We start from the raw sequence: 72,089 nt of genomic DNA on the forward strand, positions 1-72,089 counted from the left end.
TATTACATATATAAAATTATGTATATATACACAAACAAAAGGGTCTTAACATGCAACGGTACGCGAGTGAAAAAAATAACGTGTGTAATTAGGGTTAACTCAACCTCATGTGTAACTATGCAAATAAGGGTGTAGGGAGTGGTTAGACACTTGAAAGTGGTAAACTTTAAAATCAATCAATGAGAGTGTGCCATGTCAAAGTAGTAAACTATGCTCAAAAGTGTTGGCAATGGTTAGACACTTCATAAATTGATAAACTATTTAAAAAAAAATGTGTGATTGGTTGAGATGGCTTGGATCCCACCACACACCCCCCACTCTCTCCCCTCTCCGCCCTCACCCCGATTCGATAATCCCTCACCGATTCCCCCCCCCCCCCCCCAAATCGGTAAAACATTTCGGTAAACATTTGGGCATTGGTCACCAATCGGTGCCGCAGCCCTTTGCCGACTCCACTCCGGACGGCCTAACGTGTATAATTAGGGATTAACTCAACCCATGCATAGTTATGTATATAATGTGCGTAATTATATATTATAACGTACATATTTTAAAAATGAACATGCGTAATTCACTCACGCATCGCTTCACGTTAAGGGGCTATTATACATTAACATTCCCCTATATGTGTGTGTGAAGTATTATATAATATATAAATTAAATAATCAATAAACAATAAATGAGATAAGGGTTATAACTCTAAACGAGTCGAGCTCAAACCCCAACTCTCTTAGAGTTGGTATCCGTTCGATTCGTATTGATAAAGAAAAAAAACATCAATTATAAATCGTTCCATAAAAGGTCATTTAAATTTTAGTTATAAAAAAAAGTAATCTGATGTCAGTTAACTATCCTTATAAAATTAAAATATAAAAATTTTAAGCACTTATTGAAAATACTAAAACTATACACACAGTAATTACTGATGCATCTCTAATTTTAGAAACTCGAATTAGTCCAAAGTGTTTAATAATTGGGCCTAGCCCAAAGCAGATGAAAAGGAAAGAAACGAAAACTCTTATCATCAAAACACAGAGTAAAAAACTCTCGTGTGAAATAAGATTCTCGACCTATTACAAAAACGAAACATAACGAGAACAAATGACTTATACAATGTCTACTACATCGGACCCGATTCTCCCATTTAGGAGATAAGATTGTCGCCCTCTTACAAACTCAAATAAACGCATCTTCCTTTATCATCTCCATAAGTGTCTGGATTGGAATGAATGCGTCGTCAAAGATTTTAGACTTGCGAGCAATCCATATTCTCCATGTTGTTGTCGTTCCAATTTTGTAAACAAGTCTCCTCCATATTTTACTTCCTGGGCAGTTCATGAGTGCCTACATAATGTCTTTGAAGGAACTAAAATTGTCAGGAGGTTTTAACTTCATCCATATAAAGATATTACACCACAAACTCCTTGTCCACAAGCAATTAGCAAAGATGTGATTTAACGGAGCTATGGTAAGTGCCGACATAGCTTTTTAATTTATAGATGATAAATAATCAATAAATAGCTTTTTAATTATATATGATATATAAGTTAGATAATCAATAAATAACAAATGAGATGAGCTCGAACTTTAGAGTTATAACTCCAAACGAGTCGAGCTCAAGTCTCCGTTAAACGAGCTAAGCTCGAGCTTGAATGAGCACAGACTTGACCGTCTCATTTACACTCCTAGTTGCATATTAATCTTATTGAACACTTGGTGGGCAAACAATGATAAGTTTTAAAGAAATGGCTATTAAAAACCTATTGAGTAAACTGCCATTTTGGTCCCTGTGGTTTGGCCAGTTTTGCCACTTTAGTCCAAATCTCAAACTTATTACATCTGGGTCCCTGTGGTTTGTATTTTGTTGTCATTTTAGTCCAAAATCCAAAAAACCCCCTTTTTGACTGTTGAGAGCGGCCTATTTTGTCCTTTAGTGCAAGGGCATTTTGGTCATTTTTTAAATTTCACTTTTTTAGCAATAAAACCCAGATTAAAATAATCAGCTCTCTCTCTTCTCTCTCTCTCTATATATAGCACCACCATCACCACCGCCCCCTCCTCCCTCTCTCTCTCTTCTCTCTCTCTACGCACCCTACCCCCTGATTTACCACTGTTGATTCCGGTTGATCATGATCACCGCTGACTACCCCTCTCTCTCTCTTCTCTCTCTCTGGTCATCACTCTGATTTATCAACATATGGAATCAACAATCAATAAGAAAAACTTCAAAATTTGGCGAATAATCAAACAAATCATAATCAATTAGCAACAAAACACTCATTAATTCACAGTCAAATTGTAAAACTGAACACGCAAATCAACATATCGATCACGTAAATCAACACATCGATTACTCAATCAAAGAAATCAAATCAATTAGCAACAAAACTTGAAACCCCTGATATTCTTAATACCCTCACCAAGTTACTGCAACTGAGTCAAATCCGCCACCATCTCAACCATTGAGATCCACCACCGCCATCGTCTCCACCATCTGCCGCCGGCCGTCACTACCAAGATCCAGTCGCCTTCTCCAGTAAGCCACCATCGTCTCCAGCAGCGCCGCCGTCTCCGGTAAGCCACCGCCGTCTTTCTTCCCCAGATCCAGTCACCGGCAGCAGCGTCGTCGTCGTACGCCACCACCGTCTTTCTTCCCCAAATCTCAGATCCGTCATCGGAGTTCCTTCTCCAAATCAGTGTGCTGCTGAGTTTCTTTCTAGAGAGAGAGAGAGGGAGGAGGTGGCGCCGTGGCGGTGGTGGTGGTGCTATAGAGAGAGAGAGAAGAGAGAGAGAGCTGATTATTTGTTTTGGGTTTTAATGAGAGAGAAAGAGAGCTGATAATATAGGTTTTAATGAGAGAGAGAGCTAAAAAAATAATAATCAGTTTTCAATTTAAAAAATGACCAAAATGCCCCTGCACTAAAGGACAAAATAGGCAGCTCTCAATAGTCAAAAAGGGGTTTTTTTGGATTTTGGACTAAAATGGTAACAAAATACAAACCACAGTGACCCAGATGTAATAAGTTTGAGATTTGGACTAAAGTGGCAAAACTGGTCAAACCACAGGGACCAAAATGGCAGTTTACTCAAACCTATTATATGAATTAAGACATGAATGATAAATGTATACATAATAATAAGAAAAAGCCACATGGCATTCTCTTATTTAATAGAATCAAATAAATGTCACATGTCATTCTTTTGTTTAATTCTTAACTAGGGGGAATACCCGTGCGATGCACGACATGCATAATAGTTAATGTTTTTTCCTGGAACGACGACTGATATAGATAGTGCGTGACACGGTACGAAAGTGCGAAAATAGTATAGATTTTTAAAACAAAAACCGGGTTTTATTAAAGTTAGCCGTTTGACCATGGTTATTTTGACCAAAGTCCACTCCTCATTCGGCGCTTTGTGGTAGCACCACCAGTCAAAAAAGGCCCAAAACACCCGAGGGTACAGTGTTCCCCCACATTTTTAAGACGCTTTGAGAGAGGTTTGCGCCTGTCACACCCCAACCGATGGCGGAATCATCGGGGCGTGGCACTGAGCGAAACAGATTGTCCAGAAGTTTCCACAACAACTATTATTACAAATTCAGTTAAATGATACGTCCCATACCGTATCCCAAATAAATAAAAAAGTTATCATAGAAAGCAACTAGGCAAATAAATTCTGTTCCGACAACTCAGATTCAAATATTATTACAGCAATTATTTATCTGCTTCTAGACCCCTATTCTGTTGACTTTCTATCTGTAATGCCAGAGGACAAGATCTACAGACAACTATTCCTTAGACGGTTGTTCTTGGCAGACAACTATTTGTTGGGGGCTTCTAGAAACTTATTCAAGCCTCGCTTTCCTAGCAGATAAGCATCCTAATTACCTGTCGCATACGTTAAAATAAGGTCAATACATAAAAAGTAAAGGTGAGCACACAAGTTTAATAATAGCATATAGAGTTCGAATAGTTTACGCATAACCAGGCACGTACACAGAGGAAAACGATGCATGTTAATTATCGACATGGGACCATCGATACTAACGACTGCGGGTTGACCGTCCGAGACGGTTCGTAATACATGATTACCACCGTAATCCATGCAAGTAATTGTCCTTAACAACCCCCGTGTGAACGGGTGCTGAGTCCAAACTATAGTACTATGTTGCTAAGGCAGGTAGATAGCACTCCACGTGTAAACATAATAAACAGCATTCATTTAGTCAAGTAGCACATGCAAATGGTCAGCGTTCAAATAGTTTGTGTTTGATTGTGATTTGATTGGTAACGTATGTAACACCCCAAAAGTGCTAAAAGCAAAAAGGGATCGGGTATACTCACAGTGGTTGATTGTGGATTGAAGGGAGCGCTGAGAGTAAGATTAGCCTGAATAGTTTGATAGCATAACGATAAGTAACGCAGAAAAGTAAACAAGTATGGATGGATCGAATGGGCTGGTCGATCGAACGGCAGGTTCGATCGAACGGGCTGTTCGGTCAGCTGGTATGTTCGGTTGGACAGTCCTGTTCGATCGGCCGGCAGGCTCGATCGGCTGGGCCATTCGAGTGGATTGTTTCTTCCTCTGGTGTGTTTGTGTTAGAGTATTTGAACTTTTGAAGTTTTCGTTGTAGTATATGAGAACACTGAAGTGTTCCTACCTTTCAAGTCGATCGATCGAACGGTTCGTTCGATCAGCTAGCTCACTCGCTCGGCTAGCTCACTCGATCGGCTAGAAACTTCAGAATTGGTCCTCAACTGAATGTCACTCGATCGAACAGTCTGTTCGATCGGCTGGCATTCCCTACTTCGAACGAGTTGTGAAAACGATTAAGTGTTGAAGCATAGTATCTCATGATCCGAACAGTAATGTTCACCAATCGAGTGCCATGTCCGATCGAACACTACTTCGTCAATACTATACCTCATGAAATTTTGAAAGTGTGGGACCATGTGGTAGCCGATCGGCTGGCCCGGTCGATCGGCGGGCATGTCCGATCGGCTGGGCTGTTCGAACAGCCTAGCCGTTCGGCCAGCATTTCTGACCTGATCGGCCTTTCGTCTAACACTTGGCTGTTTGTTTATTTGTCATTCTTTCAAGGTATCTTGACAACGTGTTGAACTATGATAACCTCCGTTCCTACTTGCTTCCTTGGCTCGAACAGGAATCACCCAAGTCTGGTCGGTGAAAGGTTCGGAATGTCGGTTTAGAGTTTAACCCAAAATCGGTGAACCTTGTTCATAGAACCCGAATCTTGAGCCTTTTAACTGTTTGAATGATTAGTTAGCCGGTTCAAGCTCCGTTTCTATTGATTTGAAGGCATTGAGTGTAAAAGAGTTGAAAGAAAGTTGGGATTCCTTCTTTCAATCCTTCACAACTAGTGGATGTTTCGATCTTTGATGGATCTTAACTTGTTTATGTGGAAATCGGTTAGATCTAAGCTAATCATAGTGGAATGAGACCAAAACATGATGTTCTTCAAGGACACTATGATGACATCACCCAAGAACACTTAGATCTTGGTGATTTCACGGTTAGAATCCAAGTTTTGAAAGATAGAAAGGTGTAGAATCAAGTGATGATCAAAAACGTACAAGAATTAGAGTGAAAGCTTACCGGGATTGAGAGAAATCTGAGAAAAGGTGAAGAAGATAGCTGGTTCGGTCAGAGCTTTCCAAAAATGGAAAGTATGACAATGACAGCCCTATTTATAGGCTCCAAAAGAGGAAACTGGCAGCCGATCGGCCAGGAGCTCCAATCGAGTGGGCTGCTCGATCGGCTGGCAAGATGCTAGCCGATCGGCTGGCCTGTTCGATCAGGTTGCCTCCTGTTCGATCCGCGACACACTTTGGGTATTTTGCGACGATTTTCGACGTTTCGATTTCGATGGACGATGATACGAATACGATAGAGTTCCTAATCAAATTACTTTCAGTCCCAACTACTATATCTAACATACAATCTTCTATGAGTCATGTTTCGATGTCGGTTCGATTGAGTTCGATTGCCTTTCGAGTTTTGATTCGATTTTCGATTGATTTGCTTGAATACCACACCAACATAAAGTAAACACGCACAAGTAACACATAAGGCACACACACACGTATAACAGTACCACAATTCGCATGATTCGAGTCTCGAGTTCGATGATTGTTAGATCGGTTTGATTACTGATTAGTTAACTTTATCGCATTGTTACTTCCTACTATTCACAGTCGTAGATCGGTTCGCGTTAAAAACACATTCGATTACTTCGTTCTTGCTGATTACAACACTTACTCCACATAATACTACTAAAACATAAAATCGACTATTTACAGTCAAAAAAAGTCAAAGTTGACTTGGACTTTGACTTTGACTTTGACATTCGAAAACATGGGGTGTTACAGCCTCCCCTTGTTTAGGGAATTTCGTCCCGAAATTAGGCTCGAAGGCTACACAACGCCGTGATTTACCAATTTGATGCTTCAGATCTATTTATTTAAACAACTGCGGGTACTTGGCCTTCATGTCGCTTTCGAGTTCCCAAGTGAACTCCGCGCCTCGTTTGCCTTCCCATCGGACCTTCACGATCGGGATGCGAGAGCGCCTGAGTTGCTTGGTTTGGCGATCCATGATTTCGACAGGCTTTTCCACGAAGTGTAGTGTTTCGTTGACCTGAAGATCGTCGAGCGGTACAATTAGATCATGATCAGCAAGGCATTTTCGGAGGTTAGAGACGTGGAAAGTCGGGTGGACGTTACTGAGTTCCTCCGGTAATTCGAGTCTGTAGGCGACTTTTCCGATTCTTTCCAGAATCCTAAAAGGTCCAACATATCGAGGCGCTAGTTTCCCTTTCTTCCCGAATCGAACTACACCCTTCCAAGGTGATACCTTTAGGAGTACGTAGTCACCAACGGCGAACTCCAGGGGCTTGCGTCTTTTATCGACGTAACTTTTCTGTCTGTTCCGAGCTTTTACCAAGTTGTCTCTTATCTGGTGGATTTTGTCAGTCGTTTCTTGTAGAATCTCGGGACCGGTTAGTTGCGAGTGACCGATCTCGTGCCACACAATAGGCGATCGACATCTTCTACCATACAAAGCCTCAAAGGGTGCCATTTAGATGTTGGCATGATAGCTGTTATTGTACGAGAATTCCACCAGTGGCAGGTGTTTGTTCCAACTACCACCAAAATCTATAACACATGCTCGGAGCATATCTTCAAGAGTACGGATCGTTCTTTCAGTTTGTCCGTCGGTCTGAGGATGGAATGCAGTACTCAGATTAAGCGACGTACCAAGGGCCGCTTGAAACGTTTCCCACAATCGCGAAGTGAACCGAGCGTCACGATCTGAAATGATATCACGAGGCGTACCATGATTACGAATGATCTCATCGATGTAGATTTGGGCTAGTCGTTCCACCTTGTAGTCTTCTCGTATCGGCAAAAAGTGAGCTGAATTCGTTAGACGATCAACTATAACCCAAATACTGTCATGACCTGATGGCGTGGGCGGGAGTTTCGTTGTGAAATCCATAGCTATACTCTCCCATTTCCATATAGGTATCGGCGGTTGTTCGAGTAAGCCAGAAGGTCTTTGATGTTCAGCCTTGACTCTTGCGCAAGTTAAACAGCTTCCAACGTACAGAGCGATATCCCTTTTCATACCCGGCCACCAGTACTTATAACGAAGGTCCTGGTACATCTTGTCGGCACCGGGATGAATAGAATACCGGGACTTGTGGGCTTCGTTCATGATAATCTTTCGCAAATCGGTCCGCTTAGGGATCCAAATTCGGTCCAGATAATAGAATATTCCATCTGCTTTGCTTACTAACTGAGCTCCAACGTGATAGATTCTCTCTCTCTTCAATGTACGCTCATTAAAGCAAGCATGTTGAGCTTCGCGGATGAGGGTTTCGAGATTATGCTGGGCTTGGATGTTTCGAGTGTTGAGCACGTAACTCTTCCTGCTGAGCGCGTCAGCAACCACATTCGCCTTGCCTGGGTGATAATAAATCTCACAGTCGTAATCATTGAGAAGTTCTACCCATCGGCGTTGACGCATATTAAGCTCTCTCTGATTAAAGATGTGTTGTAAACTCCTGTGATCAGTGTAGATCGTACACTTAGTGCCATACAGGTAGTGTCGCCAAATCTTCAATGCAAAGACAACCGCGCCTAGCTCGAGGTCATGGGTTGTATAGTTCTTCTCGTGGATCTTGAGCTGACGAGATGCTTAGGCTATAACCTTGTCTCGCTGCATGAGAACACAGCCGAGACCAAGGTTAGAAGCATCACAGTAGACAATGAAGTTGTCGCTTCCGTCGGGCAGCGTAAGAATCGGTGCATTGCACAGCATATGTTTGAGGGTTTGAAAGGCAGTCTCTTGTGCGTTTCCCCACACAAAAGGCTTGTCCTTATGCGTAAGAGCAGTGAGCGGCATAGCGATCTTGGAGAATCCTTCGATGAATCGTCGATAATAGCCCGCTAGTCCGAGAAAAGAACGAACTTCAGACGGGTTCTTAGGCGTAATCCAGCTTTTGACAGCTTCAGTCTTCGCAGGATCGACATGGATACCTCGACTATTCACTATGTGACCCAGGAATTGAACCTCCTCCAACCAGAATTCGCACTTGGAGAACTTGGCATAGAGTTGGTTTCCCTGAAGTAACTCGAGAACCAAACGTTGATGTTGCGCGTGTTCGGCTTTCGATTTGGAATAGATCAGGACATCGTCGATGAACACGATAACAAAACGGTCAAGATAAGGCTTACACACGCGATACATTAGGTCCATAAAAACCGCGGGTGCGTTGGTTAGACCAAAGGGCATAACAACAAATTCGTAATGGCCATTACGGGTTCGAAAAGAAGTTTTGGGAATGTCTTCCTCTTGAATTCGTAGTTGATGATATCCTGAACGTAGATCGATCTTAGAGAAGCATGTTGCACCTTGTAGCTGATCAAACAAATCGTCAATTTGGGTTAAGGGGTATCGGTTCTTAATGGTTAGCTTATTCAACTCCTGGTAGTCGATGCACATCCGGAATGATCCATCCTTCTTTTTGACAAAAAGGACTGGCGCGCCCTAAGGAGAGGTGCTTGGGCGAATAAAGCCTTTTTCGAGTAATTCTTGGAGTTGGTTCGAGAGTTCCCTCATTTCGGATGGAGCGAGTCGATAAGGGGCTTTGGCAACGGGGTTAGCTCCAGGAATGAGGTCGATACAAAAGTCGATATCACGACTAGGTGGTAGTCCGGGAAGATCGTCAGGGAACACCTGAGGAAATTCACGAACCACTGGAACATCCTTGACTTCAACTTTCTTTTTCTTTCCCTTCTCCGCTACTACAATGTTGGCCAAGAAGGCTCGGTATTCCTTGCGAAGATACTTGCTGGCTTGAATACACGACATAAGCTTGAGACCTTTCGACGTTGTTTCACCGTATACACATAGGAGATCACCATTTGCGAGCGAGAATCGAATCATCTTTTCAAAGCACACAACTTCAGCATGGTTTTCACGAAGAAAGTCCATGCCTATTATGACATAAAAGCTTCCGAGTTGCATCGAAATAAGGTCAATTGGGAAGATGTGATTGTTGAGTTTGAGGGTACAATCACGGAGTACTGAATTAACAGCAATAGTTCTTCCTGTAGCGACTTCGACTTCGAATGATGAGGACAGGTAAGAGCGCTTACGACTAAGTAGCTTCTCGAATTCAAATGACACAAAACAGTTATCGGCTCCAGTATCAAACAAACATGATGCATAAATACCATTCACAAGGAACGTACCATTAACCATGTTGTTATCCGCCTGAGCCTGGCGGGCATTGATGTTGAAGGTTCGGGCATGGGCTGCTTGCTGCTGTTGCTGAGGCTGTTGTTGTTGCTGCTGCTGTTGTTGCTGCTGGGGCTCTTGCTTAACCACCCTGTTCGGGCACCTGTTTGCAAAGTGGTTAGGGTCACCACATGCAAAGCAGACTCGAGCATTAACTGCTGGTGCTTGAGCTGTTTGCTGGCCTTGAGGGGCAGGGAGTAGAGCTTGGTTGACAGTAGCTTGAACTGGGGCTTGACGAGGACTATAGCGACAGTTCGCAGTGAAATGACCATAAAGGTTGCAGTGAGCGCAAAAACGACAAGCTAGACCCACTGGATGATGATACGAACATGTCAGGCAGAGTGGGTGAGGGCCTGTGTATGCACGTTTTGCTGGCGGTGCATCGATCACTGGGGCTGAGCGCTGGTGCCGTTGCTGTTGAGCTGGTACAGCTTGTAGAGGAGTAGCAGTGGTTGCGGCAGCACAGCTCTTGTTGCTGGAGCTGTTGTTGTTCTTCTTCTTCCTTCTTGATGACTTGGAGGATTGAGCAGATGAGTCGGTGGGTGTTGCAGTGGCTTGATGCAGAGACTTGGTTGGTTTATCCCAGAAACCAGCCTTTACTCGCTTATCATTGATCTCAGCGGCGAGTAGGTAGGTTTCTTCGATCGTTGCTGGCTTGGTGGCGTGAACAAAGTCGGCTACACAATCGGGCAGAGCTCGTATATACTTCTTGATGGCTTGATCGGAGGTCTTGACTTGGTCAGGACAGATAATGCTAAGCTGCTTGAAGCGAGCAGTGAGGGCAGCGTTGTCTCCATCCTTCTGCTTGATTCCCCAAAACTCGTCCTCCAGCTTTTGGCGCTCATGAGGAGGGCATAATTCTTCGATCATAATCACTTTCAACTCCTTCCATGATAGCCCGTAAGCTGCATCATTTCCGCGCTTGTTTCGTTCGGCCGTCCACCAGTCTAGAGCACGGGACTGGAAGACGCCTGTAGCATTGAGAGTGCGGAGATGTTTAGGACATCCGTTCTGGCGCAGAGTGACTTCGACTGAGTTGAACCAGTGAAACATGGCTGTTGGACCATCTTCGCCAGTGAACTCTTTTGGTCCGCATGCTTTGAACTGCTTGAAGCTGAAAGCAGCCTTGCTCGATTCCTTAGGGATTTTAGCTCGGGATTCTTCAGACGATTTGCTAGCGTTTTCATACACCTCACTCACAGCTTTCGCCACGGTTTTGGAGATGATCACAGCGAGGCGTCGGTCCCTCTTCTCTTGGCGAGTCAAACGGTGTCGGGATCCAGACGACGACATGGTCTGCATTAGACATCGTCACGAGACTCAACACAACGAAATCGAATCTCACCTCGCACGTCTAGACTACTAAAGCTTAGAATCACGTCGAATTACATATTTCGCAACATACAGGCACATAATCACAGATACACATAATCATAGAACACAGAAGTACACAGAGCACAGAATCACGGAAGCAGAGAAACACATAAGCACATAAGTACCTAGAGTGCAAAACACGGGAACACGTAAATACCTAGGCACTTAATCACTGAGGTAGTCAGAAAACAGAAACCTACTTCTTCAAAGTTCGCGTGTCGTTCGAATATCGTATCGAATAGCATCGTATGGTATAGTCTAACTTAGTCGCATAGTATAACATAATATGATACTGTCTAGATTTGGGATAACTGGGTGTCGAATTGAGATAGAATCAGCAAATGCGAGTCGTGTGTGTTGATCGTAGTGGTAGTAAAATCGAATATTACCTCAAAATAAAACAGAGAAATCAAATATAAACACAAAACAGAGAAAGCATGCAAAAACACATAAAATCAACAAGTCATCAGAGTACGCGACTGCGGTTCTCAAAATCGAAACACATAGAAATCGAGAGGTAGATTGTCTGCGGCTACTAAACATCGACTACCCTAGGCAACTCGACTATTCTCAGTAAACTTGTCATCACTTTCGACTCTAGAGGTCGTGTTTCTGCCTCGATTCTTGGGCATTCCACACGCGTTCCCTAGGTCATACTTGTGAGTTCAGGTCATTGGAGTCCGTCGGAGCCTTGGTGAGATGAACAAAATACAGAACAAACTGCTAAGGTGAGGGTTTCACCCCTTGGCTTAGCAATTTCTTCCTTGTTTTTAGTAAAATCGAGAAGAATTTTCATCAAAATGGGGGTTTCACACCTGATTTGGTATAATTCTCCTCGTTTGTTGGCGAAAATATTGAGATGAAGGAGTAAAATCCCCATAAGTCAGGAAATTTAGTCGGGAGTTTGCGGTTTTCACACCTATTCCTGACTGAATCGCCTGACGTTAGTCGAAAATTTGAGTGCAGTGATAGTGAAGAATTACAAAATAAGCACATAAACTTGGTCTGATGGTTCCTAACTATAGTCTAGGTCTCTAAGACAGCGACCCGGACTAGGTCGTGTCTGCCTAATTCCCTATAGTTATGGCTCTGATACCAATCTGTCACACCCCAACCGATGGCGGAATCATCGGGGCGTGGCACTAAGCGAAACAGATTGTCCAGAAGTTTCCACAACAACTATTATTACAAATTCAGTTAAATGATACGTCCCATACCGTATCCCAAATAAATAAACAAGTTATCATAGAAAGCAACTAGGCAAATAAATTCCGTTCCGACAACTCAGATTCAAATATTATTACAGCAATTGTTTATCTGCTTCTAGACCCCTATTCTGTTGACTTTCTGACTGTAATGCCAGAGGACAAGATCTACAGACAACTATGCCTTAGACGCTGGTTCTTGGCAGACAACTATTTGTTGGGGGCTTCTAGAAACTTATTCAAGCCTCGCTTTTCTAGCAGATAAGCATCCTAATTACCTGTCACATACGTTAAAATAAGGTCAATACATAAAATGTAAAGGTGAGCACACAAGTTTAAATATAGCATATAGAGTTCGAATAGTTTACGCATAACCAGGCACGTACACAGAGGAAAACGATGCATGTTAATTATCGACATGGGACCATCGATACCAACGACTACGGGTTGACCGTCCGAGACGGTTCGCAATACATGATTACCACCGTAATCCATGCAAGTAATTGTCCTTAACAACCCCCGTGTGAATGGGTGCTGAGTCCAAACTATAGTACTATGTTGCTAAGGCAGGTAGATAGCACTCCACGTGTAAACATAATAAACAGCATTCATTTAGTCAAGTAGCACATGCAAATGGTCAGCGTTCAAATAGTTTGTGTTTGATTGTGATTTGATAGGTAACGTATGTAACACCCCAAAAGTGCTAAAAGCAAAAAAGGGATCGAGTATATTCACAGTGGTTGATTGTGGATTGAAGGGAGCGCTGAGAGTAAGATTAGCCTGAATAGTTTGATAGCATAACGATAAGTAACGCAGAAAAGTAAACAAGTATGGATGGATCGAATGGGCTGGTCGATCGAACGGCAGGTTCGATCGAACGGGATGTTCGGTCGGCTGGTATGTTCGGTTGGACAGTCCTGTTCGATCGGCCGGCAGGCTCGATCGGCTGGGCCATTCAAGTGGATTGTTTCTTCCTTTGGTGTGTTTGTGTTAGAGGATTTGAACTTTTGAAGTTTTCGTTGTAGTATATGAGAACACTGAAGTGTTCCTACCTTTCAAGTCGATCGATCGAACGGTTCGTTCGATCGGCTAGCTCACTCGGTCGGCTAGCTCACTCGATCGGCTAGAAACTTCAGAATTGGTCCTCAACTGAATGTCACTCGATCGAACAGTCTGTTCGATCGGCTGGCATTCCCTACTTCGAACGAGTTGTGAAAACGATTAAGTGTTGAAGCATAGTATCTCATGATCCGAACACTAATGTTCACCAATCGAGTGCCAAGTTCGATCGAACACTACTTCGTCAATACTATACCTCATGAAATTTTGAAAGTGTGGGACCATGTGCTAGCCGATCGGCTGGCCCGGTCGATCGGCGGGCATGTCCGATCGGCTGGGCTGTTCGAACAGCCTAGCCGTTCGGCCATCATTTCTGACCTGATCGGCCTTTCGTCTAACACTTGGCTGTTTGTTTATTTGTCATTCTTTCAAGGTATCTTGACAACGTGTTGAACTATGATAACCTCCGTTCCTACTTGTTTCCTTGGCTCGAACAGGAATCACCCAAGTCTGGCCGGTGAACGGTTCGGAATGTCGGTTTAGAGTTTAACCCGAAATCGGTGAACCTTGTTCATAGAACCCGAATCTTGAACCTTTTAACTGTTTGAATGATTAGTTAGCCGGTTCAAGCTCCGTTTCTATTGATTTGAAGGCATTGGGTGTAAAAGAGTTGAAAGAAAGTTGGGATTCCTTCTTTCAATCCTTCACAACTTGTGGATGTTTAGATCTTTGATGGATCTTAACTTGTTTATGTGGAAATCTGTTAGATCTAAGCTAATCATAGTGGAATGAGACCAAAACATGATGTTCTTCAAGAACACTATGATGACATCACCCAAGAACACTTAGATCTTGGTGATTTCACGGTTAGAATCCAAGTTTTGAAAGATAGAAAGGTGTAGAATCAAGTGATGATCAAAAACGTACAAAAATTAGAGTGAAAGCTTACCGGGATTGAGAGAAATCTGAGAAAAGGTGAAGAAGATAGCTGGTTCGGTCAGAGCTTTCCAAAAATGGAAAGTATGACAATGACAGCCCTATTTATAGGCTCCAAAAGAGGAAAGTGGCAGCCGATCGGCCAGGAGCTCCGATCGAGTGGGCTGCTCGATCGGCTGGCAAGATGCTAGCCGATCGGCTGGCCTGTTCAATCAGGTTGCCTCCTGTTCGATCCGCGACACACTTTGGGTATTTTGCGACGATTTCGACGTTTCGATTTCGATGGACGATGATACGAATACGATAGAGTTCCTAGTCAAATTACTTTCAGTCCCAACTACTATATCTAACATACAATCTTCTATGAGTCATGTTTCGATGTTGGTTCGATTGAGTTCGATTGCCTTTCGAGTTTCGATTCGATTTTCGATTGATTTGCTTGAATACCACACCAACATAAAGTAAACACGCACAAGTAACACATAAGGCACACACACACGTATAACAGTACCACAATTCGCATGATTCGAGTCTCGAGTTCGATGATTGTTAGATCGGTTTGATTACTGATTAGTTAACTTTATCGCATTGTTACTTCCTACTATTCATAGTCGTAGATCGGTTCGCGTTAAAAACACATTCGATTACTTCGATTCTTGCTGATTACAACACTTACTCCACATAATACTACTAAAACATAAAATCGACTATTTACAGTCAAAGAAAGTCAAAGTTGACTTGGACTTTGACTTTGACTTTGGCATTCGAAAACACGGGGTGTTACAGCGCCCCACCACATGTGGTCTCACAAAACTTCAAATCTATGGACGTGTGGTTTCTCAACCCTCTTCAAAAGACGTCACAGTTTTCAAATTTTTTTATTTTTTCTTTTTCATTGTTTTAAATGGTGTAAAATAGATGTTATATATATATATATATACACATATTATACTACATACACATATACATATAAATTTAGTTTTAACTTCTAAAAGTCAAATTGCAGGTTTTGTTCCCTTTTATAGATCAGAAAGCAGTTTATAAACCAACAAAATTAACAAATCCTAACAGTTCTTCAAGTGTTTAGTTATATAATCTATATATTTATTTACTAAAATTTATTACAATTAACCCAATACTTAATAAATAGGGTATGCAGGACTTAAAAAGTGTTATCTGGACACGTATGTCACTCCAGCTTGCCAATCTTGTGTACCGACTCCAGGGTAACATTTTCAGATGCCTGCAACACATCTGGTTATAAAAGTAAAAAATAAACAAAAATGATGTTTTAGATTTTTACCCTGGTCTCAAACTTAATGTAGTTGTTTAATCCATTTAATTAAATTTTATTTTTAGTTGACGCATAGGTACAATGTAGTCCTCTATTTGTGACAATTGTCATTGTGCTTACAGTCCTGTGATGTTGTTTTAATACCCGTTAACCAACTCGTTTCGCCTCTATTTCTCAGTTATTTAAAGAAGCAACACATACATCAGAAGTAAATTTCTAAAGATAATGGTGAACCGTCAATGGTACAATAAACTTACTTCAAGACTACCATTTGCTAAACTGGTAGTGTATCTCAGAGTCCAGAAATCCCGTGCTAGAGCTATTTCAATTAATATATGGAGAAAAGGAATAGCCTCGTTGATTAAACATGGTCATAAAGGCTTGTACTATTTCATTAAAGTTAATCGTAATATTAAATATTAGTTATCTAATAACCAATCAATCCTTTAAGGTAAATTGTTATGAAAAGTCTATAAGCCCTAACTTAAACATTAATATATGGAGAAAAGGAAAAGGCTCATTGATTAAACATGGTCATAAAGGCTGGTACTATTTCATTAAAGTTAATTGTAATGCATTTAAAGCAACCATAAATTTTGATTTTAAATATAGGATATAGCTAAACTTAGAAATTGTTTACTGAAAGTTGAAGTTGAAATAAATCATATTCAGATAATTATTTTTTATATGCAAATTCAAACAGACCTATCAAAATATGTAGGAAAACTCCACGCAAGTCTAACTCCGTCACGCTTAAATTCATGTAACCTGAATGCGGTTCATTACTTATTTAACCCATTGATTTAAATAGGCAGGCGGGTAGTAATCGGGTTGGTGGGTTGTAAAACTGTGTTACTTTTACCAGCATGGTGGAAGTCAATATTCTACCAGCATCATTACATCCAACTTTTTAAAAGTAAACAAATGGTTTGATAATATGAAAACTATTTCAAATGAATATTAGTAATGTATAAATTTAAACAAACATTCAAATGAAAATAAAGAATGGTTACAAACGAACGCAAATAAGAGAGAGGACAGACATAAACGAAAGTCAATCATCGAACATAAATGAACGAAAATAAACGAATATAACATTGAACCTCCAATTCGTTTACGGGTTGCACCTACTTCTGTTTAAAGCAAGATGTATAGATTATGCAACGTACCTTAACCACGCGTGTGTGTATGTGAATATATGTTTTTAACTTGATCCGCATAAATAGTTTTGAGCCAATAGAAAGCGAACCGGGGACTAAATAAAAAATGGAACCCAACTAAAAGCGAAAACCAAGGAAACTGAAACCAAACCTAAACGAACCAAAAAACAAAACCAGACCGAAATGAACCTATACAAACTGAATAATTTTACCGAAACAAATAAGCTGAGACAAATAATGTTGCTGAAATGAAAACCGAACCTGAACCAAAAACAAATAAAGCGAATCTAACCGGAAAGGAAACTAAATTTACACAAAACTAAAAAAACTGAAAACGGAACAAAAAACATAAAAGATCTTACCAAAACGAACTCAAAAAACTTAGATCGAAACAAAACAATTGCTGGGAAAAATCAAAACCAAAACGATGCAAAAAAAATAAAACAACCTAAAACCAAACCGAAACCAACAACTGATAAAAGTAAACAAAATTGATTCAAAATCGACCCGACAATAAAAACGGTCACGTTAATAAAGTATTCACCTTCACACCTGGCAGGGGTGATTAGTATGTGGTAGCAAAACAATCAAATATTTAACGAACAACAAAAATGCAGGTACCTTAACAACGGTAGTGACTCGGTTAGTGACTATCAATTGTTTGGAGATTACTTTGAATCAAGAGTTAGTATGCTAATGGGCTATTAAGCAGTTAGTAATAAATAACCGAGTCACTAACAGCTCTATTAACCAAAAATGTTGCATCAGTTCTACTAAAATTGTTAAATAACAATTGATAGTCCTTATTATTAACTTTAACAACATTAGCATACTAAAATTATTATTGACCATCAGCTAATTATTTATTACTAAAATGTTGTATTAACTTTATTCTACAACATATTCTTTATAAACTATGCTTACCTTGACATAACCTAATAGCTATATTTCCTTATTAAAAGTCAATGATAATTGAAAATTAGTACATATTATTACCTTGCTGGTGAACACATATACTCTATGTTTAGGGCACAATTTGATTAGGTTGCTGATACTGAATTGAATATCACACCAAATTACAATAGCAGTTTATATTGCTACTATTCACCCAAATCAAGCACCTTAAATAAGTCAGTGTTTCTCTATATTCAAAAAACGAACTATAACTGACGATCATTAAATTGCAACAGTTAATTCAATCCAAATACTACAATAGAAACATAAAATCTACCACAATTCATTGGTTAATCACGTATAGTTCTTAATCGATTAGAATCAGAAAAAGGAAATTGACTCACTGTAACTTAAAATCAGGAAGAAGGCGAACAAAGAGGCGGAGTTTTTCGAAATCAATGACCCCTGTCTTTCATTGTTATTCCTTGAATGAGGTAAGTAAGACCCCATACTACACACTGCATACACATACATAAAAATTGGGTTCAATATTATTTGTATAAACACCGATTGGAAACCCTCACATTGCATTTGATGAAACCCTAATCAATATAAACACACACACTAAGACTCTGTAACCATTGGGTGTCAGCCCAATGGCCACCAGCCCGCATTCTAACCCGGAGGTGGCGGGTTCGAGTCTTGCTCGTTCCCAATGCCCTTACGGTAGCGGATTTACCCCCAGACTCAGGCTTGCTGGGTGGCGGTCTGCGAGGTGGGATCACCTCGGCGGTTGGGAGGACCGTGGAATATCCCCCCCCCCCCCACACACTAAGACTCACGAATCAAATTTATAAAAGGAAAAATTCAGGCTGTTTTTACCTCTTGCTACTCCAAATCTTCATTACCATACATTATCTTCATCTTAGAAATATATATATTGCACTTAAAGGTTGCTGGAGAGTCGGAGGATAATGTGTTATTAAAGGAGCAAGTAAATGACCCATTTTGATTCCAACTGAAGTTGCCGACTGATGGAGAGCTTGATGGAGAGCCTGTGCAGGAGATCAATCGAAGATATATGTCTGAGAATTATGTGCCAAATCTATGAAGATCTTCAATTGGGGAGAAGTTAATTACGATTCCAATTGAGTTGCCGACTGATGGAGAGCCTGATGGCGAGCCTGTGCAGGAGATCAATCGAAGATATATGTCTGAGAGTTGTGTGCCTAATCGATGAAGATCTTCAATTGGGAAGAAGTTAATTATGGATTGGAGAGCATATATTGAGAGGCGAAGGATGAGTATCACGGACTCCAAAGTCCCCACAAACGCCAGTTAAACAACCCTTTCACTTCCGGAAGTCCTCTTCTCGCCGTTGCATCCGTCTCCAGCGACTCCTCCACTACCTCATGTTCTTCCTTTGCACATTCTTCAACTAATGAGATGTCGTACGGAGGCGAAACCGAAACCTCTGGCGGACGATTTAAAGCTTTTCCGGCGAACCTCCGATGACTCGCCTTCTCTTTCTTCTGGTTAGGTTTACGGCCGCGACAGGTAACCTGTTCACTACTGGTAAAGTTTTCTTCAATAGCTTCAATTACTTGATGAATTAGCTCTCGGTTAATAGACGTGTCCCACCGGAACCAGTAGTTCGTGTAATAATCAAAGCAATCGCAGTCGAATACCGGAGATTTATGTGCGGCCGGAGCTTTCTTCTTATTGTTATTATCAAATGATCTAGGGTTTGTGGAATTATTTTTGACACAAATGATTAAAGTAATGTAACTTGTGATTATTAAACTGGAATTGTTTTTGACCCAAATGATTAAAGTAATGTAACTTGTGATTATTAAGTAAATTAAATGAAATTAATAGGATTCTTATAGGCTGGTGCATTTAAAAGGAATTTTTACATATATCCCCTTATTAAAAGCCCTTATTACATATTTGTCCAATCTTTAAATCAATTACATATTTCCCCATTTCTTTATGAAATTACCCTTTTACCCTTTTTCTTAATTTCTTATCTCTTAACTTCAAAATCAATCTAGTCTATACTCTATATGCTGTGATAAAATCTTTAAAATATTTCTTTGAAAAAAAAACGATTATACCCATTTTATAAAACAAGTGACCTTTTTACATATCTAGTTATTGGTTAAGTTTTAGTTTACATATTTTTTACAACCGACCCATTATACATTTAAATTTTAGTTAACTACACTAACAATTTACGTTAAAATATTGATTATCTAAAATATCTTATATAAAAAACATATTGTTATACAATATACGTTTGTTTTTTTCAAGTCGTAATCAATTTTTCTTTAGCCTAAATCTTAGTTCGATCATCAACATTTTAATTGTTTTGAAGCAGGAGCTAAATTTCCATTTTTTTTGTGTAATGCTATTTCAGAAATCTAATTGTCATGTTTTAAACATTCAAAATAATATTGAAAAACTGTTTTACAGCAAAAGTAAATTTTTAAACCATGGTCGCATGACTGTTTTCTTTAAAAAAAATAATGCTTAAGAGCTATGACGTATTATATATAAGCAAAACTTTCAATTTTCACATAACAGAGGCAGAAGCTTATAAAAAAATAGGCAGGGCTTATAAAAAAATGAATACATATCATTAGGTTAATATCTTATTTGTAAACAATTATATTACACATTAAATCATAAAATATGTAAGTAATGGTATTAGAAAGGGGAAAATGTAATAATCATTTACTAAGTTCATTAAGGGTAAAATAGTAATTCAATAGGAGTGATTTTAATAAAATGGGTAAATATGTAATATGTATGGTTTAAAAGGGGGAAATATGTAATTGATTTTAAGGGTTGGGTATATATGTAATAAATGATCTTAGAAGGGGGATATATGTAAATGACCCCATTTAAAACAACCATAAATTTTGGTTTTAAAATAGAACATATAACTAAACTTTAGAATATATATAGATAATATATTAATATTATTATATAATATAATATCTAATTCTAATTTATGATTAGATAAATACATAAATAATCTATAGTTAAAACCTATTATAGTAATACTTCTCACAAATAAAATAGTTTAAATTACAAAAAAAGTTGTCATATGTATAGGAAATTATATATAAAATCGGTATATCAGTTTTCCTAATGTATAAATAAAAGCTAAAAAAGAGCAACTAACTGAGAGGACATCTTGCAAAAAGACTAAAATTATTGAATTCTGTTTTAAAATTATAGACGGAGAGAATTGAATGTTTTGAAGTTATAGCGATGTGAGACCTTTCAATTTATTGATGAGAGAATATTAAGGTTTTATAGCTACACTGGTTTGTGATCAATAAATGTGTTTTCAGTATAATAGAGTTAAAAAATATGCAATATATTTTTAGTTTTTTTAACTGGTAATGATACTCCTACTCTATTTTTACACCAAATATGCAAAAATGGTATTATAAAACCTTAACGTTCTCGATAATGTTTTTGAGTACCTTTTTAACGGCAAATGGTACTTCTACTCTATTTTACACTAATTATACTAAAATATTCATTTTGCTCATGTTTGAATTTGAGATCTCCCCTTTAAAAGACAAGTTTTTCTATGCCAAGTGGGCGAGACTCACATTTGTCACACCCCCAAAATCCACCCGCGGAGTACCACCGCTTGGAGGCGTGACATGACCAGGATCAAGCCACCAATTATATCAAACGTAGCATTTAATAGTAACCATAGACATAATTGATGTTCAAAACCAAACATTGTATATGTAGCGGAAGCATTAAATGTAAAACCCAAAACATAAGTATCAATGTGTGAATGTAAAAGTGTTTAATAAGCATTCACATGTTCTTGTCCACAACGACCCGCTTCTCCTCTGGTGCAAGCTCCAAGTATACCTAAGATCCTGCAAGGCATGCAGCAAATAATCAACAAACTAGTTGAGCGAGTTCACAGAAAGTAAGTTCATAACATAGTGCATAAGTATAACTAGTGGGGGCTTCCCATACTAGTGTGTACTAAAGGTGGGGGCTTCCCAAACCTTGTGTTTATATTACCGGTGGGGGCTTCCCACGTTTATCATTACTAATGAGGGCTTCTCATCAGTGGTACTTACTAGACTAACTTCCGACCATGTGTTCTTCTTTACCGAGAACAGGAATACGTACTGGGTCACGTAGGCTTTACGTGATGTGCCCTTCCCCGAGGACAGTGGTACGCGTGGGGGCTACGTAGGCTTTACGCAGCGTGTCCTTCCGACCCGGAAGACAGTAGAAGGTATTGGGTTACGTAGGCTTTACGTAACGTGTCCTCCCGACCCGAGAGACAAATGGCAAATACTGGGTTACGTAGGCTTTACGTAACGTGTCCTGACTAACCTGAGGACTGTTGATGCACTTGTGTCTGTACTTTGTCTGTATTCGGTCTATATGCAAACGATGTCCTTGTCAGTCCTGTAAGTTGACCAAGTCAACCGTCCTCCTGGTTTGACTTGGCCAACAGTTAGAATATTGGTTGAATATGTTCTGTGTCGAAGGATAGTTCATCGAAGGATAATATCTATCCTTCGATGACATCGAAAGATATGTTACGAGGGATACTGTTGAACTTCGAAGGATATGAAATCCTTCGAAGTATTTGGAGATCCTTCAAACACTTTGTCATCGATAGATGATCCTTCGGACCATCTATCGAATCCTTCGGACCAGACATCATGGGCTGGGTATATAAATACCCATGTAGTGTATGTGTTAAAAAGGGACTTGAGAGGCTTGTTAGATAGATGCACACATAGAGAGAGTTTGAGAGCATTCTATCAAAACACACACACACACACTAGAGAGTTTGCAAGTTAGATTTGTAAACATTGTGCTTGTAACCGGAACCTTCATTCGTATTAATACAGTGGTGTTAATCGGTGAATCCTTGTGTGTTTGTGTTTATACTTGTCTCATCCCGGTTTGCTTGCTAGCTTGGATTCCGCACTCGCTAGTGGGTTTGTATAACAAGGTTTAGGTTCGTCATCCTCCGTAGAGGGACCTACAAGTGGTATCAGAGCCAGGTTCTTTACCTTGTTTAAAACCGGGTTTTTGTTCAAGTCTTGGGTTAGTTTTCGTCAGATCTGGAAAACTACCAGTCGCTGTGTTCTTGATGATCTTATCATCTTCATATTTCGAAAGATAAAGTTGGAACCTCGACAGATCAAAACAGAATCGATAGATCATCAAAATTTTCGAAAGATCAAATTAAATTTTCGAAGGGTCAAATTAAAAAAATTCGAAGGGTCATCAGTTTAATCGAAGGGTCACTTTTGTTCTTCGAAGGATCAAGCTAAACTTCGAAGGATCAAGATATTTGTTGTTAGTGGTGCACCGCCCAAGGATCACTGTCCAAGGCACCGCCCAAGGATCCGACCACTTTCACAAATTAGTTAAACAATTCAAAACAAATAATTTGTTGTTAGTGGTGACTTCGAAAGATCAACAAATAATTTTGTTGTTGGTTGTTTATGCTCACTGCCCTAGGCACCGCAAACAAATAAAAAAAAGGGGGGGATATTTGTTGATTATTGAGTACCAACCACTTTCACATTTTTGATAAACAATTCGAATTTTATTGTTGTTGGTGACCACCGCCCTAATAGACCACTAACTGTTGTTGTTTGTTGGCTGGGTTCTCGGCCCAAGGCACCTCCATGTGTCTCAATTAATCTGTGTGTTCTCGGCCCATGTCACCGCCCCAAATAGACCACTTATTTATTGCAATAAATTTTGTTGTGTGTTGTTGGTGACCACCGCCCAAGTGACAAGTGATTGGTCAATAAGTTTTGCACCGCCCACGATAACAGATCACATATATCTGAAAGACATTTGTTGGTTGTTGTGCACCGCCCAAAGGCATATCAAACAGGTGGTGCAGTTGTATACATACAGCAAAAGAGAAAACGGTTAATAACAGGAACAAGTGTTCACACGGCCAAAAATATGTCGGTTTGAGTTGACTGTTTGAAATTAGTCTCTAAAATCAAAAGTGAATCTTTTAGATTGATTGCACCGCCCAAAGCACTTCCATTTGTTTGTTGTTGGGGTTCAATTAAAACAGGCCAACAGCCCATGTGCTTAAGTTAAATCATTATGTTCACAGCCCAATGCACCGCCCCAATAAGCCAATACATTTTGTGTTTGTTGTGCACCGTCTGAGGGAACTATAAGTGATTATAGTTGTGCACAGCCCACGTTTAGTAAATCACAAAGCTCACGTTTAGAAAATCACAAAGCCCAATAATTTCTATATCAATAGCCCAAGATCTACAAACCGTTTTTCGTTTGTATCAACTTACGAAAGATCATCTTTCGAGACCGGTTTGGTGTTTGTCTTTCGTGTGATCTTTCGGTTGATCCTTCGACAGTGGAAAATACACGTGTACAAATTTTATCTCCATCAAGGGCCGAATCTCCCACACCATCTCGAATTACTGCAGAAATGGGAACAAACGGTCAATGGGATCCATCCGCGTGGACTACAACATCCTTAGCCTCGCAATCATCTGATTCATCTGCTTCTCAATCTGAAATAGATTTCAAGACTGCTTGGATGCAGGCTATTGCCCCACATGCCATGATATCTGCAAATCAGTGGACATCAGTTACCAATCAAAGGCAAAGTGAACCGGAAATAACAACAGATTGGTTTGGCAATCCAATACGAGTTCCTGTAAAGCCGGCTCCAACCACAGACTTGTATGGAAATCCATTATCCCCAGTTGATTTACAACACCATCGTTCTACTGTAGAACCATCATCTCTTGATCCAAAGAACAGTAGTCAGACAAAATCGGCGTTGTATGCTGAAATTGTCAAAGATGCAAGCAATGGTGAATCCTCGGGAAATGATGACAGTTCTGAACATGACAGAAGTTCAGATGAAGATGTCTCAACTTCAGTTGAGGGTGATACAACTTCAAGTTCAAGTTCGAGCGAGGATGGATCTAAATGTGAATCATCAAGGGAGGTTATTAATTCTGATGCAGAAAGGCCAACACCTGAGAGTGATTCCAGTCAGGTATGTGATTCTAAACCTGATTCTATTTCTGCTGTTGTTGAATGTGCTAAGTGTTTAGAATATGCAGAAAAGGAGAGTTTGTTTGAAATCACACAGAAACACAATCAAGAATTGATTGTGGACCTTTCTAAAGCAACCGAAGCTAACTTATTTTTAACCAGAAATGAAAAGGAATTTAAAGAAACAATTGCGTCATTAAAATATGATGTTTCTGAATTACAAAAGGCTGTTTTGCGGAAACAACATGCTAATAATAATCTTATTGACACAATTGAAAAACAAATGGTAGAGTTAGCAACAGCTCGATGTGAATGTGAGACAATCAAGCAGAAATTGGAAAGCTATTCCAATTCCCGCTTTGTATTGGATCACATCATTGATGTTCAAAAGAAAAAGGGGGATACCAAATGTATTGGTTACAAATCATGTCCTCCCCCAATGAATCACAATTATTCCAAATTGCCTAATGACGAGGATATGCCCCGTTTTGAACCTACTGTGCCACTCGGTCCAGATGACTTTGCAGCAGGCCTCGGGTTCACAACTGGTACATCATCTTCGGGGCAATCTGAATCTGAGAATGTGAAAAATTCATCGTCTGTTAAGGAACAGAGTCCTCCGATTATTGAGGATGCTGAGTCTTCGGACGATGAATCTGAAGAAAATGAGAAACCACAGCCTAACTCGGTTACACCAGACATTCCAATTGAGAATCACATCTTGTGTGATCCACCAGTGAAACCGAGTAAGGCTGAAACACCAAAGGCAATGAAGCCCAGTGTACCGAGCATTGAAAAGAATAACCTGTTGTATACGCTCAAGGGAGACAGCAAAATTTATTCTGACAGAGATTTTCCAATCAAAAATGTAAATCAAGATTTAATTGAGAAAATTTTTGAAGGACAAACTGATAAGTTTTTGGGAAACAAAGGTAACAAAGTGACGGTCACTCAATGTGAACCAATTCCGTGTGAGCTAATTAGAAAACAATACGGAAACCAAAAACTGCCAGTTGAGCGAAAACAACAAGTGAATTCTGGAAAGGGTAAGGGCCAGGTACAGGAAAAGAGGGCTCAAAACAAGAATACTCAAGCACCAAAAGTTCAGCAGCCTAAGACTAAACAACCAAGGGTTCAACAACCTAAAGTTGAGCAGTCTAAGGCTTCTCAATCTAAGGTTGAGCAACCTAAGGTTCAAAGGGTGCAAAACAAAAGAGCTCCAGATAAGAAAAGAGAACAGAAAGTGAACTTTGTTGGATCAAAGGGTACGGACAAACTTGAAACATTTCAAAATAAATCTAACATTGATTTTGTAAAACAAGTTAGAATTTTAAAACGAAATGATCAGAACAATTATACCCAACACACCAATGGATGTGACTTAGGTCCAAGCACATCTAGATCACAAAGTTCAGTATCTGGTTCTTCGTCTGGTCATCAACACGTTTCTCCGAGGTTTGTAGAGCGGAGAATGTGTTTTGAATGTGGTACAATTGGACATATAATTCGAAATTGTCCATATCTTCATAAGTTGAAAGCAAAGGTTGATGATCTCCATGAACAACATCATGCGGCCCAAGAGAATAGAAAAGGCAAACAGGGCGAAAACAAGAAAAAGGATCGGAAGATAAACTTCGTGAAATCAAGAGGGACTGATAAAATTGATAAAACAAATCCAACAAGGATTCTGTTAAACAAAGTAAAATTTTGAAAAGAAACAGTCAAAACAACTATACACAACAAACAAACGGTTGTGATGTAGGACCAAGTACCTCAAGATCACGAAGTTCATCATCCAGCTGTTACAGTTATGATACTCCGAGGTTTGTTGAGCGGAGATCATGCTTTGAATGCTGTGAGTATGGACACATCATTAAGAATTGTCCATATCTCACCAAGAGAAAGTCAAAAGTTGATGCCCCCCATGGTAACAATTACCATAAAAGACCTGTTTCACCAAAACAGGACCCTCGTTTTGTTAAACAACGAGAAAAGAAACAGAAAAAGAAACAAAGAAAAGAAGTTGAAAAAGTTTTAAAACCGGAGGTCATCCAAACAAAATCTGTTAAATCGGATGTTAAACATGAAAAACAGAAACAGATTTGGATACCAAAACCGGTAACTGTTTCAGGGGGAGCTACATCAATTCCGAATCATCGGGAAATGGATGTTACAATTCTCGATGATGACGGACGACCCAAGTCTGTGAAGGCTTGGGTCCCCCTCTCCAACTAATCTCTGAATGAGTGTGCAGGATGTTCCAGGAGGAACTATTGATAGTTTTAGGATTGTTGATAGTGGAGCGTCCATGCACAAGATTGGCGACATATTACTCCGAAATATTGTTATATCTAGGAGAATGTTGTTGCCATTGATGGAGAGAGAGAGGAAAGAAAAAGAGAAAGAAGAAGAACGTGGTTGAATGAAGTTGGAAAATTCGACCAGATGAAGAACGCGCCAAAATTTGGTTGCTATGGTTTTTAATCAGGTTCTTAGGAGAGAATACAATGAACGATGTGCGGATGCCGTGGTGTAGATTGAACATCCAAACACCGCTTCTGAAAGAGAAAGACAAAGACCTTTTGCTGGTGCAATGTGGAAGACCAGCCGGAACCAAAGGTTTTTGATCGTGTTGCTGTGAAGAGATTTTTCAGTAGCTACAAAATCGACTTTGAAGTCCACATCCAGTGGATGTCCAGTTTGGGAGAGTGCTCAGATTCCTTGCAATGCACGAAGCAGTTGCAGGATACGGTTTTTAAATTTCTAATTTCTCCTATACTTGTTGATTTTTAGGCTGCTATATGAATTATATCGTCTCGTACAGCACTCTTTGGCCTGACACGTTGATCTCGAATATCACCTCACACGTGATTGTTTCTTTATGAAACCCGTCAATGTTGTTATGGTCCGCACCGCTTACCGACATGCCAACTGATTTTTCCAAAAATTCAATAAAATCATTTCTGATTAAAATTAATTTTGGTAAACGGCATTGAGGTAAAATACGAGTTAACCAACATCGGAAAATCATTTTTGTAAATTCTTGGTGTTTTAAATTTCTCTTAGTTTATTGATTTTAGGGGGAGTAAATCCAAAAATATGAAAATCCAAAAACATCGAAAAATTTCAAAAACACAAAAACAATAGAAAATCAAAAATGAGTTTCCTGGCGAGCAAAAGAGAAAATGATAGTACATCAGTGGTCTATCCAAACCTCTTTAAACCTTAAATGAAAAACGATAAGCAGCTCTATATAAGATGTATCGGTAGGCTCACAATCATTTTAAAGTGTGCAGGGTGATATAAATCTTAATCGACTGAAGATCAGGTGGAACCATTCATTGGCATATGGTCTTAGTACCGAAATTTCGTTTGATAGATTGCCGAGGTTCTGAGATATTCGGTCTTTATGCTGCTTATCATCTGGGTATCATGGTTGTATCTTTTACCGAAAAATAACGGGGACGCAAGTCTAGATCTTTCATGATACTATACATACGTGTACATATTGCATACTGCATTCGACCTCAATAAGTGATAAACAATCACATGTCCATATCAAATAAGTGATAAAATATCACATTATCCGGGAGTCAAGTTCGTCTCTCTGCTGTACGGAAGTACTGACCTGTTCACGGACTTGCTCCTGTGCCCTCATGCATATGAAAATCAAGTTCCTCATCAATAAGTGATTATATCACAAAGGACTTGTTTTCAAATCAAAATAAGTGAGAATCTCACATCAATATACGGTCAAACAGATGATAATCGGTATACTCACCGGTAAGATGAACTCTCGTGCATACCTTGATACAGGAATGTGTCGTGATGTGGATGAACACCGGTCGGTAAGTATAAATTATACCTTAACGTATCTCCTAAACATGATTACATCTGATAAGTTGAGCTTAAGTGGACAACAATACCGATAATTGTTATAGAATGCTTATCTTAATGTTAACTAACTGAACAACAAGAGCGTTTTGGCATGACCGTTCACTGATATGATTCTCTTACCCTCGAAACTCGCAAAAAGAATGTATGTATATATTTATTTACTGCTTTCAGTCTTTACATTTAGAAAAGTCAAAAATACCAAAAAGATTTTAGGTGTGTTTTAATTTAAACTTTATAAAAGCCAAAAAGATTTTATTTCTATTTTATTTTCGATCGTACGATGTTGGAACTCGAGTCTTCGTTGCCTGAAACCTGAACGAAAACCGAATTGACTAAATCTTCATAAACGGTCGAAATTTGCAAGTTTTGGAAGTTGAAAATTAAAATTGTCGAATGTATCAAACTTTCAAATTGTCGGACGGTGTTTGATTTGTGACATGGTCATCTGTGTGTCATTGGTCTATGTTAACTATATTCCAAGCAGTTGTTCTCATTACGCGTTTAGATTTCTTGCATGTGCAGATTCTAAAGGCTAGGAGAACATGGTTGATGGCAAAGCTTCGGAATGAAGACACAACGTGAAGGCACTCAAATGATGAAGATGATCGAGTTGCCGCTGGTCACCATCAACACCACAAGGATCTCACTTCATAAAGATCAAGTATTTCACGGGCATAACTCAAGGGGGAGCTTATGTTAAGGGGGAGTTTGTTAACACACTTCCTACATGATACGGGTAGTTTGTTGATACACTCTCTGCTTTCAAGACGTGAAGACTTTGAAGATCCTCCGACATTGAAGACTTGAAAGGACATCAGAGTTTTGAGAACTCGAAGACCAAAGACCATCGAAGTTCGAGACGAGTCTAGAACTATAGAAGATAAAGACAAAGCTACAGCCAAGGGGGAGTTTGTTGATGCACTTGTGTCTGTACTTTGTCTGTATTCGGTCTATATGCAAACGATGTCCTTGTCAGTCCTGTAAGTTGACCAAGTCAACCGTCCTCCTGGTTTGACTTGGCCAACAGTTAGAATATTGGTTGAATATGTTCTGTGTCGAAGGATAGTTCATCGAAGGATAATATCTATCCTTCGATGACATCGAAAGATATGTTACGAGGGATACTGTTGAACTTCGAAGGATATGAAATCCTTCGAAGTATTTGGAGATCCTTCGAACACTTTGTCATCGATAGATGATCCTTCGGACCATCTATCGAATCCTTCGGACCAGACATCACGGGCTGGGTATATAAATACCCATGTAGTGTATGTGTTAAAAAGGGACTTGAGAGGCTTGTTAGATAGATGCACACATAGAGAGAGTTTGAGAGCATTCTATCAAAACACACACACACACTAGAGAGTTTGCAAGTTAGATTTGTAAACATTGTGCTTGTAACCGGAACCTTCATTCGTATTAATACAGTGGTGTTAATCGATGAATCCTTGTGTGTTTGTGTTTATACTTGTCTCATCCCGGTTTGCTTGCTAGCTTGGATTCCGCACTCGCTAGTGGGTTTGTATAACAAGGTTTAGGTTCATCATCCTCCGTAGAGGGACCTACAAGGACGATGGTCTATAGTCTAGAGAATGCGTAAGTACGAGTAACTATTTCAATATCAACATATCCAACCCAATTCCCAACCCGGGAATCCCATGCCTTGGCTGTGTGAACTCACCTTGGTTTGCTCGGCAGATACACAAATAAAAGACTCTTGAACTAAGGGTGGTCAACCACGTCCTAACAGGGTTACCACACAAGTCAGGTTCGGTTCAAATAGTACACGTATACATCATGGCAAACACGTATGCACGTAAACACATTAAGTACACCACTTGTGCGATTCGGATGGTTGGGCCAAAGAGCTTGTGCGAGCCCAACCATCTTGTGCGATTTAAGTCTAGGCCCAAACCTTACCCGGCCCAACTAATTAACAAATCAAATAACCCTTTTAACACTTACGGCCCAAATAACGAAACAATTACTTGTGCGATCTATGTAAGCTTGTGCGATAGATCTTGGGCTGTCCGGCCCAAAGTACAGCCTTGTGCGAGCAGGCTGCCCTTGTGCGACTGGGCTGCACTTGTGTGATTGGACCAGTTTGTGCGAGTGGCTTGTGTGATCAGCCTAGTTGTGCGATTGGACTTCTTGTACACCAAGAAGTCTTGTGCGATCGGTTTAACTAATTCCCATGTTTTGAGCATATCAGTTACATTTCATTCAAAGTTTCCATATTTTTGGCAATTATCAATTAACATAATTCCAAGTATTGGTTACCCTAATATCGATCAAACAGGTCTTTTCATCACAAATTCGTTTGAACATTCATAATCCAAAATCAAGAACATTTATCCAAACACATAAACACATCCGATTTTAACATTCATGAAGTCAATCAATGAACATCAACTAACCCGATTTAGTTAGCATATTAACCAGTTACAATCTGATTAAATCACATATACATATGGCCGATTACAAACATACGATCACATATATCCGATTCGTGAACAAGCCAACTACATGAACATTATCTATCATCGATCCAATCTAGCATCAACATGTTAACAAGACTCCTTCGGTATCAAGCAATCATCAGCATATAAACAATAACACACCATCAATACATAATCACTAACCGGTTTAAAAGAAGAAGAAGAGAGTGATCCGAGTAGGGGATGCTCTTGCCGTCGGGTTCCAAGCAGCCGAGAGAGAGAGAGAGTCTAGGGTTGTGTGTGTGTTTTTGTGTTGGTAACCAAATGAGAAACAAGACTCCTTACAGCTTGTTTGTTCACGTGAAAGGGAAGTGGGCCGAAACCCCTCATGGGCCGCCCTATTGGTCCGTGTACAAGAATGAGGCCCAAACGGCCTTGTGCGAATGATGTGTATGTTGTGCGGTTCGAGTTATTAACATACGTACATACACAAAGCACACATTAACAAAACGTTTATTAAATCCAAACATATAATCTAGTTCACATATGCACACAGCGTTACATAAAGCGAGTCTAAAGTTCGAGTTGTCACATTATCCCCAACTAATTGGAAATTTCGTCCCGAAATTTGGTATGCACTCACTGAGGAAGCTAGGTAAACTGTACTGTTCACTGGTTTTCCTGGGGTGTCACATCCTCCCCCCGTTGATCTGGAATTTCGTCCCGAAATTCCGAAGTAGTAGCTTCAGCCTCAGTAGTGGTTGCATTGGTTTCGAATAACTGGGGGTACTTTTCTGTCATCCTGTCTTCGCGTTCCCAGGTGTACTCTGGGCCACATTTGGAGTTCCAACGGACTCGAACAAGAGGGATTCTCTTGTGTTTGAGGACCTTCACATCCCGGTCCGTGATTTCAACTGGCTCCTCGACGAACTGCAACCGCTCGTCGATAGTGAGTTCTTTAAAAGGAATGATGAGGTTTTCATCTGATAGGCACTTCTTTAAGTTCGATACATGAAAAACATTGTGAACTGCCCCGAGTTCAGCTGGTAGTTTTAGCTTGTAGGCTACTTTGCCGATCTTTTCTATGATTTCGAATGGTCCGACGTATCGCGGATTCAGTTTGCCCCGTTTGCCAAAACGTACTACACCCTTCCAGGGTGAAATTTTCAATAATACCCGGTCCCCGACCTGAAATTCCAAAGGCTTTCTACGCTTGTCCGCGTAGGCTTTCTGACGGTCGCGTGCTGCCGCCATGCGTTGTCGTATCTATGCAATCTTTTCTGTGGCGTCCACTACGATCTCTGGACCCGTGATCTGACTATCCCCCACCTCTGCCCAGCAGAGGGGTGACCGGCATTTACGCCCGTACAATGCTTCGAATGGAGCGGCTTGAATGTTGGTGTGATAACTATTATTATACGAGAACTCCACCAAAGGGAGATGCTTTTCCCAGCCGTTGCCGAAATCAATAACGCATGCCCGAAGCATGTCTTCAAGCGTTTGGATCGTTCGCTCAGACTGCCCATCCGTCTGAGGGTGATATGCTGTGCTCATGTCTAATCGTGAGCCGAAAGATTTGTGCATCGCTTGCCATAGCTCTGACGTGAATCGTGCATCGCGATCCGAAATGATGGAGGTGGGCACCCCGTGCCTCGAGACAACTTCTTTAAGATAGACGTCTGCGAGAGTGGAGAACTTATCCGTTTCCTTTATAGGTAGGAAGTGTGCAGACTTGGTGAGTCGATCCACGATCACCCATATGGTATCATTTCCCCGCTGGGATCTGGGTAGGCCTGTGACGAAATCCATGGAAATTTCTTCCCATTTCCATTGAGGTATCTTAGGCTGCTGAAGTAGGCCAGCTGGTTTCTGATATTCAACCTTGACTCTCGCACAGGTCAAACATTTTCCAACGTACGTAGCGATGTGGGCCTTCATGCTAGGCCACCAATAAGTAGTGCTGATGTCGTGGTACATTTTATCCGACCCTGGATGTACCGAGTAGCGAGACTTGTGAGCTTCATCCATCACAAGTTCGCGTAGACCGCCATAAAGTGGGACCCAAATACGCCCCGTTACGTAGTAGGCGCCGTCTTCCTTCTGTTCCATTTGCTGTCGCGAGCCGCGTAAGGCTTCAGCCTTGATATTTTCTGGTTTCAATGCTTCTACCTGAGCATTTCGTATCTGTGCAGGAAGGCTAGACTGAATCGTAAGCTGTAGTGCTCGCACGCGTCGAGGTAAGGTGTCCTTCCGGCTGAGGGCGTCAGCCACAACATTGGCTTTGCCTGGATGATACTTGATAGCGCATTCGTAATCGTTAAGTAACTCGACCCATCGTCGTTGACGCATGTTCAAATCCTTCTGCTTAAGGATATGCTCGAGACTCCTGTGATCGGTGTAAATCGTGCACCTGGTACCGTACAGGTAGTGTCGCCATATCTTAAGCGCGAAAACAACAGCTCCCAGCTCTAAATCGTGCGTCGTGTAGTTGCGTTCATGAACCTTGAGTTGACGAGAGGCGTAAGCGATAACCTTGTCACGTTGCATTAACACACATCCAAGTCCCCGAATGGATGCATCACAATAAACCACGAAGTCATCTGTGCCCTCTGGCAAAGAGAGGATAGGTGCACTGCAAAGTCTATCCTTTAGGTGCTGAAAAGCAGTCTCCTGGGGCTCTCCCCAGCGATAGGTGACACCCTTCTGTGTCAGTAGCGTAAGCGGCTGAGCAATCTTTGAGAAATCCTTGATAAACCGTCTGTAGTAACCCGCCAAACCCAAGAATTGGCGTATTTCCGTTGGCGTACGCGGTGCAGGCCAGTTCCTGATCGAATCTACCTTGGATGGATCGACATGGATCTCATCCCTGTTTACCACATGGCCTAAGAAGTGGACTTCACGAAGCCAGAAGTCGCATTTAGAAAGCTTGGCGTACAACTGTTCCTTCCGAAGGAGTTCCAAAATAAGACGAAGATGCTGCTCGTGTTCCTCCTGACTCTTGGAGTAAATCAGGATGTCGTCGATGAATACTATGACAAACTTGTCGAGATAGGGTTTGCACACCCTGTTCATAAGATCCATAAATACAGCAGGCGCGTTCGTTAACCCGAACGGCATGACGAGAAACTCGTAGTGACCGTAACGAGTTCTGAAGGCTGTCTTGGAGATGTCCTCATCCCAGACTCTCAGCTGATGGTACCCCGACCTCAAATCTATCTTCGAATAGTAACACGACCCTTGCAACTGGTCGAATAAGTCGTCTATGCGTGGAAGAGGATAACGGTTCTTCACCGTCACCTTGTTGAGTTCACGGTAGTCGATACACATCCTGAACGTACCGTCTTTCTTTTTCACAAATAATACTGGAGCTCCCCAAGGCGAAGAGCTTGGACGAATAAAGCCCTTTTCCAAGAGCTCTTGTAGCTGCTTTGACAGTTCCTCCAATTCTGATGGAGCTAGACGATATGGTGCGCGAGCTATGGGTGCTGCTCCTGGAGCGAGCTCGATCTGAAATTCGACCTGACGATGAGGCGGTAAGCCAGGTAAGTCTTCAGGAAACACCTGAGGGTAATCGCGTACAATTGGAATATCCTCCAATTTCTTTTCTTTTGCTGATGCGTCTGTAACTAGTGCCAGAATGGCAGTGTGCCCCTTTCGTAAACATTTCTGAGCCTTCAAGAAAGAGATGATGCCAACCACAGCACCACTCTTGTCGCCTTGAACTTCGAGAGGTTCTTGACCTGAGCGTGGAATGCGAATAATCTTCTCGCTGCATAAGATTTCTGCCTGGTGTTGGGACAGCCAATCCATCCCAATTACGACGTCGAAGCTACCCAAAACTATGGGAATGAGATCAATAGAGAAGGCTTGACCAGCTAGGATAAGATTACAACCCTGAACTACGTGCGTGGCTTCTAGACTTTTACCGTTAGCTAACTCTACTACATGTTTGGTGGGTAAAAGTGTTGGTGCACGTTTTAGCAGTTGACACATTTTCACAGACATATAGCTTGTATCCGCACCCGAATCAAATAAGACAGTAACATAAATATTGTCGAGGAGAAACTTACCCATAACAACGTTGGGATCGTTCACTGCGTCGCCCCGACCTAGTACGAATGCACGACCACGAGCTTCATTGCCGTTGTTGTTGTTTCCCCCATTGTTGTTCCCGTTGCCCTGGTTATTGTTGTTGCGGTTCTGGTTCTGGTTCAACTGAGGGCAATCGCGTTTGAAGTGACCTTCAGCCCCACACTGGAAACATCCCCGGTTTCCACGCTGTGGCTGCTGCTGCTGCTGCTGGTTTTGTGGAGTTGGTTGCTGAGGCTGCTGATTCTGATTCGCATGCCGTGGACTCCTACAGTCTTTGGCCTCGTGACCCATCTTAAGACACCTTTGACAACGACCCTTGTTACACGGGCCATTGTGATGTCTGTGGCAATTGTAGCACTTAGGTTGACTTCCCTGATATCTCCTCTGCCTGTGACCACCAGAGGATTGCTGACTGGGACTCTGATAGTGGTCAGTCTTCTGCTGCTGAGCTTGTGGCTGAACAGTCGCTGAACCCCTGCTGGAATCTCCATCCCATTTTCTTTTGCTTTCGCTATTAGTGGCAGGAGTAGTTGAAGGAGTGACTGTAGCAGTAGCGTTGACACGCTTAGGCAGTTTATTCTGATCCACTGCCTGGTCGGTGATGCGATGAGCGAGACGCTGGATTTCCTGGATGTTATCGAGATTAGCCGAAGTAACATGACTCTGGATTTCTGGCGCCAAACCCTTGAGATACATCTCAATGCGCTTGTAGGGAGGGTCCACCATAGTTGGACACAATACGGCCAGCTCATTCGACCGTTTAGTATACGCTTCGATCTCTGATCCAACCATCTTCAGATTATACAGCTCGTCTTCCAGCTTGTGAATATCTTCCCGCGTGCAATACTCACGCTTGATGAGTTCCTTAAAATCGTTCCATGGGGTGGCGTTAGCAGCTGCCAACCCTAGAATTTGCACCTGCGCGTTCCACCAGGTTAGCGCGATTCCTTCCAAGGTGCCGGTAGCAAACTTGACCTTGCGAGCCTCAGGGCACTCGCACATTTCGAATACTGATTCTAGCTTTTCAAACCAATGGAGGAGTCCCACTGCCCCCTCGGTGCCGCTAAAAGAATTTGGACGACAGTCCATGAAGTTCTTGAAAGTGCAGACAGGCTGCTGCGCGTGTTGACCTATTGTGTACGAATAGGACGAAGTTAAATACGAGAGTTAATGTAGGATCTAAAGATCCTAGTGTGTGCCTATACTGCAGGATATACTACCTGCTTGAGCTGCTGCAACTGCCGCAGCAACTTGAGCTTGAACGAGAGCCTCTAGCTGGGCTTGTGTCATGTTAATTCGTCCAGACATGATCTTCATTGTAACAAGTAGCGTAAGTAAGAATGGTTCGCGAATAGGGCGATGACAGAAAAGCGTAAGCACGTAGGGATTCTCATGCTATAGTATCATGTGTTTCTAAGCGTAATGCGAGCAAAGTTCTAAACAGTTCTAGCAAACAGGCAATAAACATAAACCTTATTACCTAGGATGTCGAGTCTTGCACGTGGAGCGAAGCGTCGTTGTGGATCGTTGAGAGCACTGTACTGGTTATAGTCCGGTTTTAATAAAAACGTTTTCCCATATTAAAACCAAGTTCTCTATAACCAATGGCTCTGATACCAATCTGTCACACCCCCAAAATCCACCCGCGGAGTACCACCGCTTGGAGGCGTGACATGACCAGGATCAAGCCACCAATTATATCAAACGTAGCATTTAATAGTAACCATAGACATAATTGATGTTCAAAACCAAACATTGTATATGTAGCGGAAGCATTAAATGTAAAACCCAAAACATAAGTATCAATGTGTGAATGTAAAAGTGTTTAATAAGCATTCACATGTTCTTGTCCACAACGACCCGCTTCTCCTCTTGTGCAAGCTCCAAGTATACCTAAGATCCTGCAAGGCATGCAGCAAATAATCAACAAACTAGTTGAGCGAGTTCACAGAAAGTAAGTTCATAACATAGTGCATAAGTATAACTAGTGGGGGCTTCCCATACTAGTGTGTACTAAAGGTGGGGGCTTCCCAAACCTTGTGTTTATATTATCGGTGGGGGCTTCCCACGTTTATCATTACTAATGAGGGCTTCTCATCAGTGGTACTTACTAGACTAACTTCCGACCATGTGTTCTTCTTTACCGAGAACAGGAATACGTACTGGGTCACGTAGGCTTTACGTGACGTGCCCTTCCCCGAGGACAGTGGTACGCGTGGGGGCTACGTAGGCTTTACGCAGCGTGTCCTTCCGACCCGGAAGACAGTAGAAGGTATTGGGTTATGTAGGCTTTACGTAACGTGTCCTCCCGACCCGGGAGACAAATGGCAAATACTGGGTTACGTAGGCTTTACGTAACGTGTCCTGACTAACCTGAGGACGATGGTCTATAGTCTAGAGAATGCGTAAGTACGAGTAACTATTTCAATATCAACATATCCAACCCAATTCCCAACCCGGGAATCCCATGCCTTGGCTGTGTGAACTCACCTTGGTTTGCTCGGCAGATACACAAATAAAAGACTCTTGAACTAAGGGTGGTCAACCACGTCCTAACAGGGTTACCACACAAGTCAGGTTCGGTTCAAATAGTACACGTATACATCATGGCAAACACGTATGCACGTAAACACATTAAGTACACCACTTGTGCGATTCGGATGGTTGGGCCAAAGAGCTTGTGCGAGCCCAACCATCTTGTGCGATTTAAGTCTAGGCCCAAACCTTACCCGGCCCAACTAATTAACAAATCAAATAACCCTTTTAACACTTACGGCCCAAATAACGAAACAATTACTTGTGCGATCTGTGTAAGCTTGTGCGATAGATCTTGGGCTGTCCGGCCCAAAGTACAGCCTTGTGCGAGCAGGCTGCCCTTGTGCGACTGGGCTGCACTTGTGTGATTGGACCAGTTTGTGCGAGTGGCTTGTGTGATCAGCCTAGTTGTGCGATTGGACTTCTTGTACACCAAGAAGTCTTGTGCGATCGGTTTAACTAATTCCCATGATTTAAGCATATCAGTTACATTTCATTCAAAGTTTCCATATTTTTGGCAATTATCAATTAACATAATTCCAAGTATTGGTTACCCTAATATCGATCAAACAGGTCTTTTCATCACAAATTCGTTTGAACATTCATAATCCAAAATCAAGAACATTTATCCAAACACATAAACACATCCGATTTTAACATTCATGAAGTCAATCAATGAACATCAACTAACCCGATTTAGTTAGCATATTAACCAGTTACAATCTGATTAAATCACATATACATATGGCCGATTACAAACATACGATCACATATATCCGATTCATGAACAAGCCAACTACATGAACATTATCTATCATCGATCCAATCTAGCATCAACATGTTAACAAGACTCCTTCGGTATCAAGCAATCATCAGCATATAAACAATAACACACCATCAATACATAATCACTAACCGGTTTAAAAGAAGAAGAAGAGAGTGATCCGAGTAGGGGATGCTCTTGCCGTCGGGTTCCAAGCAGCCGAGAGAGAGAGAGAGTCTAGGGTTGTGTGTGTGTTTTTGTGTTGGTAACCAAATGAGAAACAAGACTCCTTACAGCTTGTTTGTTCACGTGAAAGGGAAGTGGGCCGAAACCCCTCATGGGCCGCCCTATTGGTCCGTGTACAAGAATGAGGCCCAAACGGCCTTGTGCGAGTGATGTGTATGTTGTGCGGTTCGAGTTATTAACATACGTACATACACAAAGCACACATTAACAAAACGTTTATTAAATCCAAACATATAATCTAGTTCACATATGCACATAGCGTTACATAAAGCGAGTCTAAAGTTCGAGTTGTCACAACATTGGCTCATACACACCTACATGGTTACAGACACAACAAATATATATAATCGCACCAATTTTTTCCGCCTAAATCCCTGTGTAACCCTAAATAAAGAAATATTTTATAAAGTAGAAAAAAGTAACTTAACCATCTTTTAATATTAATAAATTTTCTTTTTTATCCATTTTTGAAGATAGTAAGTTAACCTTTAATAATAAAAGATTTTATTCAACATATATAAACTGTTAATATATATATCATAACTTTATAATAAATAATTATTAATTAAATGCGCATAACAATTATCAGTAAGGATAACAAATATAATTTATATTATAACAACAAATTTGGCTTTTTACCGGTAAAGAGAAAAGGAACAACTTATATAATGAATTTTGTAAATAGGATTGAGGCCTTAAAGATTTATTTTAAATAAAAGTTATATTTAAAAGATACGCTATAATAAAAATTAATATTATTTTTATAAACTATTATATGTAACGTAATTCGTAACATCATCTACTACTTCTAATAAAGCAAAATAATGTTTAGCCACTTGTCATTAGCTTAAGCCAATACTTGCCATGTGGCATTTGATTAATACCTCATTTTCTCAAATGACCGCCAAAACACAGCATCCCTCACGCCTTTTTTCTTTTCCTTCTTCTTTCTTTAACCTAATTAATGTTCACCGTTTCACACAATCAACTCTTCATCTTCACTCCAATCTTCTTCAAAGAATACCATCGGTTTCCATATAACAATGAATTATTTCACTGGATCTACATATATAGATGGTTCTACGTTCTTCATCATCTTCATCTACTTCTTCTTTTTCTTGATTCGATTTCAGAATTTTGAATATCGATCTACAAATCTGTAAGTTGTTTTTGTTAAATTCCTTCTTTAATCATTATTCATGTGTTTCTTCATTTAATTACTGTGTTAAAACTATGTTTCTGTTGATTTAACCCTAAATCCGAATTTCATTGAAAATCTGTTGATTTTGGGGTTTTAATATTATGTTTTTGTTATAGAATATGATGTTTATGCAAAACCCTAAAACCGATTTTCATGTATAATATTGTTTATTTCTCATTTTTATTTATTCTATCAAGTATATACGAAACCATAGATCCGATTGTTATGGAATATCTTTGTTAGGTTTTATTTGAATTGATGTCTAATAAGTTTTATTTGATTGTGATGCTTAATAAGGTTTTGATTGTGATTCAAAACCCTAAATCCGATTGGGATTGAAAAATATGTGTTGATTTTGGGGTTTTAATTTTATGGTTTTGTTAAAGAATAAGTTGATTATGCAAATCCCTAAAACCGATTTTGATGCAGAACATTTTTTATTTCTAATGTTTATTTATTCTATCAAGTTTATACGAAACCTTAGATCCGATTGTTATGGAATATCTGTCTTAAGTTTTATTTGAATTGATGTAAAGTAAGTTTTATTTGATTGTGATGCAAAATAAGTTTGTGATTGTGATGCAAAAGCCTAAATCTGATTGTGAGGGATTGTGATGCAAAAGCCTAAATCTGTTTGTTTTTGTGAGGGATTGTGATGCAAAAGCCTAATTCTGATTGTGATGCAAATAAGTTTTATTTGATTTGATTTTGTATTCTATGAACCACATTCGTGTATATCATTGTTATGAATTATAGTTTTTTATTTGATATGATCCTGTTTATGTGTTTTCAGTCTAATTTATTGGTTATGGTTATGTTATACAAACCCTGATTCGATGATTTTGTTTTTATTTCACATGTTTATGTAATCTATGAACCTCCATTTATATACTGTGTTAAAACTGATGAATGATTTTTCGTGTTAATGTTGTTTTTTTGCTTAACGATTTGATATTGTGATTGATCATCGGATTATGAGTGTTGTGTTTGTAATTTGTTGTTAGGCTAGATAAATTTGTGGAAATTTAGAAGTGTTTGGTTGTTCTTTATTTCATTATATTGTCGAATCTTTGCTCCACCTTCCTATTGTTTTGTTTGAAGATTGATTGAATATCATATGTGTTCTTGGAGTTTAATGGTTTGATCCTTGATGTTTGACAATTTAATTTCGGATCATGATAACGGTTCGGTACTATCCATCAGTTTGTTACAAAATTATTATTGTTAATTATTATTTCCTTATTTAGAGGATAGATAATAACTTGATTTTAAATTCAAAAATTTGATTTGGATGATAATATGGAAGTAAACGATTTGGAGTTAATAACATTAATTGGATTTCCTTTTGGGTGGGTTCAATGTACCTAGACATGTTAGTTGTTTAATATTTAAAATTTTATATATAATTTTGATTAAATTCTTCAAACATATTATAGTAATTTTAAATTTAAATTATATTTGACTTATTTTTAAATAAAGTTACCTGAAATAGAAGTTGACTGTATTCATTTTTATAATTGCTAATTATCCTCTAATTTTTACTAACCTCTAATCAACAATTATTGGTTTCTAAATAACTAATTAGATTCAAATTATTCAACAATTATATTGAAAACATTTATTGATTGTTATTATATATGCTTTAAATCATTAAAATAATAGATACGGAACTGACTTTTGAACTTTCAGTGTGTATTTTAGATGATTATGTCCCTCAAGATACTAGCATTTGTATGTTTTTAAATATTTAGAAGTCTGTTTTAAGAATATATTAATATTCTTAAAAAATGTAAAAAAAAATGTGTTTTTAGTATTTTTGGCTGATAATTTCCTTATTTAGATGATAGATAATAACTTGATTTAAAATTAAAAATTTTGATTTGGAGGATATTATGGAAGTAAACGATTTGGAGTTAATAACAATAATTGGATTTCCTTTTTAGGTGGGTTCAATGTATCTAGAAATGTTAGTGATTTAAAATTTAAAATTTTATATATAATTTTGATTAAATTCTTCCAACATATTATAGTAATTTTAAATTTAATTATGTTTGACTTATTTTTAAATAAAGTTACCTAAAATAGAAGTTGACTACATTCATTTTTTGTTATTGTTAATTATCCTAATTTTTAATGACCTCTAATCAACAATTATTGGTTTCTATATACCTATTAGATTCAAATTATTCAACAATCATATTATAAACATTTATTGATTGTTACCATATATGCTTTAAATCATTAAAATAATGGATGCGGAATTGACTTTTGAACTTTGTATTTTAGATGATTATGTCCCTCAAGATGCTAGCATTTGTATGTTTTCTAATATCGTTTTAATTATTAGAAGTCTGTTTTAAGAATATATTAATACTCTTAAAAAAGGTCAAAAATGTGTTTTTAGTATTTTTGGCTCATAATTCCTTATTTAGAGGATAGATAATAACTTGATTTTAAATTTAAAAATTTGATTTGGAGGATAATATAGAAGTAAACGATTTGGAGTTAATAACATTAATTGAATTTCTTTTTTTAGTTTGGTTCAATGTACCTAGACATGTTAGTGATTAAATTCTTATTTGTATGTTTTTAATTAGGGGAAATCTTGGTTTTTGAAAATATGTTAATTCGTTTTTAGGAGTTTATGGATCAAAGTAGTTGGGTAAAAAGTCAATATGGATTTAGGCTTTAGATTCGGTTGACCCAAATCATTTTTAATTTAGTAGTATTTTCATTTGCTTGAATAAAATGATCTATGATGTTTTGGCATGTTTTCAGTATTTATATTATCTGTTTGACCCACTTATAGAGAAAACATAACATGAATCACAACCCAAACATAAAATCTATATAACCTTTGATACTATTATCTGCAATTCTTGATTTTATGGCTTTTAAACGGGTAGTCATGAGGTATTATCATTTGTCATCTAAGTGAATCTTATTTGAGTAGTAACATGCCAACTTCATTAATTTTCCACTTCAAATACTTGGCAATTTCTATGGTTTTTTGAGGTTTGTTTGTTTTTAGTTCCAGGTTCTACTTTTATTTTTCCTTCTATAAATCTATAATATGCAGGGCTGTAACCGTAATGAATGAAACATTAAAGCATGTTGAATGCTTGCCGACTCGGACATGCTTTGCCATGACGCAATATTGTGAAGGAACCCATGACGCCATCAGGTAATTGTGCAATTTTGGGTGTGTCGCCGTTCCTTCACAGAATTTTGGATATGTATTTTTTTAGTTTTCTATCTTTGGAGTTTTTACTTGCAAGTCCTTATTCTAATTCAAGATAATGTGAAACATTTTTGAGTTTTTCTTTGTCGTTCCTTTGTTAAGATAATCATAAACTTTATAGGTTTCATCATTTTTTTTTAATTTTAAGAATTGTCATTGTGTTGTCTTTCATCTTTTGCAACTTTTCATTTTCTTTAACACATCCAAACATGTCTTCCATGAAATCTTTGAACAGATTATCAGGACACTGGTATCAAAAGGCACTTGATCTGAATCTTATGCAAGTTTTCTTTTGATGAGTTAGATATTTACATGATAAAAACTATGTATTTTATGGAAACAGACTGAATTAAAACTATATTGAAGCTTTGCAAATTTTTAGGCCCTTCAAAGTTGTTCATGTTCGTCAAGCTCCTTTTTCTTTCAATATGCCTCTCCACTTTCTTCTCAAGCGTGATTATAGATTCAATAAAAAGGTAATGTTTAATTATCGGAACATTTTTATTTGAGCATGTTGATGGCTTCAAAAGACCTATATTATTTTAAGTACTTTTAGAATGACCAGCTCTTTTTAAATTATTAAATCGTATCGAGTTTTCTTTACTAATGGTTCCTCTTATGAGCAACTTTACTAATAAGTGATAACATATATATTGTATATATTCATACAAATATATAACCTAGAGCTTGATACTGGACGTTCATATTTATTTGTTTGTTATCTATTTTTTTTTGCCACATTTACAACTCCATCTAGAATTTCAAGTTATAGTTGCTTTTAGAGGTTGCAAGATTAGTGGGATGGGTAATTGGTCAAAACGGGTAGTAGGTTTGGATCATATGTGATGTTGTCCTTTTACAACTCTATTTAGATTTACAGGCTACACTTGCATGTAGAGGTGGCAGGTTGGGTCACATGCTAAAACAATTAAATTTAGTTGCTTAGGCAAAGCTTTTTAAAGGCGTTTGGAGGAAAGGATACTAGAGTTGACCAATCAAGTCAAGGTAAGACTAACAAATTTTATCAAGCTTGGATCTTTGACTACACCAAATGATCAGTTCGAAATAAAAGCAGCCTGATATTTTCTAAATGTCGTTACAATTGATCATTTTATCTTAAGGTTTCCTAATCGCTTAAATACACTAATTTGCAGTTTCTCCTATAAGTAATAAAAATTCTTCTTATTGTTGTGACCTTATAAACTCCATTTCCTTAGTCATGTCCTGAACAAAATGTAACTGAAATCTGTGGTATTGTTTTGCTTGGAGTGGTCTGAACCTTTGATCATATTTGCTTTATGTTGTAGCAACTGATCTATGAAGGACTGGAGAGGCGAAAGATCGGTTTTTTCAGCATTATTCCTATCGGCACCAAAGTTGCCAAGGTATAGACCCACATTTAAAACATTCTCAAACTTACATTGCTTCATTTATTACAATTTAGGAGTGTTTTGTTTAAAAAAAAGACCAAGTTCTTATCAAATGGATATAAAACACAACCCAAATGGGTTTGAGTGAAGAGTCAAAAAGTCATGACTCTTCAACTTTTAACATAAACAAACTGAGTCAGTTGAAATAGGGTTTGTATATATAGTTTTTCATCCATATTTATAAACCTTTTGTAAATAAATAATGCACTAAGTGTGATAATTAAAAACAATATTATCACATTAATAACATGCATTTAGGAGTTTTATGCACAGTTATGATGAACCACAACTCAAATGGGGTTGAGTACCAGGTGAAAACGTTAAACAAGTCCTCTTAACACAACTTTTATTAAATAACCGGTGCAACAAAGATTATTATTATTACAATAATAGTTGTAATTAACTACCTATTTGATCCGTTTGAGATAAGAGACACATCACATGGTTTAGCGACTCATCTTTTGCTTATTCTAGCATCTGTCAATTTAGGAAAACCAAGATTGTAAAACATATTTCATTCATGTTCTTTGTAGGTTATCGAGAAAGTTTTGCTAGCCCTCAATGGCACATTGAGCCAAATCGCCTTCCGTGTGACAACCATGGATGTCTCGGACTTGACCATGAGAATTGAAAGGTCGCTACTTATGACTAGGACAAGGCCGCCACAAGCAACTTTTGAAGGTTTGTAAAATGAAAATAATCAAATTATCTTTTATCCGTTATATAAGGTTTAATGTCGTCGGGAAAGGTGATTTGATGAAGGTTATACGAAGCCACTAGGTATTGTTTCTTGAATAGTTGGTCTGCTATGGTTCGTGATATTGGTCTGGAGGATAAAAATGTTATTGTTTTCCATGTTGTTGATGCTCAGATGCTAAAGTTCACTCATTTTAAGGCTGATTGTCTTTCCGGTGTTAAAAACAAGTTTTTTTGTAGAGATGTTATTTCCCGAGAACGGTAACTTGGTAATTTATACTTTACTACTTAGGATGAAGAACCAACTGACTTTTTTATTGACGATTGCATTTATTCTTTATTTAGTGGTTGCCAAAGAGTTTATGAACAGGTATTTCAAAACCGACACTTTGGACGATAACTTTACAATTCGTTTTGGAGGTACATACATGTGGAATGTCAAAGTGAATAGGCTCTGGGGATCGAACTACTTCATTCAAGATTTCTCACAAATCAACAAAGAACTTCATCTCATATCAGGTGTCGTTTTTGAGTTGGTTGCGAGACGTATTTTCAACATTCTGGTTTTCCGTCTGATGCGTGTTAGTGTATATATGTTTTTAGATATATATTTAAGCCCTTTTTACACTTTTAGCCAAGTTTTAAATTTATAAAACACGATATTTACTAACACTAAGCACACATATGGGCAAGTGCACCCATCGTGGACGTAGTATAGTGTTGGTAAGATACCGAGGTCGTCCAAGGACACAAGAGCTTTTAATACCGGTTTATCCTCAACGTCTAATCAAACCAAAAAGTTAGAAAAATGTTTTAAACTAAGAAAAATAAAAACTAACTAAATGCTGAAAAAGAAAATAAAATAAAAACAGATAGACAAGATGAATCACTTGGATCCGACTCGTGTATTAGTATAACCTTTGATTATTTTCGCACTTTTGCACTTGTTTAAGAGATTATCTTAGTTATTGTAGTAGGCCCCTCTTTTGAAGGCGACGTTACCCTCAACCCAGTAGTTTGAGTCAGCAAGGATACAATCCTAAAGGGTCGGATTATTGAAAGATAATGAATTAAGTTATTAATGCAAATTATGGTAGGCCCCGCTTTTGGCGGTGACGTTACCCTCGGCTAAGTAGTCTGAGTCAGCAGGGATACAGTCCTAAATAGCCGGGTTATAGTATTAATAGTAGTTAGCTTATGAGGGGGTCAAAGAGTTTGGATCCCCGCCATCCAATACCTATGGGCATTGAAGGAGATCCTACTAAATTTGACCCAGGTCCCAAGCAGGACCTCTAAACGCTGAACAAGGGCAAGACCTTTACCAAACCGTTCCCTTAACCCCCGACCAGGTAGCCAACATACCTCCATATAGACCGTGGAGATATGAATGGTGAAAATCTTTTATTTTATATAGACAGTAAAATAATGCCAAGACACCACGGACAAACGATAAGGAAAGATCACCTTCAACATAAGTAACTAGTTATTAAAGTCATTAATACAAAACCAAATAAAAAGTGCAAAAGATTAAAAATAAAAAGTATTATACTAAACACTTGTCTTCACCAAGTGATGTAAGAGACTTAGGCAAACATGGCCTTGATTGTCAAGAACTCTTACGATCAATCTTGGATCCCGAGACGACTCACACACTCTACGATGGACAATGGATGATGGTGGTGGATGATGGTGTTATGGTGGTGATGGATGGTGGATGAAGTGTGAGAGAGGTGGTGTGCCAAGGGATGAGAGAGAATGAAGCCAAGCTCCTCTATTTATAGGCTGAACAGAACGCTGGACACGGCCCCGTGTCCGTCTGACATTCTCTCTCTTCATTAATTGTAATTGCGAATTACAATTAATGCGCCTGCTGTACTTTCAACACGCCCCCGTGTCCGCTGGGCACGGCCCCGTGGTGAGCAATGGAAGCTTCTACTGGTTTGTCTTTTCTGCTGCTTCCTGGGCACGCCCCCGTGTTCACTGGACACGGGGCGTGTTCAGACTCTGTTCTCTTCTCTTTGTCTTGGGAGGTGCCGTTGAGGGTCCGGGCAGTTCACTTTTGTTCCTTTTCTTGTATTTATGGTAGAATTAGTGGTCTTTTTGCTTCTTTTGTGATTTTGAGCTCATTTCATCCTGAAAATACAAAAGGAAGACAAAAACACTCTTTTTCCAACATTAGTACTTAAAAAGGGTTAGTTTTACGCCTTAATTGATGTGTTTTATATGTTGCATTTTACACACATCACCGTCCTAATGGAATATAGTCTGTTGTTCCCGAGGTTGCCAATAGTGTTGGTGTTGAAGAAGAAGAAGACACATAACAAATGGATGTTAGTGAAGATTTGTTATTAGATGGCGAAAATGAAGACATGGAAGATGACATTGTAGATGTTGAACATGATGTGCCAGTCATTGTAGCGGATCCTTTGTTGGAACCAGACTTTGTTGACGTTCCACATATTCCGGTCGTTGTTCATCAAGCCAACCAATACGAACTAACATGGTGTCCATCTTTTCGTTTTGTAAGTTTTTCATACTCTAAATGCTTTATTTTAATATTATGTAACGCTTTGAAGTTTGTATTTTGTTTATTAGTTTTTTAATTTGTTTATTTTTATTGGACTGTAATGCAGCGGTTCCCAAAGGCATTTGCACCAAATGTAGATATGTTTGTCCTTGATGAGATGGTAGTTCAAACTGAAGACGGGTTTTCAATGACACTAGAGATCCGGCAAGAAACGGCACGTTGGAAAATGCTGCAGGCTGGGTTGGAAAATGGAGCTCAGTTTTTACTGCGATATTACAGGGATCAAAACACGTTGCGAATTCTTAATCCGGACCCCTAGGTGATGTATCTATTGACAGATAGCGTCAGAAGTAAACAACTAATATCGTTACCAAGCATGTCGTATGTGTGGTAATAGTTTTGGAACAATTATTACTATATATGTTTTGTTTACAAAAACTTAATGTGTGACGAACATTATGTCGATGTATTTTTGGGACGTGCTCAAGTGTCTCAAAATATTAGGTTTAACAATCAAAGTTTAACGGGTTCTACGTTTAAATTATTTTATGTGTTTAGTTGGTGTTTAGCCACCCGCGAAAGTCGCGGGGTCTTAGACTAGTTCATAATACATGGGCTATCATGGTATTTCAATATTGTGTTGCTAATTAACATAGGTCAGTTTTTCTGATAAATTTAAGTTAGTTGTGTGAGCTACCATATAGTAATGAAAATTCATTTATATAAAGTTTCATCACTAATTAACATAGGTAATATCTAATCTAATATTAATAAAAGAGTAACTTTAATGCCATATGACATTCTCTTATAATAAAGAATTTCACCAAAATGCCATATGACAATTTATCATGCTATCTCAACCATATAATAAACAATAAGTAAATTAATATAAAGACTATTAAATGATTGAATTTAATATATATTAGAAATTATCTTATATTCATGATTATATCTTTTCAATATTCTTAATTCTTAATAATTAATATTAGTTATCTACTTACCTATACTTTAGTATAATATCTCTACTTTAGTAAATAAAAACATACTTATCAAAAGAAGATGAGATAACAACAAATTTATATACCCATCACTATTTGACGTAAGCAAAAATTTAAAACCTCATCATGTTTATAACTTGTTATTATCCTTTTCACAAATGTTAAACATATGTATATACAATATGTGTGTGTGTGTGTTTAATATATATAATCCTAGATCATGAACTAATTCCATTCAATCTTCTACTTTGATAACACTTTTTAAAAAATAAAATATTAATTTGAAATAAAATATGCTAATTATTTTGTATTCAAAAACAAAATTCTTACTTCGTAAGCGCATCATTTAAAATAAGTAATGTTATATTTTCTTTAATTTTGTATGTACAGTTCATATTAGGGTTATATGTATTTATATCAAAATTTATATTTATTATGTGTGATACAAGAAATAATATGAAATATAAAAATAATTTAAAACTTATAATCGTTATATCCTTGAAATACAACCAACATCAACAATAACATATTTATTTAAAAAAAAAAACTCATTTAAGTTTATATAAATGAAAGACACATTTATTTTCCCCAAGAACTCGATCAACTCCATAACTATCTTAAAGCCTTTCATTTTCAATCCACAAACCCATGTAATACTTGGGTCTATAAACTAGTAGATAAAATATAGAGGGATCCCTACGTCGTAAAAGCAATTCCTAGATGATGCTATTTTAATTTGAGCTACATTTTACCTAACAAGGTAAAAACAAAAATTCAATTTTTACATATTTATTTAGTTTATGAAGTATTTGATAACATCTTAAATGAACGGATGAATTATTTGATTGTCACATACCATATGGAGCTTTGGACTTCAGATCTTTTAACACACCAAAAATAGATTTAAGTCGAGTAAGTCATATGGTTGTGTCGACAAAGGCTTTATATTCAAATTATGTGTATGAACGGGATACACTGTGTTGTTCTCCGGAACTCCATGTAATGAGAAGTGTATCAAGGACTATAACATAACTTATTGTGGATCGGCAATCATTTGTCCCTCTTGTCTAGCCAGCCTCACAACAAGCATTCGTTAACACATCAATAAAAACAGAGTAGGCCGACCACATGAAGAGACCATGTGATAGTGTGCTAACATAGTGAAGAATTCATTTCACTATGTGGTTCATGAAATGGTAATAGATGGAACCAAACTTGTGGGGTTTTCTTTAATCCTAACTGATCTCAAGAGTTAGGGTCATGACGTCTTTTACATACTCTTGAATCGTCTCATTATTCTTGAGTTTGCGTATGATGAGCTTACTAATTGGCTCACCACAAGATCGGGCCGAATCCAACAAGTTCTGGAAAGTGGTTTTAGGGTGGATCCAGAAGGCGAAACTCTATTTTGTTATCAATGATACTCCTGATGATCTTCGGCTCCAGTTGGCTCAATTAAGCATGGTTGGGGTCGCCCCACATTGGCTACCATCATTACTCAGGTTTGTGATTCCCTTTCATGGTTTGTGACTATATTGATGATTGTGAATACCTCTTGTCATTGGTACCTTGTTTACTGGAATTTCAGGCATTAGGGTATTTTGTGGTTAGTTTACGTGATGATGTGAAAAAATGGGTTCAATTACATCGGCCCAAATCTCGTTTGGATGTGATGTATCTCGCTAAGGATGTTGAGGAGATGCCCCGGGCAAGTGAGGGTAATGGTTTGTCTTCTAAATTCCGATACCTTCAACGTTATGGGCCTTCTTCTTTTTCTCTAGTCAATGGACTTTCCAATTTGAGCCGAAATGAGCCCAAACTGCCTTCTCAGCTCAAGATTGTTGATAAGGTTCTAGGAGGACGTGGGGATGTCACATGTATTTCTTCTTCATCCAAATTGGGTTTCTCTCCTTATCAGGAGTCAACTCTGATCTTCCAACGTGATTGGGGGATACACTCTTTGTCTCGAACTGAGTGGGAGGATTGACACAAGAAGGGATGTGCACTTTTTGGTCGGTGAGTGGGTTTATGTGAAGCTCAAACCTTATCGGCAGTTGTTCGTCAAAAGCCGAATTCACTAGAAATTGGCTACTAAATTTTTTGGGTCATTTTAGATTCTTGAAAAACTTGGACCAGTGGCTTACGAACTGCAACTTCTGGTTACTTCAAAAATCCATCCAATTTTTCACGTGTCCTTATTAAATAATGTGGTTTTAGGGGCCACTGAGTCTACCTTACCTCCTAAGTTGGTCATTAGCAACAAGAACCCTCTTGCCCTAGCAGCAGTGTTGGCTACGCGTTTACTTTATGATGGTCCAAAGTCTATTAACCAATGCCTAGTGCATTGGCAGGGCCAACCCCCTGAAGACGCAACCTGGGAAGATTCCTCATTGGTCAAAGGCCAATTTCCTATTATAAGTCTTGAGGACAAGACTTCTTTGGAAGGGGGAGTAATGATGAGCTTACTAATCGGCTCACCACAAATGACAAGTCTAAGTCTACATGGGGCTAGAGGTGTAAAAATCGGTTTTTTTCAAAAACCGGTTTCGGTTATTAACCGAACCGGTTTTTTTCACCTAAAACGAAAACCGGTTTTTTTTATAACCGGTTTCGGTTACTAATCGGTTTTCAAGTCCAAAACAATAACCGGTGTAACCGGTTAGGACCGGTTTTTAACCGGTTTTTCTCAAAAAAAAAAAAAAAAACGGTTTCGGTTATTAACCGGTTTTTCAGATCAAGATTAGTAACCGGTCACAAACCGGCGGTTCGGTTATAAAACCGGTCCGGTTATAAAAAGACCGGTTAAAAAAACCGGTTTCGTTTTTTTTTCCAGTTTCGATTCTAAAACCGGTTTTTTTATACACCTCTACATGGGGCAAATGAGGAAATATTAAAAGTGACTAAAGTGTAATTTGGAGGGTAATATAAGTAACAGAGAATACGCTTAGATAAAAAAAGCTAAGCCAAACACCCCCCTAAGTCTTGTTATGGCACGATTGCGTTTGTTATTTTGTTATTGGCACCTCCTTGTTGCATGGAGAGAGCGAACTATCCTAGGAATTTATGTTGAAATCATGCCGTAATAAATAATTATGTATTCACAGTTATCAAGTTCTTAATAAAAATCCTCCCTCAATTTCTCTTGTTAGGCATATCATTTACCTATCAGTGTAACTAGCTTAGTGTCTCCCTTTTGCCGTTAATATGAAAGAGTGGCTCAAAGCAAATAATAATAATATTGGGGCCTTTTTCGTAAAAAAAAAGCTTTAGATCCTATGATTCATACATCAACTATGAGTATGCTTAATTATAGATCACAAACCTCAATTTCAACAATCCAAAGCTAAAATCACCTACATATAATATCTATTTTTGTTTAGAATTTGAGGTCCTAAGGAAGTTGAGGCCCAAAATGCTTGCTTTATTTCACTATCCCTTGAGTCGGCCCTGTTTGGTGCCTCCTTTTGGACTACGCATATTTTGAGGCTAAGGAGCTCACCACACTAGTAGGACATGCGACAACTTATAACATGACCTAGAAAACAATTATAAAGATCAAACAACATAACGCGCATCTTAACGATCATAGTTGGATAACTCACTTTGTTATATTTCCTCAACAATAATTACACTTCAAACATAATTTTTAAACCTATACAATACATAAATGTAGACAATATAAATAGACAAATCGTTCATCATTAATGGTAGAGGTGTAGAAAACCTGGTTAGGGACCAAACCGATTCAGTTTATAAAGCGGCCCTTTCTTTTAGTTTGGTCTCAAACCTGTTCGGCCCAAATGGGTTCGGGTTAAGAACCGGTTTTAGGGTTCATTTTTGTACACCTCTAGACTTTAGTTGATGGATCTTTGTTCCCAAGGTCCAAACCGTCCTTAGCGGCCCAGTAGCCCAATAAAAAACCCTAAAATCGTTGATCGTGTCAATGACTTGATCCAACGGCCAAAAATCATCTCCATAGGATCATAGAAGTCGATAAAACCCTAACCAAAGGCACACTTTCTGTGCCGTTCGTCTCAGATCTATCTCTCAATTAGGTTTCGAGGTATGACTTTCTGAATTACCTCTTTAATTATTGCAATTCTGCCTGATTACTTTGTCGAATTGAATTCGAATGCTTGCAGATCGTTAATTATATTACAGTGTGTGTATATATATTCAAACGTTCCTGTTTTTGATTAGTTTAACGTATCGAAATTAGTTGATTTAGATTTGAATTGGTTAATTATGCTGTAGCTTTTACACGGATGATTGTTTCTATGATTAGAAACTTATGATTTAGTTGTTTTCGATGTTTTATCATTGATTATATGTATATATTTGTAGTTTTTGTATGTAATCATCAGAAATGTTTTTTTTTTGGTTTGATGGTGTAGATCTGTTTCTTCTAAGATATCAGATATGGTTTATGTGTAATTTTTTATGATTTTTTTACTTATCTACATGTTTTTTTTTATGAAAGTAGGTTCTCTTTTGATTTTGATTGATGTTATAAGACTCCATGATTCATAGCTGATTTTTTGTTTATTTCAATTCAATATTTTTTTATTAATTTTCATTATTTTCAATCATTTAATTTTTCAATTGTTTTTACTTAAAAAGTATATATAGAGATGTTTGTTTTTAATGGTATTTTCTTTGAATACTATATTTATATTTATTGTTTTTCTTTATAATTTTATTGTTTTAAGATGGCAAATAGAACTTGATCTTGTTAGCATATTGGTTTGGCCTCATTTGTGTATGGTGAATGAAATGGTCTCCTAAAACATATAATTAATCAAGGCTTGAGTCTCAAAGGGCTTATCTGCCAAATCCCATTGTGGTTTTGGTAAGAAACACTAATGAGCCTGAGAATTGGCAAAAACATTTTGCCATAGGCCTATGGTATTGGAGCATTTTATTCAATTACATGATGTGGTTATTGCCAGCTGCTGCAAGTCAATGCTATCTATGTGCTATCAAATTTTTAGCTGTATGCATTTTTTGTCTGGACATATGTATATATTTATTTGTTTTTTACTTATTATTGTAAAAGTTTTAAATTCATTTAGGTGGGGAATTGTTTTTGTTTGTTTATTACTCTATGAAGAGTTAAGACCACTATTAATGTTTAATCTTTTAAAATTTTTATGATTATGATTTAATCTAATTATTATATAGTGTGCATAATATAAAAGCTAATAATACGTGTTATGTTTTTTTCTGGGTATGTATACTGGATGTCATTTGTATATATGCATATATCGACTATATATATGGGTACATTGTTTGTTGTTTTTCACTTGTGTAGCCTAGTCATTATGAATGGATTTTGAGCTAAAACTGATACGTAAATTTGTTTCGAAATCATTCAATGCATAAACATAATGTCATCAAATATTATTAGTATTAGTATAATTGTCTGCTTCTTTGTGTCATCAAAAACCATTTAAATTCCATGTTTTGTACACTTTTTATGATTAAAATTAAAATACAACATCATAAAAAACTTTTCTTCAGATTTGTCATGGGATTAAAATTAAAATACATCATAAAAAACTTTTGTTTATATTTGTCATGTATACGAAAAGAAAAAAAAAGTTTATCAGTTACGTCTGTTTATGGTTTTGTCATTTACACGCGTAAAGAAGTTGCTACTGAGTAATTTAGATGGTTGTTTAAGGTTGTCATTTACTCTACAAATATGGTTGTGCATGTAAGTAAGCTATAAATATATTTACAATGTTCACTCTTAACTTATGTAACGGTAAATAGATCTATTTTTATAAACACACACCCATGTGTGTATATATAGATCTTGTAACTATATGAATAGCTTATTCATGTAATGGTTGATTAAGTTAATCATAAATCTACAAATAAATAAGACTGTTACATGAATATATGTATATATAGCTATTCTTCACTTATGTAGTAACATGGTCTTTTCAAAAGGAATTTTTGTTTAAATATATAGGTACATTTTGTGAAACTATATAGTTTTCTATCACTGGGTACTATTTTGCACACTCATATATTAATCGACTATTTGACTTCTTATTGTTGCATTTATATTTTAATTTATTTCGAAATGAAGTTCATAAGTTTTGCAGATTTAAAACAAGCTAGATACCATGTCTCATCGCAAGTTTGAGCACCCAAGACATGGCTCGTTGGGCTTTCTTCCAAGGAAAAGGGCAGCCCGTCACAGAGGAAAAGGTTTTAATTCTCATATAGTTTAATTTATTATGTGATTTTATTATTATTTTGTGTAACCTGTTTTTTTACTAGTTAGTTATTCAAGACAATGATATTTTGATTTTACTGTTTTTTCTTATTTTTTGTTTTTAAAATGTTGAACCGTAAGTTAAAAAAGTGGCAACACTTTATAATCTAAGAAAAGCTATGTTGTAATTATAATCTATTATGTTATGTTTTAATACATCAAGTATAGCTTATGTTGTAATCGTTTCGGTTTTGCAGTGAAGGCGTTCCCGAAAGATGACCCTAGTAAACCCTGTAGACTAACTGCCTTTTTGGGATACAAAGCTGGAATGACCCACATTGTTAGAGAAGTCGAGAAACCTGGGTCAAGTAAGCGATCTTTATATAATCACATGTTTTTTTTAATATTTTATAATAACACTATATAATATCTGAATGTTGTATATTGTTTCTCAGAACTCCACAAGAAAGAAACATGCGAGGCAGTGACAATCATTGAGACACCACCAATGGTCGTCGTTGGGCTTGTGGGCTACGTCAAGACCCCACGTGGGCTTCGCAGTCTGAACACCGTCTGGGCCCAACATCTCAGTGAGGACGTTAAAAGAAGGTTTTACAAGAACTGGTGCAAGTCAAAGAAGAAGGCTTTTACCAAATACGCATTGAAGTACGAGAACGACTCAGGCAAGAAGGAAATTCAATCACAGTTGGAAAAAATGAAGAAGTACTGCAATGTCATCCGTGTGCTGGCACACACACAGATCCGAAAGATGAAGGGCTTGAAGCAGAAGAAGGCCCACTTGATGGAGATTCAGGTGAACGGCGGTGACGTGGCACAAAAGGTTGATTTCGGATACAGTTTCTTTGAGAAGCAGATTCCGATTGACGCTGTGTTCCAGAAAGATGAAATGATTGATATCATTGGTGTGACCAAGGGTAAGGGTTATGAAGGCGTTGTGACTCGTTGGGGTGTGACTCGTTTGCCCCGTAAGACTCATCGTGGGCTGCGTAAGGTTGCTTGTATCGGTGCCTGGCATCCGGCTAGGGTTTCGTTTACGGTTGCACGAGCTGGTCAGAACGGGTATCATCATCGAACTGAAATGAATAAGAAGGTTTACAAGCTCGGGAAGGCTGGCCAGGAGTCTCATTCCGCTCTTACTGAATTTGACAGGTTTAAATGAGATCCTGTTTTATTGTTTCATTTAAATAACATAATAATAATAATTGGTTTCTAAAGGTTGTTATTTTATATGATAGGACTGAGAAGGAGATAACCCCAATGGGCGGGTTCCCACACTATGGTGTGGTGAAAGATGATTTTCTTATGATCAAGGGGTGTTGCGTGGGACCGAAGAAACGTGTCGTGACTTTGAGACAGTCTCTGTTGACCCAGACATCTCGGCTTGCGATGGAGGAGATTAAGCTCAAGTTCATAGACACGTCTTCTAAGTTTGGGCATGGTCGTTTCCAGACCGCAGATGAAAAGGCAAAGTTCTATGGACGAGTCAAAGCTTAAGGATTTAAATACAATTCGGCCAGATGTTTTGTTATGCTGTTTGTTTTTGGCTTTTATCGAAGATTTTTTAAGGATTTGGTTATGCGAAGTGGTTGAAATTTTGATTCCTATAATTCGTTAATGTTTGTTCTTTATTGATGCAAAAGGTGCTAGTCGGGTTGCTGACGGGTTGGAAATAAAATGAGTTCTTTTTTGTTTGGTTGGATCAACAATCTCAAAATGAGTCAAATAAATCTAAATCAGTTATTTTAATAGTCGGTGTAGAATATGATACAGATCGTCAAATAAAAAACGATTAGCTAAAATGGTAAGGTATGTTGACGAAGCTTGATATATCCGACCGGAGGGTCGAAAACGTATATACCCAAAAATTTCTATAAAACCGGTGAGTCAAAAACGTGTATACCAAAAAATTTCTAAACGAAAACTACGTACTCTTTACTACTGAGCAAAAAGTTTGAGGGGTCGGCCGCCCCCCTCTCGTCCCCACTATGCTACGCCCATTGTTGCAAAGCAGCTTGGTTTTCAAGCTATCTTCAACATGCATTCTTAAATAAATTCATAATCTTTTCTTAAACCTTATTTTCCCAACAATTAGTATTTGTGTGACAATATGAAGATTTTAGTTGGTATTTATAGGGGATATTTTTTGGGTAATTCTATTTATAAAGGGCTAATAGTTACGCATTTACAAAAATATTACCATTGGTCTCGACATGTGGCTTGGGATGGCTACCCCAACTGGGGTGTGATTCTTGTTTTACAAGGGGGCTGTTGGTTTTCCTGCCAGTACTGACCTTACCTTCATCTCGTCTACTCCCTTCTTTAATGACACCCCAGATAATCGGACTTGGGTCAATAATACTTAGATGACGATGATGATAATAATAATAAGGTTAAGCAAATCGAGGATAGCTGTAATCGAAAATATATTTAGTTATGCGTCTTTTTAACCTTTAGTTAGTTAATAATTTAACTTAAACAAATACACATAATTGATATATCATGAAAGTGTTATAAATCAAAAGAAACTCACTAGTAGGACAATTTGATTGAACATACTATGATGTGATGATGACAAAATCTATCATGAGAACCATGATTATTACAACTTCATACAAAGCATCAATTACAGTCTCTGCTCAAATGCCACTGTTAATAACTTGTTGTGAAACAACCTAATAGTAAAATCTAGATAAAATACGATCATAGAGAGTTGGAGAAAAGAGTGAACTCTTTTCATTAAATTAAATATTACAAAAGTCATCATTTTAAGTGTCTTGACATTAAGTCAAATAGATGACTATTAGAGTTAGGTATGTGTATGTAGTCATAACATAACGTATACATAACATTATCTATATATTAAAAAAACATTCTTATGAATAGTAACAACACTATATATTAAAGGGTAAATCACATTTTTCGTCTTTATGTTTGTATCAAATTACAATAAGTACCCTTTAACTTCAACCATTCTTATGAATAGTAAAAACACTATATATTAAAGGGCAAATTACATTATCTATATATTAAAAAACCATTATTTATATATTAAGTAAAACACTATATATTAAAGGGTAAATTACACTTTTCGATTTTATGTTTGTATCGAATTACTATGGGTACTCTTTAACTTCAACCATTATCTATATATTAAAAAACCATTCTTATGAATAGTAACAACACTATATATTAAAGGTAAATTACACTTTTCGTCTTTATGTTTGTATCGAATTGCAATGGGTACCCTTTAACTTCAACCATTATCTATATATTAAAAAACCATTCTTATGAATAGTAACAACACTATATATTATTGGGTAAATTACACTTTTCGTCTTTATGTTTTTATCGAATTGCAATGGCTACCCTTTAACTTCAACCATTCTTATGAATAGTAACAACACTATATATTAAAGGGTAAACTACACTTTTCGTCTTTATGTTTGTATCAAATTGCAACGGGTACCGTTTAACTTCAAAAATTACAGTCACAATCCTATATTTGTAAAACCTATTATACCCCATATCCTTTGGCCCTGACCAAGGCTCAACCTTTGTCAATGGATCACCCCATTAATTCAACATAGCAATTTACATGAAATGCATTTGATTGCTAATCATGTTCTCATTGTATTTTAAAACGAAAACTACAGGCCTTTGAAACTATGATTTATGATTTTCTATTTTGGTTATACTACTTATTTTTATTTACATACAAATAAATTTTTTATTCAAAATTTAACGATTATCTATATATCAAAAAACCATTCTTATGAATATTAAAGGGTAAATCACATTTTTCGTCTTTATGTTTGTATCAAATTACAATGAGTACCCTTTAACTTCAACCATTCTTATGAATAGTAAAAACACTATATATTAAAGGGCAAATTACATTATCTATATATTAAAAAACCATTATTTATATATTAAGTAAAACACTATATATTAAAGGGTAAATTACACTTTTCGATTTTATGTTTGTATCGAATTACTATGGGTACTCTTTAACTTCAACCATTATCTATATATTAAAAAACCATTCTTATGAATAGTAACAACACTATATATTAAAGGTAAATTACACTTTTCGTCTTTATGTTTGTAACGAATTGCAATGGGTACCCTTTAACTTCAACCATTATCTATATATTAAAAAACCATTCTTATGAATAGTAACAACACTATATATTATTGGGTAAATTACACTTTTCGTCTTTATGTTTTTATCGAATTGCAATGGCTACCCTTTAACTTCAACCATTCTTATGAATAGTAACAACACTATATATTAAAGGGTAAACTACACTTTTCGTCTTTATGTTTGTATCAAATTGCAACGGGTACCGTTTAACTTCAAAAATTACAGTCACAATCCTATATTTGTAAAACCTATTATACCCCATATCCTTTGGCCCTGACCAAGGCTCAACCTTTGTCAATGGATCACCCCGTTAATTCAACATAGCAATTTACATGAAATGCATTTGATTGCTAATCATGTTCTCATTGTATTTTAAAACGAAAACTACAGGCCTTTGAAACTATGATTTATGATTTTCTATTTTGGTTATACTACTTATTTTTATTTACGTACAAATAAATTTTTATTCAAAATTTAACGGTTATCTATATATCAAAAAACCATTCTTATGAATAGTAACAACACTATATATTAAAGGGTAAATTACAATTTTTGTCTGTATCGAATCACAATGGGTATCCTTTAACTTCAACAATTCTTATGAATAGTAACAACACTATATATTAAAGGGTAAATTACACTTTTCGTCTTTATGTTTGTATCAAATTGCAATGCATACCCTTTTACTTCAATAATTACAATCACAATCCGTTATTTGTAAAACCCATTATACCCTACATCCTTTGCCCCTAACCAAGGCTTTACCTTCTTCAATGCATCACCCCTTTAATTTAACATAGCGATTTACATGAAATACATTTGATTGCTAAGCATGTTCTTGTTGTATTTTAAAACTAAAAGTACATGCCTTTGAAATTATGATTTATGATTTTCTATTTTAGTTATACTACTTATTTTTATTTACGTACAGATAAAATTTTTATTCAAATTTAACGAGTCAAATGTAATGGAGTCTTTCTTTATGTTTGTATCGAATTGCAATGGGTACCCTTTAACTTCAACCATTCTTATGAATAGTAAAAACACTATATATTAAAGGGTAAATTACATTATCTATATATTAAAAAACCATTATCTATATATTAAGTAAAACACTATATATTAAAGGGTAAATTACACTTTTCGTTTTTATGTTTGTAACGAATTACTATGGGTACCCTTTAACTTCAACCATTATCTATATATTAAAAAACCTTTCTTATGAATAGTAACAACACTATATATTAAAGGTAAATTACACTTTTCGTCTTTATGTTTGTATCGAATTGCAATGGGTACCCTTTAACTTAAACCATTATCTATATATTAAAAAACCATTCTTATGAATAGTAACAACACTATATATTAAAGGGTAAATTACACTTTTCGTCTTTATGTTTTTATCGAATTGCAATGACTACCCTTTAACTTCAACCATTCTTATGAATCGTAACAACACTATATAATAAAGGGTAAACTACACTTTTCGTCTTTATGTTTGTATCAAATTGCAATGGATACCCTTTTACTTCAATAATTACAATCACAATCCGTTATTTGTAAAACCCATTATACCCTACATCCTTTGCCCCTAACCAAGGCTTTACCTTCGTCAATGGATCACCCCTTTAATTCAACATAGCGATTTACATGAAATACCTTTGATTGCTAAGCATGTTCTTGTTGTATTTTAAAACTAAAACTACATGCCTTTGAAATTATGATTTATGATTTTATACTTAGTTTTATTTACGTACAGATAAAATTTTTATTCAAAATTTAACGAGTTAAATGTAATGGAGTCTTTCTTTATGTTTGTATCGAATTGCAACGGGTACCCTTTAACTTCAACCATTCTTATGAATAGTAAAAACACTATATATTAAAGGGTAAATTACATTATCTATATATTAAAAAACCATTATCTATATATTAAGTAAAACACTATATATTAAAGGGTAAATTACACTTTTCGTTTTTATGTTTGTATCGAATTACTATGGGTACCCTTTAACTTCAACCATTATCTATATATTAAAAAACCATTGTTATGAATAGTAACAACACTATATATTAAAGGTAAATTACACTTTTCGTCTTTATGTTTGTATTGAATTGCAATGGGTACCCTTTAACTTCACCCATAATCTTTATATTAAAAATCCATTCTTATGAATAGTAACAACACTATATATTAAAGGGTAAATTACACTTTTCGTCTTTATCTTTTTATCGAATTGCAACGGCTACCCTTTAACTTCAACCATTCTTATGAATAGTAACAACACTATATATTAAAGGGTAAACTACACTTTTCGTCTTTATGTTTGTATCAAATTGCAACGGCTACCCTTTAACTTCAAAAATTACAGTCACAATTCTGTATTTGTAAAACCTATTATACCCTATATACTTTGGCCCTGACCAAGGTTCAACCTTTGTCACTGGATCACCCCATTAATTCAACATAGCGATTTACATGAAATACATTTGATTGCTAATCGTGTTCTTATTGTATTTTAAAACTAAAACTACAGGCCTTTGAAACTATGATTTATGATTTTCTATTTTAGTTATACTACTTATTTTTATTTACGTACAAATAAAATTTTTATTCAAAATTTAACGGTTATCTATATATTAAAAACCAATCTTATGAATAGTAACAACACTATATATTAAAGGGTAAATTACACTTTTTGTCTGTATTGAATTACAATGGGTATTCTCTAACTTCAACAATTCTTATGAATAGTAACAACACTATATATTAAAGGGTAAATTACACTTTTCGTCTTTATGTTTGTATCAAATTGCAATGGATACCCTTTTATTTCAATAATTACAATCACAATCCGTTATTTGTAAAACACATTATACCCTACATCCTTTGCCCCTAACGAAGGCTTTACCTTCGTCAATGGATCACCCCTTTAATTCAACATAGCGATTTACATTAAATACATTTGATTGCTAAGCAAGTTCTTGTTGTATTTTAAAACTAAAACTACATGACTTTGAAATTATGATTTGTGATTTTCTATTTTAGTTATACTACTTATTTTTATTTACGTACAGATAAATTTTTTATTCAAAATTTAACGAGTCAAATGTAATGGAGTCTTTCTTTTATCGCGACGAACCATATCGACACTGTGGGAACAACTTTCGTAGCGATACAGAGTATTTTTTTATATCGTAAGCTATAGCGAGTGTCGGTACTGTGCCGGTATTGTGACGAACCAAACTGATATGATATCTCCCCAACAGTATCGATACCACGTCGATTCCAACTGAACAAGATATTCACGTTTATGGTTTTCCATAGATGTAAACACGTGTCCATATCCATTTAGGCATATCATTAGTTTTTAGGGTTTTATCTTTAGTTGCTATACCAAGTGTCAGTACCGTTTCGATACTATAATAAAACCGTTTCGATACTATAATAAACTGAAACAATACCAACTGAATTCCCACGCAACGCGTGCGAGATTTCTACTAGTTTATATGAAATTATAACACTTTTTTATATATACGAATCATCCTAAGAGAAAATGCTATTTGTTATTTATAGAAAGAAAGTGATTAATAAATAAAATCTTGGTGTTATTGGAGCAGCCTTAACTTTGTGTCTTTATGGCAGCTTTCACTTGTATTAGTGGGATGATTATGTATTATGCTCCCATCTCCCTTTTAATTTCTCAACCATATTTACTCGGGTCGGGTCAAGTTCTAATGATATTTTTATAAGTTTAAAATATATGTTATTCGTACCTCACAAATACCTTGTTGTAATTTTCTTAGAAGCACTATTGATGTGGATATGAATGTCAAAATCTTGATAGTTGAAAAACGAATAAGAATCAAACCCGAATGATCGGATACGGGTCGACCCGAAGGGGAAACATCCATCCCTATTGTTAAATGAAAAAGGGAAGATTGCATCGCTTTTAAAAAGAACCAATTGGATACTCTTCTTGTGGTTCTCCACATTCAAAAGCCTTAGTTATTTCATTACTAAAAATCTAAAACATTTTTTTTTATAAATAACTTATTTAATTAATGTTTATAAAAATGGGTCCATTCGTTATCAAACCAACTTTAAGTGATAAACTTTGTAAATCGAATAAACACTTATACATTTTGTCTTTAAAAGTGATTCAATAAGCGTAACCGTGTGCATCGCTATCTTTCAAACTCCCATTATATATTCAAGCATTACATACAAGTTTTTTTTATGAATTTGATTGCAAGTAAAAAGCCAAAATAACAAATTACAAACAAATGAAAGGTAAACAGGCAACAAGCTGCGCCGCAACCCCCTTTTGAATTGCAAAACCAATCCTACTAAAGACGACACGACTCTTAAGGGTCGAGAGATTACTATTCACGACCCGTTGCAGCCTGTTCAAGAATTGCACAGCTTCTGGGGCTAGGTAATCAAATTTATCAAAAACAAATGAGATAAACACGTGTTGATTCTCTAAACAAGCTTTCTTGTGTTTAGCGACTGTACCTGATGTATTTTCTGTTTCTTGTAGTTGTATGTATGTATAATGGTATTAGAAAATGAAAATCCAACTTGTAAAGAAACTTGTATTCCTTTTTAAGTAAGCTAAAGTAGAAAATATTATATTTTTTAAACACATTATTTTCTAAATTAATATTCAAGACTATTTTCGCTTAGACAAATCTGATGTAGTAATACTTTATATATCTTGAATAGACAAATCTGATGTAGTAATAGTTTATATATCTTGAAAGATGTGTACTTTTTGTATGGTTATTCATATTGAAGTTAAGCATCTAATCCAATATATAGCAAACATATTGTTACCCTATAAGCCCCCCAACCACACATCCCTCTCTTTGCTCTCTAGAAAGATTTGGAGAAGTTTGACACAACCATGGACGAGTTCGATACTAAAAGATCGAACTACGTGAACTTGCACGAGACTCCACCAAACATCGTTGATGAAGGCTGGTGGAAATCCTATGGGACGTCAATTTCGTTAGGATTTCTTGCAACCGCAATCTTCATATCCATGTTCATCATCATGGCGATTATCGAATACTTCTTCAAATCAAATGCTTCATTTCACTTTACCGTTCAACCAACCCGCCACCCACCAGCTGACCCAAGACCAATGCACAAGCTCTTGGATTCACAACCACATGTAAGTCACTTGTGACATGCAAAAATACCCAACCTTGTTTTGGATCTATGTGTGATACAAGTAATTCAAACATCTTGTTTGTTATAGGTACAAATGGGAAATACCTCGGATTTATCGGTATTGATGCCAGGACAAAAATACCCAACCTACATTGCACATCCAACACCTCTACTACCTTGTTCAAGGGAAGGAGTGTATTGGCCTTCACATTACTAACATGATGTGTCCATCCTTACAACTAAGCATGATGTTATAAGTTTATGCATGATTGTACCCTTCTCGGGCAAATTATTTTTTACTTTTGTATCAAAGTGCATTACTTGGTCAAAATTTTGTATGCCAAAACAGGCATTTATGCGGGGAATATTTAATAGACGGTCTAAGTAACTTAGCACAACGTGAATCAGACATGCAATCTTATGTTCGTTTTGGTTGGCTTGAGTGGAATGAGAAAACCAAGCGGCATGGATACTTTCATTATCTGACATTCGGCTTCATTTAGAAAGAAAAAAAGTTCGTATTTTGTTTTCCAGCATCATATTAGTTTGTAAACTTCAGACATAAGAACGTGTCGTTCTAATCACTTATCAAAGTTGCACCTTAGATCATCACAATGCAATCTTATAATTGTGTAACAATATGGTATATTTAGTAAATTCTAGTGGTAATAAAATAAGTATAACTTGTGTAAAACGAATGAGATTATTTATTAGATGTTCCAAGTAATTTAGCCCGACACGAATCAGACATGCAATCTTATGTTCGTTTGGTTGGCTTAAGCGGAATGAGAAAATAAAGCGACGACGTTACTTTCATCATCTGGCTTCATTTACAAAAAAAAGGTGTTCGAATTTATTTTCCAGCATCAAATTAGTTTGTAAACTTCAAACGTAAATCGTTCTAATCACTTTTTACAGTTTCACGTTAGACCGTCACAATGCAATATGCAACCTTATATTTGTATAACAATATGATTTGTTAAAAAAAGTGTTTCCTAATGCTAAAGACGAAAATAATTATTGCGTAATTTATTGTACAATACAATAATCATATTAATCATGTATAAACAATAGAAAGTTAGAACTAAAAATGACTAAAATCTTCCCAGTAATATAGTGTGATAAAATCATTAAAAAATAAGTTAAAAAACATGAACCTGACGTGAATCGAACACGCAACCTTCTGATCTGGAGTCAGACGCGCTACCATTGCGCCACAGATCCACTTGTTTACTACCTCAGTTTATTTTATATGTATTATGAATCCCGGTTTACGAGTCAACACACATGAACCGTTTTGTACTGTTTTCTTACAAGCACCGCACCCTTCATTATTCCGGACCGAACCTGTAAGAAGTGGACTTTCTTGAACCCATGGTCCCTTACTTGCACGCATGCACCAGCTACATTGGTGACATGGTTTGTGCGTGAAGATGTTTGGGAAGGATGTTGTGCGCCGGGTGGATTGCTAACCATTTCGTTTTTTCCTTTGCGATGTAACCACAAGCCGGTTATGGGCATTGGAAACAATGTAAATTTTTTCGCCATGTTACAATTTTTTCGGTGTTCGGATTTTTTTTATATAGGGAAACACGTCACTTAAAACTTTTAACCATCATCGTTCATAGGCAGGGGCACACCTACCCACGATGGTGGGTGGGCGGGTGCGATTGAAAAAAGGTTTTTAGTGCTAATTTTCATCAAAAATCCCAACCGTATCCCTTGGATTTTTTCAACTGCACCCTCTTGAAAATTTTCAACCGTCCTCCTTAGAAAAAAAAATATTATGAATTTATAAAAAATTTAAACATTGATTATTATGAATATATAAGTATATAACACATTATTCTTTAACCACATTATCACTTACTTAACCCAATTTACAATCTAATTTTATCAACCCAACCCAAAGATTTATCATTTTTTTATCGATTGTTTTTTGTTGTTTTATGTGATGATTACGAGAAAATATATATGTATAAGGGTTTGATATTTCTATATTTTTCGATGTTTTTAAGTTGTCCTAGATTTGTATTTAATGATTTTGTTGTTTTATTTTAAGTTTTGTTTGTTTAAAGGATTACTAATTAACATTTAAAACTAGGGCTTGAATGTTTGAAAATTAAAATTGAAAATTATGTATTATGTTATTGGTTGAACATGATTGTTTATTTTGTCTAAGTGTTGTTTTATGAAATTACGGAGCAAATTTATGTGTGATAAGAACCATGCGTAGAGAAGTTATGGGGCGATTTCTCAAAAGGAAAAGGGTTGGACCACTTTCTTTTGTCGGATTCTTCTAGTTAAAGACCAAGTTATGTCTTAGATAAGTTGTTTTTGTTGTTTTATTTAATAATTAGGAGAAATAGAAGTAGGTAACATTTGAACTTTGATGATTTTTTGTTGTTAATTTACTTACTTATGAAGGCTTTTTATGTTGTTTATTGTTTTACTTGAGACTTTGTTTGTTAATGTGATAAGAAGTTAGAAAATAGGGTTTGATTGTTTGAAAATTGAAATTGACCTAACCTGACCCGATCTGGCTCGCAAAACTTTTTTGTTTATGTTTACTGGTTTTATATGACCTAACCCGATCCGACCTGCTATGAACCGACACTTTTTATATAGCTAGGGGCCTAAAATCTTTAAATTTTTTCCGCACCCCCAGGAAAAAATTACTAGGTCCACCAACGAGTACTATACGTAAATGCGGTTGGAACATCCGTGTATCTTACAATCCTTTTTCCTTCACTAAGTTTTGTCTTGCTGAGTTTTCCTAACAATGTTTTCAATGAGACCAAGGGAGTACCCACCCCAAGTCGTGGGTGGGTGGGCGGGCGCAACCCTTGAAAAAATAATTTTTAGTGTTATTTTCGCCGGAAATTTCGACTGCACTCCTTTAAAAATTTCAACCGCGCCACTTAGAAAAAAATATTATGAATTTATAAAAAAATTAAACATTGATTATTATCTAATATATAAGTATATAACACAATTTACATAATTATTCTTTAACCACTTATTCACTTAATTACTTAACCTAATTAAAACTAAATCTACAATTTATTTTTATTAACCTAAGCTCAAACCCAAACCAAAGAAATTTGAACTAAATAAAATAACCCAAATCCATCCACTCATTCCAATTCCAAATCCCGCCCAAAAAAAACTTCCAGCGACTTAACGCCACTGCTCACGACCGAACGGCTTTTCTTGCCAGAAAAAACCAAAATTCCGGCATGACCGGCCTGTATTACGCTAGAATTCCGATATAGAACTAGTATAGTTTCGTTATTGTTTTTTTTTGTTTTATGTGGTTATTAGGAGAAAATATAGGCGTAGAAAGGTTTAATCTTTTTATATTTTTTTTTTTTTTGATGATTTTTGGTTGTTCAAGACTTGTAGTTAAATGATTTTGTTGTTTTATTTATAGCTTTGTTTGTTTAAATGATTAGTTACAATCAATCAACATTTAGTACTAGGCAATGTTTTCAGAACCGGACTAGAGGAACCAAAAGGTATCGCAAATATTATAAAAAATAATAGAGTTAAATCTAAAAAAATATATAAAAACCGGTTCAATCCTTCCAAAAACCGGTCCGACCAGCCGGTTTCCCGGTCCAACCGCCGGGTCGCCGGCTCAACTTCCGGTTCAATGCATTTCCGGCCTGATACCATGACCCGGACCGGCTCAACCTCCGGTTCCCAGTCCGACCAGCCGATCTGATCCTGGTCTGAAAACACTGATACTAGGGCTTGAAAGTTTGAAAATAAAATTGAAAATTATGGACTATGTTTGAACATGATTGTTTATTTTGTTTAAGTTTCTAGTGTTGTTTTATGAACTTCTGGAGCGATTTATATGTGATAGGAACCATGAGTAAAAATGTAATGAACTTATGGAGTGTTTAGTATCTCTAGTTGATGTTTTGAATAGATTTCAAAAAAAAAAAACCTGTATGACACAATTTTAAATACGTTTGTAATGACGTTTGACGTGTTTTTGATGACTATATAATTTTTAGTTTGATATTCTTTTGTCTTATATGACTTGACCTGATCCGACCCGCTATGAACTGATTTTTTTTATACATGTAGGAGCCTAAAATCTAAAAAACTATTCCGCACCTCTAAAAAAAATTTCTAGATCCGCAACTGTTTTTATTAGAATTCTTTGTAATTCTTTATCTTTTCCGTTTTTTCACACACGTATATAGACAAACACATACACACCTACCATGCACTCACACATACGTACATATGTACACTTGGATTTTAATTTTCAAAAACTTTTTAAATGTATTGTTTTTACATGGTAATTTCGTATTATAAACCACTTAAAAAGTGTTGTCACATCAAAATCACGTAGACGGTGAGAAATGACTAAACACCCAAAAAGTATTGTAACGTCAACGTTACGTAAACAGAGGACAGTAACTAAACCACCCATTAACAATGGTGTAGTGAATTAGCTGAAGAGTAAATTAAAGAAAAAATAAATATGTGATTGGTTTATTGGGGTGGACCCCATCTCTAAAACCCATTAACACTTGTTAACCGGATGACGGAAAGGCTATTGGCGCCCCAGAATGGTTGGACAACGTGGTGTTTAACGCTCCCATACTGATCTGACATGGGGCGTTAATCAACTACACATGACCTAAAAGAATGTTGTGTATGATTTTCGATTTTCATAGATTAGTTTTATCCAATGTACATAGTGTGCTTTTGTAAAGATGAATCAAATCTATACAAATCACAAACTGTTGTATAAGTAAATTACTTTTTGAGTCCCTGTATTTTATTAGTTTTAACCACTTGACTTACAATTAGAAAAGTTTACTTCCAGAGTAGTCAAACACACATTTTGTAACCTTTTAAGTCTAAAATTTTAACTCCATTTACTAGGTCTATTAACCGTAAGGGTATTTTAGTCATTTACAAATAAAATACAAATATTTAATGTAAAGGGGTATTGGATTTTAATAATCTCAAGTTTCACTAATTGGCCGGTAATAATCCCAACTTTAAAAATTGACTACAACAGTCCCAACTTGTAAGATTTTGGCCACCAATGATCCTTTGCTAACTGGGTTATAACCCAGTTAGTTTTTTGCTGATTGGGCTGCTGACGTGGCACCATCACCACCTCCACCTCCACCTCCTCCTCCTCCACTGCCACCACCATCATCTCCGACCACCACCATCACCTCCGACCACCTCCACCTCCACCTCCACCTCCACCCATAGTCTTCCAGCACCGGAAAAACACTATCACCTCCGATTAAACTGCCACCCTTCCAACCTCCGGCCACAGTCTTCCACCGAACACCCCACCCATCCAACCTCCGGCCACCACCATTAAACTGCCATCCAAAACTCCAACCGCCTCACCGGAAAAACGTGATACCTAGATATGGTGGAAATTTTGAAGTTTTGAGCGGCGGAGAAGGTCACTAGAGGTTGAAGATGACAAGTGGTGGTCTCCTTTTGTGGTTTCAGGGGTAAAGAAGGTCGTCGGAATAAGTTGTAGGTCACCGGAGTTGCGTAGATGGTGGAAATTTTAAACTTTTGAGAAGCGGAGAAGATTACAGGAGGTCAGAGATGATTGGTGGTGGTCTCGTTTGGTGGTTTCAGGTGTAAAACGGGTCGCCGGAATAAGTTGCAGGTCACCAGAGTTGGGTATTTTGAACTTCTGAGCAGCGGAAAAGATTACAGGAGGTCGGAGATGATTGGTGGTGGTCTCGTTTGGTGGTTTCAGGGGTAAAACGGGTCGTCAGAATAAGTTGCAGGTCACCGGAGTAACGGAGTTGGGTAGATGATGGAGGTGGTCGGAGATGATGGTGGTGATTGGAGGAGATGATGGTGGCATTGGAGGAGGAGGAGGAGGTGGAGGTGGTGATGGTGCCACGTCAGCAGCCCAACATTTAAGTTTTTAAACATGTCAGTTGCCACGTCACCGCCACGTCACATTTAACTAACCCAGTTAGCAAAGGATCATTGGTGGCCAAAATCTTACAAGTTGGGACTGTTGTAGGCAATTTTTGAAGTTGGGATTATTACTGGCCAATTAGTGAAACTTGGGATTATTAAAATCCAATACCCCTAATGTAAAAGCATATGTTTTTAATACACAATGTTTAATTTATATTTAATTACATACAACCCCCCCCCTCTCTCACACACACCTGCTAGGTAGAGGTGGTTTGTTGGTGTTTGAATGTTGTTTGGAGAGGAGAGAAAGATAGTAGACAGAGAGGATGAGTGAGAACACACACATGCTAGGTAGTGGTGGTTTGTTGGTGTTTGAATGTTGTTTGGAGAGGAGAGAAAGATAGTAGACAGAGAGGATGAGTGAGAGAGAGACAACAGATAGAAACAGAGTGATTAGAGAGAAAGGGGGTCAGTGCATTTAAATTGTTTTTTTTTTCTTCTTTTAACAGTAAGGATACTTTGGTCATTTTACAATTGTTAACAGAATATTTTTCGCGGTGTTAAAAATCTGGACTCAAACGTTTACAAAATATGCGTTTAGATATTTAGGGCATTGCCCATGACATTATAGCCTAGTGGCATCATGGGGGTGAGATACGTCTTAGACCATGAGGTCCTGAGTTCGATTCCTACAAGGAGGGTTTTCCCAGATTTATTGAGTTTCCTCTTAAATTGGTGTATAGACATTATAGACTAGTGAAGATGGATATGATCGGGTGGTTTCGCTAGTGGCACGATGATACTCCAGTGGTCCGCCAGTGATCCAAATTTGCCGTTCAAAACAAAAAAAAAAAAACAAAGATACTCAGGTAGTGGCGGATCTAGGATTCGCGCCAAGCGGTAACGTTTTATAAATAAGCGGTAACGAAATCGAAAAAACGTCAATTTTTTCCAAAATTTACACTATGGCCGGAGCGCCAAGCCGTAGCGGAGGCTACTCCTTATATCTATGTACATCCGGCCCTGTACTCAGGGTATTAAGGTTTTTGATTTTAAACTCAAATGGTTAAACCACTAAACCATAATGACTTAAAATCAATTTATTTTTTTATTATTTATTAATTTATCCACAGAAAAATACATTTGAATCCTTTTTCATTAATTTAAATTTCAGTATTTAACACAAAGCAGCGGGCGGTTTATAACTGACAACTTTACAAGAAGCATTGTTCCGTTATATATCCGGTGCAACAAACACAAACAGAATATCAGTTATTCAAATTTAGAAACCAAATCCATGCCAGAAGAATACAGACTTCATCATCAAAAATCACGTAATCTCAATCTCAACCTCCATTTTTCTCTATATATTTCACACACTCCTTCAAATCTCACACATTTTTTCATCACAGGCACCCATGACGATTCAGTTTCCGGTAGTTCCAGACCGGAATCGGCACCGGAGCGCGTGAAGTTTCTGTGCAGTCACGGCGGCAAGATCCTCCCCCGCCCTGCCGACGGCCGCCTCAAGTACACCGGCGGTGATACTCGCGTAATCTCCGTTCACCGTCACATTACGTTTCACGGTATTGTTTTTCGTCTGTTTCGAACCCTAATGTTGTGTGAAAGTACAATCTCGTTGTTAAGTTAGGGTTTCGGTTTCATTTGTTGTAGTTTTTTTGTGGAATAAGTTGTTTGATGATGTG

At 37.3% G+C, this 72,089-nt stretch overlaps 4 protein-coding genes and 1 non-coding gene across 5 annotated transcripts in view; 3 read left to right on the plus strand and 2 right to left on the minus strand.

The window, feature by feature from the left end:
- Positions 1–19,057: 19,057 nt before the first annotated feature.
- Positions 19,058–41,496, minus strand: LOC110887852. The gene is made up of 2 exons (XM_022135418.1): positions 41,471–41,496; positions 19,058–19,553 (listed from the first exon to the last, which is right to left on the minus strand). Exons 1-2 carry the CDS (start codon positions 41,494–41,496, stop codon positions 19,058–19,060), a joined length of 522 nt encoding a protein of 173 aa, XP_021991110.1.
- An 11,324-nt stretch (positions 41,497–52,820) lies between these two features.
- On the plus strand, positions 52,821–56,814 carry LOC110889737 (60S ribosomal protein L3). The gene is made up of 5 exons (XM_022137310.2): positions 52,821–52,942; positions 54,993–55,098; positions 55,363–55,473; positions 55,561–56,275; positions 56,362–56,814. Exons 2-5 carry the CDS (start codon positions 55,014–55,016, stop codon positions 56,618–56,620), a joined length of 1,170 nt encoding a protein of 389 aa, XP_021993002.1. The 5' UTR covers positions 52,821–52,942; positions 54,993–55,013; the 3' UTR covers positions 56,621–56,814.
- Positions 56,815–64,090: 7,276 nt separating this feature from the next.
- On the plus strand, positions 64,091–64,847 carry LOC110891816. The gene is made up of 2 exons (XM_022139364.2): positions 64,091–64,450; positions 64,538–64,847. The coding sequence occupies exons 1-2, from the start codon at positions 64,181–64,183 to the stop codon at positions 64,664–64,666; spliced, it is 399 nt and encodes a 132-aa protein (XP_021995056.1). The 5' UTR covers positions 64,091–64,180; the 3' UTR covers positions 64,667–64,847.
- A 754-nt stretch (positions 64,848–65,601) lies between these two features.
- On the minus strand, positions 65,602–65,673 carry TRNAW-CCA. Its single transcript has one exon. It is a non-coding gene; the product is annotated as a tRNA-Trp (tRNA).
- Positions 65,674–71,581: 5,908 nt separating this feature from the next.
- Positions 71,582–72,089, plus strand: part of LOC110889736 — a 2,086-nt gene continuing 1,578 nt past the window's right edge. Inside the window, exons 1-2 of the mRNA XM_022137309.2 lie at positions 71,582–71,717; positions 71,796–71,969. Of these exons, the coding sequence (XP_021993001.1) occupies positions 71,681–71,717; positions 71,796–71,969 (211 nt within the window). The 5' untranslated portion in view covers positions 71,582–71,680. The remainder of the gene's footprint in view (positions 71,718–71,795; positions 71,970–72,089) is intronic.

This window comes from Helianthus annuus, chromosome 11 (genome assembly GCF_002127325.2).
Source record: "Helianthus annuus cultivar XRQ/B chromosome 11, HanXRQr2.0-SUNRISE, whole genome shotgun sequence".
NCBI classification, from domain to species: Eukaryota; Viridiplantae; Streptophyta; class Magnoliopsida; order Asterales; family Asteraceae; genus Helianthus; species Helianthus annuus.

What these genes read in the sequence shown, in the direction of transcription:
- LOC110887852 (XM_022135418.1), bottom strand. Translation starts at nt 41,496, where the DNA reads ATGAATACAGTCAACTTCTATTTCAG. An exon ending in ACAGTCAACTTCTATTTCAG is followed by an intron (nt 19,554 to 41,470) that starts GTAACTTTATTT and finishes AAACAATTCCAG; the next exon opens with TTTAATAATCACAAGTTACA.
- LOC110891816 (XM_022139364.2), top strand. Translation starts at nt 64,181, where the DNA reads ATGGACGAGTTCGATACTAAAAGATCGAACTACGTGAACTTGCACGAG. An exon ending in TCTTGGATTCACAACCACAT is followed by an intron (nt 64,451 to 64,537) that starts GTAAGTCACTTG and finishes TGTTTGTTATAG; the next exon opens with GTACAAATGGGAAATACCTC.
- LOC110889737 (XM_022137310.2), top strand. Translation starts at nt 55,014, where the DNA reads ATGTCTCATCGCAAGTTTGAGCACCCAAGACATGGCTCGTTGGGCTTT. An exon ending in AGCCCGTCACAGAGGAAAAG is followed by an intron (nt 55,099 to 55,362) that starts GTTTTAATTCTC and finishes TCGGTTTTGCAG; the next exon opens with TGAAGGCGTTCCCGAAAGAT. An exon ending in AGTCGAGAAACCTGGGTCAA is followed by an intron (nt 55,474 to 55,560) that starts GTAAGCGATCTT and finishes ATTGTTTCTCAG; the next exon opens with AACTCCACAAGAAAGAAACA.